This window comes from Dreissena polymorpha, chromosome 9 (genome assembly GCF_020536995.1).
Source record: "Dreissena polymorpha isolate Duluth1 chromosome 9, UMN_Dpol_1.0, whole genome shotgun sequence".
Lineage (NCBI taxonomy): Eukaryota > Metazoa > Mollusca > Bivalvia > Myida > Dreissenidae > Dreissena > Dreissena polymorpha.
This window is the reverse complement of record NC_068363.1, coordinates 472,300-530,720: the sequence shown is the minus strand read 5'-3', so window position 1 is coordinate 530,720 and position 58,421 is coordinate 472,300. Positions and strand designations below refer to the sequence as shown.

Sequence of the window (58,421 nt, the reverse complement as noted above, 5' to 3'; positions counted from 1 at the left end):
GTTTTTGTATGATAATGTACTAATCGCATCTTATGAATGACTATCCCCCTTCAAAGATGTCACCTAATCTCATCAATGATGATTAATGGGCCTGTATATTGCACCATAAGTACCCCTTTATACAATAGCTGTTATCTTGTTATATACACTTGCTAATCCAATTAACGCTTGTATATTGCACCATAAGTGCCTGATATATTGTTCAATGGTAGGTGTGTGTTGTTACTTAATATTAGTGAAATCATAACTTTCCTATTATTTGCCTGGTTCTGAAAATATTTTCATCGTTGAGTTTCCTTTAATTTTTAAAGAATATTTTTGAGAGGTAACACCTGAGTACTACAAATCAATGTAAAATGTTCATACTAGCTGTATTGGGACATTATAATTTAAATGTTACAAAACAATTTTATTTACTTGTCTCAAAATAAATATCCCAATATGATATTTATTTAGTCAAAATAATTTGTGTTTCAGTTAAAACTTGGATATAGTTATTATTCTTCATTAAAAATCACAACTATTCCACTTTAAATGACCATCAAAGCTGTGTTTTTACTCAATTTTTCAAGGATCTCAATAAATGAAAGAAACAATACAGGTACTTATAAAAACAATTCTAATTAGATCTATTTAATTGGTAAAATTTGTTTGAGGCTTCCCTAAAAACAACCATAATAAATCATTTCACTGATCTACTGATATATCTATTTAATAGGCAGAATGACAAACAGAACTAGTGTGGTTTCTAGGGTCATAAATCTGGTCCCTAAGCCTTAATTGGTAATAATATGCATGCAGTGTTATGTCTCTGAAAGTGACAATGAAGCAAATCTGCCCTTAGGCTATTTCATTTCACTCACACAAAAGGAGATAACTTGCTATTAATTTAATAGTTACTTCTAACTTGTCTCCTTTCTGTATTAAGAGGGTTTTCATATTTTAAAGTTCAATTGGTCTTCAAAAGAATAAGCAATCAAAGTTCTTGATTTTGCCAACAAATAATGTTTACCAATTGTGGGTCTACTCTACTTTCTTTTAATAATTATTTCTAATTATGTTTTTTTTAATTTTTATATCAATGGAAAATGAAATATTTTTTCACTATTTTGTTTAAAAAATACTTTAAGAAATCCAGGCAAGAATACATGACAAGTAAGGGTTGTGTCAAGAAGGTGCCATTTAAGGCCCTATTATCAGTTTTGGATGCCCTAACCTGTATAGGTGAGAAGACTTTGAGAAGACTGGGGACGTGGGGCATGAGGAACAACTAATACACAGTAATTGACAGGTTCGTGTTGAGTCAAGCACAGAATTTTCTGAGCATTCATGATTCATTAGAATTGAAAAAAAATTCAATCAACCAGAAAAATCCAGTTGACCAACTTTGACTTATTTGCATGAACAGGTATAAAATAGTGGGTATTAATAGCTTAAGACATTATTGGCAACATGTCTGTTTAATTTATATTATCAATATTGTTAATTAAGCATGGAATATTAATCAAAATTGGGGGTAAAGTTCAATCGACCAGTATTGACCAGTAATGACAAATTTGGGAGTATTGACCGGGGCGGTTTTAACCAGTAAAAACCGCCGGTTAAAACCGGGGGCGGTCGATTGGTGCCAACCCTGGGTGTACTAAAGGAATACTAGAGGAATACATGGGATATTCTCAAAATCTTACACATGTTGTTTTTAATATAATTAAATAGGATCAATTGATGAATTAATTCAGTTTGTGTAAACTTGGGCTGGGTTGTGGAACTATAGTTATTTGTTGTTATACAATTAAATAGGGTACTAAGTAACTGTCAAAAAAACATATGCATTCACACGCATATAATTCAATTATTGGATGTCACTGATAATTTCAATTTTACTAGTAGGTAATTAAGACTAATTAAAACAGAATGGGACTTTCCTCGCAAAGTATTTCATTATTAATAATATAATACTATAATTAGCTAATGTAATCAAAACATATTGATATTTTAATAATTTAACTCAATGATATTAATAATATTAAAATTTTCCCCCAAAAACTAGGGCAGGAAGATAGGAAGGATTTTTTTTTGGAAAATCAACAGTGTTGTCAGTGTAAAATATTTGCAAAGCTTCTTCTGAGTTTGAACTTCAGTTTTGCATTTTGTGACCTGCAATATATTCTATGCTACTTTATTTCACTATGGTAAGTCATTAAAGTGTTATTTATTTTTCAACTATATAATGTGCTTATCTCATATAATGAATTACTACCCCATTTAAAAATGACACCTAATCTAAATTCATTAATACAATAGTTATAATTGTTTTATTGTAATTTGTAACATACTATTCCACTAAAAATGACCATCATAGAACATCAATGCCGTGCTTTTACTAAATTTTCAATGATTTCAATTATTTAAAGAAATAAATTTATCAGGCACTTATAAAAAATATATAATAAGGGTGTCAAAATTTAACAAACTGAACAAGTCAATTTGAACTTCTCTTGCAATGCAAATGGAGCCACTTGAAATATCAAATTGTTCCCATACTAGTCGGCAATATAACTATGACATTGTGTCTTTTCAAAACATGCATCAGACACACCTTCTGAAACTTTTTAAGCGGTTTTGAAAACGCTATTTCATTGCAAACTTTCGTCAATAAAGGATACATGTTGTTATACAACCGAAAGTGAAAGTTCTGTTTTAAAAAAAAATGAATAAAGAGCGAAATAGTTGAAAACTAACGAAAATTATAATTGATACTAACATAAGACCGTAAGACCGAACAAAATAATACTTAACTTTTAAATCATAACATGAATGTTTACTTATAAAGCAAATTCTTCATTCATCCGCGGACTTCTTTGTGTCGTAGTCATAAATGCCTCCAAATGGAGGTGCGTGATGCGTCTAAGTATAGAGGTGACAATAACGTAGTGACGTCACCATCTATGTATAGAATGACGAGTATTTAGTATATTGTCTACATGAAACGAGTATTTAGTATATTGTAACCTTCTATTATCCAAGATCACAGCTATTTCGACAGGAAAACGTGCCTCAAGAGATATTGTATATCTGTTCTGTTCTGTAGTAAATTCCGCGGAGATTTCGGCAAATTGGTATAAATAGGTATTATCGCACCTTTAGTCGATAAGCGTGTACACTAATTGAATTGTTTGGCACTAATTAAATTATCGGATTAAAATCACAGGTGGAAGTAACGTACCCAGGATAGTATTTTTTATTTGTTTTTTAGGAGCCCAATATATTCAAATGAATATATAAAATCATGTTTAATGAGAGAAAAAAATTGACTAAGAGCCATGAAAAAAAATCCCCATCCTCTGATATTGGAATCATAACAAGGTCATTAACTAGAATTTATCATAGACCTGTCTTCGCGGGCCGCAAAAATTTCAAAAACAGCTTTAATCCTAAGCATCCCTTGATCCTCCTATGGGCAATTGGAAACCTTTAAAAAAAAGTTAACTTAAAAAAAATCTGTCCAGCCGTTAACTCACAGTCGGTCGATAATCAAGCAATATTTCCAGTCCGTTTGTCAACCCGAATAAATGTTCGACAGACTTTCAAACAATATTTTTTAGTTTTTGCCCCTTAATCGATAGCTCGCGTCCTATTCCTTTAAAACAACGAGGCTTGATAAATAATGCATGCATATGCGTGTTCCACTTTACACAGCGGATTTACAGGAAAATCAACGCCGAGGGACTGAGTACCGCTTAACAAAAGCAGGGGGACAAATATCAGTTCTTCAGGAAGATTATGTCCCTTCCCCTTCCATACCTACCCGTGGAACAGATTGAACCAGTGTTCAACAGGCTGACGGAGGTCGCAGAAGGAGTCGGGGGTCCCGTGCTGCGTGTATGTGAATACATTGCCCGTACGTGGATCAACGGCAGTGTCAAGCGACCTCTCAATTGGTGCGTATTTAGAGAGGCGGTTCGCACAAATAACGACTTGGAAGGTAACTATAATATAAATAGCATTATTAATCTATAAGTAAAAATCAATTTACAATTTCACATAGGATATTATTAGTATATTAATATAGTATACAATATAGGTATTAAGCATGTGTTTCATAATAATGACGTGTGCACCGTGCGCACTAATATTTCCGATGTCTAGCGGTATATAGTTTATGTTCTTACGTACTATACTCTCTGAGAACATTAAAAATAAAATTTCCATTTGAAGATGTAAAAGACAACGCTTTGAAAAATGTGGGTGTTGTTGATCACAGGCACTCAGCATTACTTGCAATCCCCCATGCTAATCCTCTCCCCCATGCTGCAACCCCTTCCCAAAACCCTCTAAATTTTCAATTTGTTATACAAAATATCAAAACAAAAGTTAGTAGAACAATAATATTTTTTACTTATATATATATATATATATATATGATAAAACAATCTAGTATTTTTTTTGGTTTTATATTTTGTAAATGGACAATAAAGAGTGTTTTCGGGAGGGGGTAACAGCTGATGGGAGAGGAGTAGCAGAGGTCGGGGGCAGTAACTAATGCCGAGTGCCTGTGTTGTTGATATTAACGTCCACTTACTGAGGTCGCCGCGGGTAGTGTTCGCCTAGCGACCGGGAGGTCAATGGGTTCGATCCCCAATGTGTGAGTGTGCTTTAGATCTCCCGCATACACAACTAGTAACGGTTCTACCCAGGGATCGTCCACTGCGGAGTAAAAACCGTTAATTTTATACCAAAACAATTAGGTCAATAAGTGAATATTTAAATTGAAGAATTAAATAAAATCTGATTAGCGATTTAGCACTTATTTCTTATTGATTGTTCGTTTAATATAATTATGAGTACATACCTTCAGCTCAGAGTTCTTCTTGGTAGAACCAAGTTCCATGTCAAAAATTAAGTCTTAAGTTTGTCTATAAAATCTGTTTAAATTAGCCTAATACATTGTAACAAACACAAAACATGTTACCATCGACGTCAATGCGTGCTTTTATGGATAAATTCTCATAACAAAAAGTTGATAAAAATCGTAATCAAATCGAAGTTTTAAATAAAAAATTCAATCTATCTGACGGAGGTTCCGGAGACAGTCGGTGTAGCACGATTGGTTGGTTAGACATGAGATCCATCTTGCAGAGGATTTCGGAGATAGTCGATGTATACATAAGCATATTTTCAAATTCGGAATACTCGGCGTTTTCTATTGCAAAATCTGACATATTCTCGTAAACCGTTGACGTGTTTGAAACTTGGAGTAATATCATTATTTTGCGAGCACACTTTACCAAGTAAGTTGCTTTAATTTGAGAATTAATGACGCATTTATTTTCTGTTTGTGTTTATTTATGCCAGAAAATATTTGATGTTGCTTACTGTATCCATCAAAGTGCCGCCTGGATTCCGGGCGACAGCGTTTCCATGAAAAATCTCGTTATCAGTTACAACTTCCAGCGACCCGGAGGCTCAAAAGCTGTGAGTTGGATTATCGCAACTACAATGGCACTTTTTAAATTTTAACTGCGAACTAACACACTCCGAAATTTGAGGCGAACTGCCACACATTTTAACCTTCAATGGAGAGAATGACAACTAATTATTTTAACCATTATATTTAAGATGAAGCATTTATTTTAATTATATTGGTAAGGGTTATGCAAGCCAAACATATTTAGTCATGCCATCATCCAGAGGTAGACAAGGACTTCACTCGCTGTACAAAATTCTTATTATGCTTAAGCACATTCATATTCGGAAGTGACTTTATTCGCAAAAAGCGTGATACAATACAAATTTCCATCTCATTATTACATTCCGCCTATCTGATTATTATGTTCCGAATATTTATTTGTATTTCATTGCTTATCTTTTCGCGTTGCAAATATCCATATACTCGATATCCTACTTAAACAGACAGAGATCAAATAACTTATTTTTGGCCGCTAGGCTGATTATATTATAACTTATATATTTTAATTATTTTTAAGATCAAGTAAGTAAACAACACATTTGGTGAACGGTTTTCCTTCAATAACTTTTTTTATTCCTTCTTATACAATCTTGAAACAAAAAACCCGAAGGAAGCACATTAAATTAATATTGTTAATTCAAAACAAATAAGTACATTACCAACATAAGTTTATAATAATATTAACTGCTAACATGTTTAAGTTTGTTTACTTTTGAACAAAATGACAGTCACTCACTGCAAACATCATGCAGGGTCTCAATGAACATAATTTTACAGCACTCAAAGTGAAGTAATCATATTTACATTTTGAGGAACACATTTGTAAAACAATTTCAACTGCAATGTCTTTATTATTAGAAACATTTGATTGTAATGTTCATAATATCGATTTTCATGTTGCTCTCCAAATATAATTTAAAATTCTTATGTGCACTCTCGATAGACACATTTTATCTATCATTTAAAAGTCTATAACAATTCTTGTAGTAGTAGAAGTAGTAGTAGTAGTAGTAGTAGTAGTAAAAGTAGTAGTAGTAGAAGTAGTAGTAGAAGTATTAGTAGTAGTAGTAGTAGTAGTAGTAGTAGTAGTAGTAGTAGTAGTAGTAGTAGTAGTAGTAGTAGTAGTGTTGTAGTAGTAGTAGTAGTAGTAGGAGTAGTAGTAGTAGTAGTAGTAGTAGTAGTATTAGTAGTAGTAGTAGTAGTAGTAGTAGTAGTAGTAGTAGTTGTAGTAGTAGTAGTAGTAGTAGTAGTAGTAGTAGTAGTAGTAGTAGTAGTAGTAGTAGTAGTAGTAGTAGTAGTAGAAGAAGTAACAGCAGCAACAACAACAACAGGAGCAGTAGTAGTAGCAGTAATAGTAGTATTAATAGTAGTATGTAATGTTATATCAGAGCCTTGCCTGCTTTGACCAGCTATATATATGCGTACAGAATATTTACACATGTTACGCAACATTTGATTGGCTGACTAACTCGGGATCTCGAGATGACGAAAATTCTCTCCTCTTTTATTTAATGCACTCTGTCTTTATTTACTGCACCGCTCTTTTTTAATTGTACGCCGCTTTTATTTAGTTTTGCACTCGTTTTTTTCTATCTCGTGGCCACGACATAGCTAACTCGTGGCCACGAGATAGTAAAAAGAGGAGAGCAATTTAAAAAAAGAGAAGCAGCGCTCTTTTTTAATTGTACGCCGCTTTTATTTAGTTTTGCACTCCTCTTTTTTCTATCTCGTGGCCACGACATAGCTAACTCGTGGCCACGAGATAGAAAAAAGAGGAGAGCAATTTAAAAAATGAGAAGTGAATGTCACCTCTATGCCACCGTAAAGGTGCGCAGTTGTTCCATACTCATTACACAAGTCATCTCGGGTGCTCTCCCCTGCTTTGTAGCAATTGCAATTAAAATCCATCTTAATATATAAAGAAGAGTACGTGTAGGGCGAAATTCAGTTCGTCCCCTGACATATCTCAACACGTTTCAAGTAGGCGAACATGTCTTACGATATCACATATACTATAAGGTAGTTTCTGTCGATTTCTTTTCGACGTAGGTGTTAACGCTCACGTTTGACCTAGATTTATCGCGATTATGGAGACAGCGTGAATAAAAAAAGTCAGGCGCATTATTTTCATTAAGGAAATGCAAATTACTGGACATGTTTTACTAAAATACAACCATTATTATTGACAATAAGCAGACTATAAAGTTAAATGATACTTTTGTAATGGTACATCATATCGGTGTACTATCTGTTTTCTTTTAAAATTTCTCATTGATAGATGCATGTTTTTATATGCAAGAGATGTTATAACCCACATTTATTGTAAAGTTCTTCACGCCGGGTATGCGGATACTTTGATAACAGATGGTACTTCGATAACAGAGAACAACAAAAGCCACGCACGAGAGAAGAGTTCTTCAGCTTTTTTGCATTTATGATCTGTTCATTTGGTTTTCAGACACGTTGCATTGTTTGGTCGATTAATGGTAAAGCACTTGGCATTTCCAAGAAAGGAATTCGCAGAAACACGGTGGATTATATAACAAAAAACCGATCAAATTCCATCGATAAATAGCATGAATTGGATGATTAGTACATACATGTATTTCAACAAAATAAAAATACTTGGAAATAACCAAAGAACGAGCTTAATTTTCGATATAAAAGATCAATATGTCCATTAATGTTACATCATGTTACATTTTAGTTTACTAACGTATTTGAGAAAATTCCAATGTTTAAAGAGTTGGATGTCAAATTTTCATGGACACTTCTTTAACCGATCATCTCAATGACAATGGCACTTCTATTCCCGATATAATAAGTCGACACTTTTACCAAATTTTATTTACTCTTTTTAGTGAATCAGAAATGCATAAATCGATGCGGAATACTGCTATAGTAAGCAGGCAATACAAACTTATGTACTGAAGTAAATAAAAAACGAACTAGCGAGACAGGTTCCTATCCCTTTGGAATATGATTATGATTTTGTATAAATGTGAAAGATAAATGTGAAACTAAGTCGATATGTCTGATGGGTACGGTCTATATGACCATATATTTTTCCAGTTTTCAAGCCGCCCAACCGCTGGATCTTCGCATAGTACACGAGCTTAAACAATTTTAACTAACGTTCTTTGTAGCAAACTGTTGATCTAAAGCAAGTGTGTCCTAATAAAGGTACTAAGATAATTTACTTATATATAAGGTAGCATGTCATGAAACATCACTCTGCTAAAACTTCTACTTCGAGATAAATATCAGCAGCCTCGCAGGTCCGAAATTCGTATAACTCAACCAAAAAAGTGATGTAGGTTAGGTGAATCGAGCTAGCTAACGTTATCGTTGCGTAAAGGGAAGTGCTTCCTATAAGCAGCTCTCAAGATAAAGGGGGTTTTCGATTTTTTTTTAAATTTTGTGGCTATTCATTAGTATCGTCTTGTTGATGCGATTCTAATGGGCATTAGATTTTATGAAGAACAATGGTGTATTTACCGCTTTAAGACCCATTCGCTCCCGTTATCTAGCGGTGTGCTATTAGTAAAATTATCGTGTTGATCCACATGACCCGTTGTATTTTCATCTCTCTGAAAATCAAGTTACCACTAAAAAACAAGCTCATTATGTAGACCATTATTTCCGGTCGTCACTCGGAATACATTACTTCTAAAATAAACATTTGAATCTTATATAAAAATTGCAATTATAATATTAGTTGTATACAAAATAGTAATCTGATTTTTGAAAACGAACAACACCATTGGTAATATTTCACATGTGTATGTAATGTTTGGTAAGAATAGCCATAATATACATAAATGCATTTCAGGTATAAGAATAAACTCGGTTATCAGAGTGCCCAATTTGTTGAAAGTCCCTGTTATCCGAAGTGTCCTACATCGGGAACAAACGTATCCGCAACTTCATGTATACCACCTTTAAAAAAATGCTCAATCTTCGTTTATATTTCATTGAATACTATCAAATTTTCAGTATTTGAAGCACAGTCATTACTCTTCATGATGGAAAAGAAAACAATTTCTTGAAATATGTCTAAGTAGTTTTATTTGGTTGAAATGTTTACTGTTCACCAAGTACATGCTGTTTTCCGATCAAAGTTTATATTTTGGGGGAAAAAATCTTCAATTATACCGTGAACTTTTTTCTTTACAATACCAAAGGAAACAGCATTTATTAACTCGACCATGTGTCTTTTCTCAAAACTCATCTTCATGACAAAAACTGAGGAACTTACATCTCGCGAGTGGCTTTTGTTGTTCTCTGTTATTGAAGTGTCAGCTGTTATCGAAGCATCCGCATTACCAGCGTGTTCTTGTGTGCTTACGATGGTTAATGTAAATAATGATTCTACATTGCCTTAGTTAAACTAATTTTCTATAACGGAGTTATTTAATGATTGTCTAATGGGGTAATGTAAGCCTATAGGAATCATTTATACATGTTAATTTTTGTATTAACATAAATATACACATTAGTTTACTTATGTACGTTTGAAAATAAGGCATTTAATTTATTGTTGTAAAACTGACAGACCTTCAATAGTTTTATTAAATCATATCATACCTTATAATGTTATAATTGTGTTGTAATATTAACTGCTAAAATAGCGGCCGTTTAAAACGGTACATCAATGACTCTCTTATAGGATATTAAAATGTCCAGTTCCTTCTACATAATCTGGCCTTTAGGCAAGATTTCTCTCAGACATTCTTGACCAGAATCAATCCTTTGACAGTTTTCGTTTTTCTGGCCGTTAAAGCTTGTGCGTAGAATAATGCGATTGCAAGAATACTGTCGATGTAAAGCGGACGCGATTAAGTTCGGTATGCTTGGAATATTACATGCGCATATTTTAGTGTAGTAATTCTTAGTATTTGGATATACAAATATGTAAAGCAACAACTAATCCATATTTATCCGCTAATTCATTTTAATAAGGGCCTGTTCAATGCCACTAAAGAATAATTAAGTATGCTTCTTTTATAAAACAATCTTGTTGACTTTTAAACTACGAAAGGCAATGTTCTTGTTTTTAATTGTAAATATTCACGATTGACCTGGTGTGTTACTAAAATGGTATTCCGACATCATCATTGAAAACTAAGGATGGGAAAGCAACAGATGATGAAATAAACATACGTGACTTATAACACTAAACGTGACGAAACAAGCACATCTTATTAAAATTGTCCGATTATAATGTATCTTCTGCTCAAAGACTTGTCCTTTCCGTGTTTCATGACACAGTCGCATGTTAAACAGATACGATCTCTGCTGAGGTGTTTCATGACACAGTCGCATGTTGGTGTTCATGACACAGTCACATGTTAAACAGGTACCATCTCTGCTGAGGTGTTTCATGACGCAGTCGCATGTTAAACAGGTACGATCTCTGCTGAGGTGTTTCATGACACAGTCGCATGTTAAACAGGTACGATCTCTGCTGAGGTGTTTCATGACACAGTTGCATGTTAAACAGGTACGATCTCTGCTGATGTGTTTCATGAAACAGTCGCATGTTAAACAGGTACGATCTCTGCTGAGGTGTTTCATGACACAGTCGCATGTTAAACAGGTACGATCTCTGCTGAGGTGTTCATTATTTTTTGTATGAATATTCGAACTATTATTTGACAATTATTGGAACATTAAACAATAAAACTTTATTTAGGAAATAAAGCTGTATACTTAAAAATTCAACGAATTCGAAGCGTAATCGGTGAGTTTTTTTATAGATGATGGGTTGATTGATTGTATGGTCTATCTGTACCGCTCACCTAAATCACAGACTCGCGACCGCCCATCACTTATACAACAACATCTTATGCACACAATTGTGCTTAAAATGCAAGATAAAACTGCCGTTCATACAGCACGCAAAATCACAATCTTACTTGAGAAGCGACACATGTGAACAATGTCATATTGTCTGCAATAACGACACAAGGGAATCAACATTCCAAGTATAGCTTTTGAGTAAAAGCAACCATGAAAACCGGACATATGAATATTATGCATGTTATGTTTATGTTATCAAAATTTAAGCATAATTTTGTCAAATAACGTATTATAAAAAATAAGTAAGATATTCAATTTGCGTGGATAGTATTAACGGACACCACCATTTAGGCTCAAATTATAATTATTAGTATTGAACTTAAGTCGGCGTGACTGGCACATGCCCTCTGCATATCATCTGACTGATCTTAAAGAGGCCTTTTCACAGTTTTTGGCATGTTTTGAAATTAGTCATTAAATGCTTTACATTGATAAATGTAAACATTGGATCTTAAAAGCTCCAGTAAAAAAAATCAAGAATAACATTTGAAATAGGAAAAAAAGTAGCCGCAGTTTGACTCAAACCAGTGACCTCCGGAGTCCTGGAGTAACCTGGAGTAAAACGCATTAGCCCGCTCGGCTATTCTGCCACGCATACTTTATTAAAGTATTTTATGCATTATATGAGCAATCTTCGTAGTTTCACAAAATTTAACGACAACAACAGAACTCTCCAAATTATTCAATCGTTTCGCGTTGCAACGCTTTATAATTTTTAGGAGTTTAAATCGTCAAAAGATGCATTTATTGGCTATATTAGACCATGGTAAATGTTTAGTAATACTGTTTCCTCACAAATATCATAACTTAAACGAAAATTTGCGAATCTGAAACAACTTTTTTCAATTTTGGCAATATACCAAACCGTGAAAAGATCCCTTTAACGCTGTTTCATAGTAGACGGACAGTGGACAAAGGGCAATCTTATTCCCCTCCCCTCTCTAGCTTAGCAATTAATAATGTTAATTCCATAGGAAAAAATAATCTACTAAAGTGATAGTTTGATTAATTTATCATTCATGTCACATGTGAGTATTTCGGTTATATGTCTCTTTGACGAATGTTTCACATAGAGAAATATCGATATACTTAACTATGTGTGCAGAATGTCTCCAAGAAATATCCGCACATCAAGCATAGCTGCACCATTATATGGAGAAATGACATGATGTAACTTTAAACAAATACATTTTAATGGTGGGTTTTTAAACCACACTGCAACGTTTGCTGGGTAGTAACATATGATGATGAAGATGACGTAGATTGTGAGATATAGATTAATAAAGAGTTAGAAAGACTCATTTCTAGGATCGGTTTCAGATGAAACATGATGGAGCTTATACTATGAACATTTTTTTTAATCGTGTAAAATTATGGCAATTATAATTGAGTAAAAAACAAAAAAGAAGAACACAGATTCAGAATGACTACGGTTTATTTAAAATTGGCTTTGTTGCGAGCGTGCGTGCGTGCGAGCGTGTTTGTGTGATTGTGGAAGGATGGGATAAGGGAGCATGCACGCGTCTCCCCTTGTGTGTTATAAACCTGGGCTAGCTTTTTCAATACATCTTTGTGTCATTATCACCCCCTATGTATAATTGAACGTCATTCAACTGTAGGGAGACTGTCTTTAAACAAACCTTATCAGCGCATCTGGCCTTATTTATAAAGTGTTTGAGATAATTCTATTCAGATAGCAAATATCGATGCTACGAGCAAAGAATTAAGTTTCTATCAAGGTGATATAAAATAGTTCAAGTACTCTGCAAGTACCATGCGTTTGCTACTTCTCATAACAGTACTGTGGAAATTCCCTTTTTATAGAGGTAATTATATAAGCATTTAATTAATTGAAATGGTTTTATTCTAAAGATATTATAGTAAAATGTTTTATAATACATATGCGAAGATTTCTAACCAGACTTATAAAATGTAAATAATTGTATTTTAGCTTGCTTATTTCTCCACGATATGGGTTTATTTCATGTGCAATTGTCATAATGTGAAGAACTATTTTAATGATTTGAACTACATTGTATTTCACCTTTGGAAGCCCTGACGTGTTTAAAATGCGACGACGTTGTGCAGCCACGCCACTGCACAACGGTCATGACCTGTCCAGATACTGACGTAAGCATTTCAGACTTCACATTTGTCAGATACAAAATATAAACATAAATATAAATAAATAAATAATAGTAATAAAACTAAATAAATAAATATAAATAAAGAAAATAATAAAAATATATGTAGTAAATAATTTCATTAGCACGTTTTGCATCATAGTCACATGCCCTAGATTTGATCCACCCAGCTGAAATCAATATAATAATTTGATTTTATTAAATTGATTGCGTGCACTCTTTTCGTTCTGTGTATACTATGTATCTACCATCCTACTATGTGAGTAATAATTTTTGACTTTGGTATTAATTTTGTCTAAGACATTTCCATCTTGAGGCCCGTTTTAATTTTGAAACCTTGTAATAGGCAGACATAACTACGTGTAACATTAATTAATTAATAACTAATAATAATAATACAAAAAATATGTTTATTATTATAAACTGACTGTAACCTTTGCATCGATGATTATAAAGTATTTGTATATACAGTTATTTAATGCAAACCAATTTGTATGTGTAGGTGTGCTTTGTTGAAAGAAGAATTAATTCGTTTGGTGAAGAAGGCTACGCTCTTGGTTGTATGCGAGATCATGTATGTATAGTAATGGCGAATCCATTTCTTTTATATCGCACGTGATGTAAACAAACATAAAAATGTTAATATTTTTGTAACTGTTTCTGCAAAGCCCCTGAATCGGAAATGTACTGGATATTCAACATATTTAAATAATACACATTGTCTTGACTGCATATATCAGTAAACTTAATTCTTTGTAAATTAGAGCGTCGATTTATTTAATCACGGTACCATTAAAATACCTTCGTGTATACATAGGTGTGCAGAAATATAACATCAATATCGTCGACAAGTCGCTGCGCACATTGTTGCATTAAAGATCTGTGTAACCAGGAAGGTTGTGGCGAACCAGGTATGTCTTACATTTTTAAAAAAATCTAAATCTTCGTTCATGTACAATTAATATGACGTGACGTAAATTGTATTGGCTTGTTATAATTGTGTTTTCGCATATTAAATTAAAATGTTAAATCATTGATGAATAAAACTCATGCCTTTGTTGGTGCTACCATTTTCGGGGTTATGTGCTTCATTTTGGAAGGTTATCCTGATTCTCGGGGTCCCGTATGTTACAACTGTTTAGACGCAGTACCCGAAGGTCGGTGTCATCAAATTGAAATATGTCGACAAGGCGAGGTAACACTTCATACACTCAAGAAATATGTAGTCAAGAAACATCAAATAATTATTGATGGATTTACTTCGTTAGAAGATAAAAATGCTGTTTCTTAAAATTATTTGAACACGTTTATAATTGTTAAAATATACTTTTGTTAGTCTCTAACTCTCTATGCACACAATCATCATAAAAAGATGTTACTATGATAATTTTTTGTATTGCACTGTTTAAAACATACATATATTACAGTCTATCATAATCTGTTCATTTGTATCTAGATATGCGGCGTCAATGGCAAAGGCATGTTTGGAACAACTGTGTTTGCATCGAAATGCATTCAACAAGAAGTATGTACGACCCTCAAATTTTTCATTATGATAAAAAACAAACAAACCATTTTTTATTAAGCAGTTTGTAAGCGGATGACACTTAAGTATTTGTGATATAGGAATGCATTTAACAACGATATATAATGCATGTGTTTACAATATAACAATTTAGTTCTGCCGCGTCGATACCGTCAACTACTTATCATGTGTTAGAATGATTCAAAGAATATAACAAATACTTAACTTTTAAAACCCGCATATTTGTAGAGCTGTGGCGCGCACCATGGAATAGACATAATTGGAAAACGTGGTCAGATGTCAACGATACGAGCATACGACGTTCACGACTGCTTTCAGTGTTGTTATGCGGACCTTTGTAACAGGAACTGCAATAACAACGATTACATAACTTATGCACATAGTTCAGGTGTTGTATTATATCAAATACATGCATAAATAATATTATGTATTGTTAAGTTAATATTCATTTAAGAATTATTTGTATGACATTGTTCATGTATTGAACACCGACATTACTTCTGTTTTGAAACATTGTTGCTTCATCTTAACAAGTCGTTTTGCGATTCAAGTGGATGGTCAATGGGGAACGTGGGGCCACTTGGCAATATGTAATGGCAATTTTAATCAAATAAGATCACGGTCGTGCGACAATTCAGCTCCGGCAGATGGTGGACGAAACTGCATAGGTCTTGCGGTTGAAGTTACACATTGTTCAGTTTGTTTGGGTACAGCTGTTTCATTTGTCAACAAACTTAAAGTATAAAATAGGTCTGCATAATTAAATACATTGTATAGACCGGTCATTGCAAGATAAGATTTCAATCCATTCCCACAGGATATAAGACTATTTGAGAAAAAAAATAATAATACAAATAATGTGTTGATCGTTAAAGCAAAAGACTGTTCCGAGTTGTTGGTTCATGACGCGAGGCTAAGAAGTGGCGTGTACACCATCAATACTCCTCTCACTCACACACAGGTACATGTGTACTGTGACATGGACACTGATGGAGGAGGCTGGACGGTATGATCAGTTTAATGAATAACATTTTACCACCGCTCTTGTACACAGCAAGGTACATATTAACCGTGATATGGAGACAGCTGCAGATAGATGGATGGTTTTGTCAAATTTAATCATAAATTAAGTATCACAACCCCTTTCACGTACACATAAATACAGATGTACTGTAAACTGGAGATCGAGTGAGGAGGGTAGACCGTAATATCAGTATAATTATAAATGCGACATCCCCACAAATCCCATTCACACAAATACACATGTCAACTTTAGCATGGAAACGGAGTGAGGATGATTGGCGCTACATACTTTTTAAATATTAAAATTTCACAAGAAGCGTTTGCATATAATTTGTTATCGCTACCCATATATTTTCGTATTTTGTGAATCCAAGTTCCCAGTTTATAGATGTGTGAAAATGTGTTTACCATCATTTTTTCCAGATATTTCAAAGACGTTTCAACGGAAGTGTTGATTTTTACCGAAACTTTAGTGACTATGAAAACGGATTCGGCAATGTGGCTGGTGAATATTGGCTAGGTAAATTGTATGAATACATACACCAGTTTAATTTAAAGAACGAAAATTAACATTATTATATTATAATATCAATAATGAACGTGGTTTTGAAAGATGTCATGCATAGCTATAACTTCCTCCTGACATAGACCCATTTAGTAATGGGATCGACTAAATGTTATGCGCGATAGACTTAGCAAGTTGTATGAATGTCTTATTACGTCGTGGGGACTTCTAATTATAATTTTATTAAATATATTTCGGAATAAAAAAGTTTGTGATAGCATTTACGCTTTTTGAATAACATCTTCCTTATAAATAATACCATTTTTAAATACACTCACTTAGATTGCTCCGTTAATTGAATGCTTTACTGAGCGTCCATTGGCCATTACAGTTATCCAAATGTGCACGTACACTTCCGGCACACACAGATGTTTACATGCACGTAAAGACTTGCCCGTATGCACCTTTAAAAAAAATCATAGAAAATATATTGAAATCCCATGTGCCACTGTTTAATATATTTATTCATCTGGTCATATGTGAATTTCAAAACGATCAAAGAACGAAACTAAGAAATATTCTATATACGATTCACGTGTTTTTGAAACAACTCTTCTAGAGCATTTGTTAAGACAGTGGCATATTAGATTTATTTACTGCATTTGTCATTATAACCGGTATCTCATACATGACGAAGGAAAAATAGTCTTTTTCAGTTGTGTTATCATTTGGTTGTTACTCCGAGGTTCACAAGTTTGTATCCGGGTGTGTCAATAACTTGTGCTGTTATACCGCAATAAGCTTCGTTTCAAGAAGGGTATATTACTTGCATGTACAAATAAGTGCCTATATCGATGATGAACCGCTGAAAATGTATGAGTAGGTACCTAGACTGTCTTGATGAGACTGAACAACTGTGAAACGGCGAATATCCGTACTAACAAACCACTGTATAAATATTTACAACGCTCAATCGTCAGAATCCAATCTTTATCAAATACGCTATGGTTCTTGATCGACCATGAGAGGATTCTTATGAAAACTTCGTTCTCATTAATTTTACATCAGGTGTTTTATTACATGACGCGATTTAAAATCAACTCAACGTTTGTGCGGTGTTAGCCTTTGTTGGTTTTAATGTTAGTCTACCAAATTACATGTAGATTTCTTTACTTTATGGGATTTTTAAGTTCCTATTATTTCATTAGTATAAGTAAAAATGTGCCTTAATAACCTGCTTTAAAATACAGTCTGAAAGCCAAATCTTCCACGGGATATAATGGAGTTATAACAAAACATCAAGTGGACTTTGACAACTATCGTTTTAGATAAATGATTTCGTTTTTCCCCTCATTGTTACATCTGTTCAATATTGTTCTATTGTGTTTAAGGGCTCTAAGCGGAAGAAGCATTTGGTATTGTCTAGTTTTTGCACTTACATTTTATTGATATTTATGCAATTAGACTTCAAATAAACGTTTTGGGATTTCTCAGGACTTAAATACATCTACGAAATAACATCAAACGGTTCCTTTCAACTTCGCGTGAACATAACACATGGTGATGGAAGTACAGGTTATGATGTATACAGCAATTTCAGTCTTCAACACGGAACAAACTATACACTTAATCTTGGAGAAAGTGTAAAGTCACAAGGCGGTAATTATTGACTTGTTCATGCGCATGCGTTTGATAAACTGTTTTGTAGCTGTTTTGCTTGTTTTATATTTGTTCTTTTGTGCGTTTGTTTGCATGTTTTTGATACCTACATTCGTTCAATTGCAATTTGAACCATTTTGCTGCCTGTAATAATGTACCAGATTTGTTCTTGTAATGCAAAAGTAATATATTAAAGGCTGTATAAATCTAAGCCTCAATCTATAAGTATAAATATTTTATATCAAACGATACATTTATGATTTGCTTTTTATTTTCCAGTTGATTCGAGTTACACATTCTTCACAAGCTCGGCACCTGTTGGAAATGCCTTCAGTACGTATGATCATGATGTTGACAACTATGCGACCAATTGTGCCGAAAAGTACAAAGGTGGCTGGTGGTATAATGCGTGCTTCACAAACATAAACCTTAATGGCTTGTACAAACCTGGAAGCGATGATCGTACGGTTATGAGATATGACATGACGATTGGACTTACTTCGAGCACGATTATGTTTAAAGACACGGTCCAGAAAGCATGATCCGGGTACAAGAATCCGTGATTTTTACTATAAGAAAGTCAACTTATTTTAAAATATTTGATTTACTGCCAGCGGCTTTCCTTGTTGTAGTCATAAATAAAATCCAACACGAATTTTTGTTAGAAATGTGTTATCATTTTCTATCTCATGAAAGGCTAAATCTGAAATGCACTTTTTAAAATGAAAGGAAATTTCACAAGCGTCAAAATGGATATGTGCTTCTTATAGAAAGTCATTTGCAAAAAATATGAATCAAATCATAATTGAATAAATAAACTAATACATTGTAATTATTCCAACACAATTTTTTAACTTGCTGGTTATTTTCAAACTTTTGTTTATGAAATATAAAGCACTATCGCATAGACCATTGCGCTTAAGCGAAAATATCAACACATTTTATAAATAAATCATGCAGCTGGATTTCCGGTATTTTAATCTTAAAGGGACAGTCAACCAGATTGACGAAAAAAGAAAAGTTCTAAATTACCATCATTTAATGCTTGATATTGATAAATTTAAACATTTGATAAAAAAAATCTGCAGTAAAAAAAACAATACAACTTAAAAATGTAACCCTCAAAAGGGCTTGAACCACCGACCCCTGGAGTCCTGGATTAAAAAGTCTCCCATTTAGACCGCTTGGCCTTCCTTCCTCACTCAATGAACGATGTATTTTATGCTTTATATAAGCAATCCTCGTAGTTTCACAATATATAACGACAACAAAAGAACTCTCCAAATTACCTGGTAGACATACTCAATACATTTTATTACCAAATATACTGAAAATATGATTATTTTTCAAGTAATGTAATATAACAGTCGTGATATTTTAATCAATATAACTTATAATTGTAAAAAAAAGAAAATAATACAAATGACACCGACACCGACACCCCATTTTGAAGATACAGACAAATTTATTGTATTATCAACAATTGACAAAAGACAAAGTGCCAGGAAAACTGGTTGCAAACAAAATTCCGTTTTTTGATTATGTAAACATTAAGATTATGTATCTGTGAAAATTATAGCGAAACCTAGCAACCAATTAAATAGCTGTGTACATTATACTTTGGTGTTTATATGTTTGGAAGTGGAAATCCATACGAAGGACCACAATGAAAATTCCTTTTTAATGGTCATACAAGAACTAGGGATATTCAGCTGTACACGGTTGAGAAGGGTCCATCAAGCCGTTGCTGAGGGGTTGGAACACAAAAACGTTTGAGGACTAAATTTTGCAAAAAGCTTATAATATTAATATTAAGTTCATTCTAAAGGTTGAGCAAAATCTACCCATTTGTTAAAATTGGAGTTTAAAACGCACGCTTTGGAATGTACGTCATTTTAGGAAATATTGAACCATACCATGACTGCGATTAAGGGTCATGCTCAAGGCGATGGAAGGCCGTTGGGTGTCTGCAAGAATGTGCCGGCGCACTACAACCATTTGCAACCGTGATTTTTTTTATCCCATTTTACCTTGAGAGGCATTAGCTTAGTTCTGACGGCTTATCGCGAAGATCTCCAGATAGATATAAAGCGCCCTTTGACCTTACATTAACAGCACCGATTCACATTTTAATAAATCATTAGCTCAAGACCTAACAGGAACTTTGGTCGTAGATAGTCGCGTATCTGGCACCCATCAGACAAATCTCGGCAATATAATCGACGATAATTTATCACTAAAAATATTGTTAACAGAATGTACATTTACTCCTAAATAGTATACGTGTCTTGCCACATTACCGGGTGAATTATGGCTCAATTTTTTTTTATAAAGAATTTAGATTAATACATAAATAATATACGTGTCTTACTAGAACATCATAGCCTCAGTTTCGGAACAAATGGAATTAATAATAATAAGGAAGTAATGGAGCGCACCTGAAATTTTGGAAGTTACAAACGTGAAATACAAAATGCCACCTGAAATCACGCATATGACTCATCCCAGATAATAGACATGGGCAATATGTTACAACGAATTTGTGGCACCGACAGTTTCGGACTAGAGGCGGTAACTTTGCCCTTTGATTTATCTGAAATTTACTTTTCATTCAGCTGAAGCACGAACCAATGTAGCTCTTTCGTAAGAGAGGTTGTCAGGCTAACTGAAAGAAATAAGACCTATTTAAAGACATCGGCACTTGTAGCATGCATGAACCTACCTTTCAGACGGACATTCAGGCTTCACATGGCTAAACTAGTACTGATAGAATATTTATCTACACCAATGACGGACCGACTTCTAGACGGTGACATAATTAACGCGATAGGAAAACAAACATCGATACAGTTTGAATCACTACGATGACAACTTAAATTCGTATTCAAATATATGTGGGTTGCTTTTTCCGTAAGGTCATATCAAATTCATAAATTGTTCGACGGAATTTTGTTCCAAAACATGAAACGAGTCAGCGAAATAAAATTTAAATTACTTTATTCCATTTTTGCTTTGTCGAACAACGCACAAAATGCATTTATTTAATTGAACTTTTCAGCGAACAAAATCGAAGGCTTAATACAGTCAAATATTACCTATTAATGCAATCATTTTTGTCCAGTGTTTTTTGTGGGAGTTTTAAAAACTCCCCAAAACTTGTGCAAATGTGTGGTTTATTATGTCATGTAACCGGTATCTTCTGCTCATTCACAAAATTACTATAGTATTTTAGGATCATAATACTTTTAACATTGCAATTTGTTACCCCGTAATCTTGTATCGGCTCCGATTAAAAGAAAAGTTGGGTATTTGCATACATAAAAACTACTCAGACAACATGCCATAGTAAGCAGCAGTGCTCCTTATGCACAACATATCTGCAAAAGATTTGTAACATAAAAAGTGACATTTCATTTAAGACATTTCCAAACAGCTAAGTCATGTCAGTGTACTCAAAGTTATCAAACATTCTATATCTTAAACATTATTGGCGCAACCAAGTATCATAGAAACATAGCTCTTCGATTGAAAAACAGTCAGATGCGGAATAAACGGACACTGATGGCACCCTGTTATTTTCATTTTACGATTGAAAGGTGCAGCGAATCCGCCAAACATCATTTTAATATGTTATTTCCGTTTTTTATATACACATTCCAACAAGTACACCAGACACACGACGAGCTTTCACATTTCAGCATAGCGCATATTTTATGACGCTTTTGTATTTTAAGGTATCCAGGAAGCACTGTGTCGTTTCACTTGAACAATCCGTCCCCATCTCGCACTAACCTTTGGTATTAATGCACACCATTTTAATCCATATGGCTATTTTCTAAAGGTTGTCAACGTCAGCATCGTCGTCATTGTCATATCATCATCATCCTCATCTTTTTCCAAATACTCCCCATCTCATTTATCCCATCTCCTCCTAATCATCATCGCCACAATAATCATCATAATCAGCAACACCTTCATCATAGTCGTCGTCGGGTTGTCGATATCATCATGAAAACCAACATCATTTTTTTTTATCATTTTGAGGAACAAATCTAGAATTTAGGGCTGCAATGGGTACCCGAAATATCCGATGATATCGGATCCAACTTCAGATTCGCGGGTACGGATCCACCCCTGGAAATTTCGGTTCCGAATATTTATTTTCATAGTTGTATGTAACCTAGCGCTGTTTTCACGAGTATTGTTTTTATGCAGACTGGTTCTGTTTAAAAGTAAAAGGTCAATCTCCACGCAGAGTTGTCGTTCCTTGCTCTCACATACAACTCTGCATAAGGCTCAGCACGCCATTTTGTCTACCAAATAGCTAAAACCGAACAAACGCATACAATGTATATTTGAGTGGATATTTAAGATCGCATGCATTTAACTAAGAAATATGACTTTTAAATGTACGATAAATCGTGCAAAAACTTGTGAGGTTTAATGCATCTCTTTGGAACTATTTTATTGCCCATTAACACAGATGTAATCATTCCACGCACTTCACAAATGTAAACAATTGTACATATTTTTTATTGAGTGACGTTAGGCATTGCTTCGGCGTATTTATGTATGTTGGTTTCTTAACATAAAAAAACATATCAATTTTATAATAATTAATTAAGACTGATATAAGATATCATGGCATGAGATGGTTTTCTTTAATGCAGTTAATTCAATGTAACCGTCGTGCAAGAGATTGTTTAGTGTACTGTAACCTCAATGATGAACGCTTGGAATGATCATGACATGAATGAGACGCTTTCAAAACAATAGTCCGTTCTGAGCCCAACACAGAGGTGAATGTAATGTGACCGTCGTGCAAGAGATTGGTAAAAGGTCACATAACCCCAAACCGGAACTCCTGTTTGCAGGGTTACATGCAGTCAGTTTGATACTTAGCACACATTGTTCAGTGCATGCTGCATAGGATTTGTAAAATACATTGCAAATGGAATGTTGTTGTATCAATTTGAAGGTATATTTGTAAGCAATACGAAAAAAAGCCATTTTTGTGCTCTACTTTTTCTGTTGATGGTTCCCGGCTATGAAAGTAGCTCATACTATTTGAGCCCAAAATGGTCGCCTGCACAGCTGTCAAAACCGGTGTGCCTATTCTAAGGTGAATATTTTGAGTTACAACGTATAGAATTTAATGGCATCCATTTGTTAAAATGATTATGCATTTATCATTCCAATGATGTATGATGATATAGTGGGTCTTTGCTTGATCATGGTTAAAATTGATATCAAACTTGAACTATTTTATATGTAATATAGAAGGAATTAATTGCGCATGCGTAACCTTTAAGCACATCCGACCAAGTTAGTCGTCTGCCAGAATTTTGACAATTGACCATCAAAAACTCTCTGTATTGCAAAACATAACTGCCAGATGTCATTTTGACCCAAATTAGGGCTGTTTGCAATTGGGCTGTTGCACTTGGGGTCATAAGTGGGGTGAATGCTGGAAAATGACAACGAAACCTGTTCCGGAGACATATTCTAAGACTACTAAAACACTCGGTATTGTTTTTCAGTGACATTTTGACATTAATTTGCATCAATCTCAATAATGAACCTTATGCATATCTTTATTTCATCTGTATTTATTATTATTGTTTACTTTTTTGGCCTTAACTGTTAAAAATGCCCGCCAATTTTGGACCCACACTGCTATATGCCTTCGCCTTCAACCCTGTCAGGCAGATCTACTCAGAATAACACTACTTTGCCTTATTTTTCCTGTTTGGATATCTTGCTAAGTTCAAGTAAAATTAAGTATTCAGCTGAAAACACAAAAATGATAATAATAGTATGCTTTCTTTCCTGGAAGAATGTTGTTGTGATAGACCCTGCGTGAAAAACAGCAGGGCATCTGTATTTAAGTGACCTCAATATTATGCGTAAACCTAAGTGTGCATTTGTATGCGGTGTCGTAATGGATCTATAGCTCTGCCTGAACTGTCGTCCAATCGGTTTACAAGTCCGGCTGAAGTGACAGGCCATCAAAAACTGTACAGCATGACTGATTCGGAGACGGCCCTCAACACTCGCCCAGTCGTGTCGAGAGGATCGGTGTCTTTGCAGGTTAGAACGCGTTATTTTCAATTAAATCTATTGTAAAATGATTTCTTTGATATTCTGACACACTTTTGTCACCAAAATTAGGAAAATTGGGTGTTTTACATTTACTGCAGCTCTGAAACCACATTTTGTGGCGATAACTTTGCCATTGTGCCCGACAATTTGATGCCGGCATGGTGGATTAACCATTTGCAGCAAATAAAGCAACAAAGACTATTGAAAGCTTACTCTAATTGTATCTAACTTACATTAGTTGGCACCGTTCTAGGTAAATGTGCACACAAAACCTTTTGTTTTCTCAGATTACACGGAATTGAGCACCCGGGCCACACTGACACTTTCCGGAGCCTGTCCGAGACGGAACTCGAGCCGAGGAATCATAGGTCCAGGTGTGACAAAATACTTAAAGCTCATGTCTGACGATGACTTTTTTTAGTCAAGTGTGTTGTTTTTCCATGCAAGCAAGCCCTTTTGTTGACATCAGAAATGCTGCTTCTACATGGATTTTACCTAAAATGTGCCCAAAAAATTAAAAAAAGTTTGTTCGAATCCGGTTCAAAACCTGCTTTTATGCACATATATTGGCATTGATGATTTTTTTCACTTATTAAGTCATATGTTATATCAGCTTTGCCTATTAGAATCGAAAGTGATGCCTTGTATGGAGTCTTAGTGCTGCATGTATGATTTAACCAAGTTTGGCTTTTCTACCTTAATTCTTGACGCGAAACGCTGTTACGCATGGCGTTTTCAATGGTAACTTTTATGAATAAATCTGTGTGTCATTGTACCGGAACTTTGTGATCTTTCTCAAAACAGATTATACCTCTGGGAAAAGTGCCTTTAATTCAAATTTAAAGGGGTTGGGTTCTCTTAAATGTCACATAACCCCAAACCGGAACTCCTGTTTGCAGGGTTACATGCAGTCAGTTTGATACTTAGCACACATTGTTCAGTGCATGCTGCATAGGATTTGTAAAAAAAAAATAAAAAAAAAATGCAAATGGAATGTTTTGTTTCAATTTGAAGGTATATTTGTAAGCAATAAGAAAAAAAGCCATTTGTGTGCTCTACGTTTTCTGTTGATGGTTCCCGGCTATGAAAGTAGGTCATACTATTTGAGCCCAAAATGGTCGCTTGCACAGCTGTAAAAACCGGTGTGCCTATTCTAAGGTGAATATTTTGAGTTACAACGTATATAATTTAATGACATCCATTTGTTAAAAAGATTATGCATTTATCTTTCCAATGATGTATGATGATATAGTGGATCATTGCTTGATCATGGTTAAAATTGATATCCAACTTGAACTATTTTATATGTAATATAGAAGGAAATTAATTGCGCATGCGTAACCAAAAGATACGTATAATAGTCGATATTTATTGATGTGTGACAGTCAAATAGCAGATCATTCGAGATCCTTCGGCTTTTATTGCTTAAGAGTGTCATTGGACATTCCGTAAAGCAAATCTAATTCAAAATCATGGAGGATTTACACATGACAAATGCAATTCCTAATGGCAATAAGTAGGTTTTCAATCCTTATTGTATTTCTGAGTTGTATTAAAAACAACGGTAGTTGATCCAGTGTGGCTGGAAAGTTATTCAGGTAAATTTTGCATAATTTCGCGACCTGTCAAATTGTGTTCCTGCATCATGTATTTTCTTGAAAGCATCTTTCGTCATATACTAAGTTAAAATGCTATCTTGTGATGCAAAGAAACTCAATTCCCAGTGAGAGAATCTACTCCACAGCACGAGACCTCGTCAGTGCTCATAGGGCTTGCCTGGACCAAATGTTGATATGTAAATTTTAGTGAAAACAAACATCAAACTGCATGAACAGTGAAAAGTGTATGTTAACGAGCAAACTATTAAGTGAATAAGTGTTGAGGTTTCGTTTTATTCTGACATTGCTACAATGTTAAACGAGAATTTTGTTTTTTGTTAATAAATGTTTAATGTTTTTAAGTCAAATTATACGTCTAAAACATTGATTTCTTTAATTTGGACAGAATTTCTTATTTTCTGTTAGTCTTATGTGAGGGATCCGGATCCGAAAAAAACCCGAAGAAACCTTATTTGGATTCGGATCCGAACAAAATTTTGGATTCGTTGCAGCCCTACTAGAATTAACGTTTGGAAAACTGAAAAAAAACAACATAAAAACAATTCAATTAAATTACACGTGTATAAACCTTAAACATCTCGTTCCATCAAACTTGATTCAATGAATTTTAATGGAATGTGTTCTCATACAAGTAAATTACGCACTCAACTATCTCATTTGTGTATTTTGTTGCGCATGGAATATATACTATTTCCTGATATATTCAACATTCAAAACCAACTAGCGCGTAAAAGAAATACAACAGAAATAATCACACAATCGTTATTATATTACCGTTCAAAAAGTGTTTTTTTATGTTTGGTATCATAATAATTATTATTATACCTCACTTTCATTCACAATGCTAAACTCACATAGGCCATCGTGACATAGAAATACTGTCAGACCCAGCGGGAAAAAATTTACTGTCCAAAAAATACTGTTTGTCAGATACAAAATATATACATAACAAGGGCTGTTTGTAAAACATGCATGCCCCCCTATATGGGCTATAAGTTGTAGTAGCAGCCATTTTGTGAATACGTTTTTGGTGGTGGTGGTGGTGGTGGTGGTGGTGGTGGTGGTGGTGGTGGTGGTGGTGGTGGTGGCGGTGGCGGTGGCGGTGGCGGTGGCGGTGGCGGTGGCGGCGGCGGCGGCGGCGGTGGCGGTGGCGGTGGTGGTGGTGGTGGTGGTGGTTATTTATACAATGCATTACAAAAATGCAGTTAGCCTTACATTTGGTAAAATTTAAATATATTACAAGGGAGGCAAATGCTGTAACAAAAAGAACATGCATAAACGGTAGTTGTTTCCCTTGTTTGAACCATGCTAAATCCTTAAAATGCCTATTTCCAGTAACTGTGACCTTCACCTTTGACCTTTACCTTTGACATAGTGACCTCAAAATCAATAGAGGTCATCTGCGAGTCTTGATCAATGTACCTATGAAGTTTCATGATCCTAGGCCCAAGCGTTCTTGAGTTATCATCTGACAACCACCTGGTGGACGGACCGACAGACAGACCGACAGACCGACAGACATACCGACCGACAGACCGACATTAGCAAAGCAATATACCCCCTCTTCTTTGAAGGGGGGCATAAATATAAATAAATAAATATTAGTTATTAAACTAAATAAATAAATATAAATAAAGAAAATAATAAAAATATATGTAGTAAATAATTTCATTAGCACGTTTTGCATCATAGTCACATGTCCTAGATTTGATCCGAGCAGATGAAATCGATATAATAATTTGATTTTATTAAATTGATTGCGTGCACTCTTTTCGTTCTGTGTATACTATGTATCTACCATCCTACTATGTGAGTAATAATATCTGACTTTGGTATTAATTTTGTCTAAGACATTTCAATCTTGAGGCCCGTTTTGATTTTGAAACCTTGTAATAGGCAGACATAACTACGTGTAACATTAATTAATTAATAACTAATAATAATAATACAAAAATTTGATTATTATTATTAACTGACTGTAACCATTGCATCGACGATTACAAAGTATTTGTATATACAGTTATTAAATGCAAACCAATTTGTATGTGTAGGTGTGCTTTGTTGAAAGAAGAATTAATTCGTTTGGTGGAGAAGGCTTCGCTCTTGGTTGTATGCGATATCATGTATGTATAGTAATGGCGAATACTTTTCTTTTATATCGCACGTGCTGTAAACATACATTAAAATTTTAATATTTTTTTATTTATTTCTGCAAAGCCCCTGAATCGGAATGTACTGAATATTCAACATATTTTAATAATACACATTGTCTTGACTGCATGTATCAGTAAACTTGATTCTTTATAAATTAGAGCGTCGATTTATGTAATCACGGTACCATTACAATACCTTTGTGTATACATAAGTGTGCAGAAATATAACATCAATATCGTCGACAAGTCGCTGCGCACATTGTTGCATTAAAGATCTGTGTAACCAGGAAGGTTGTGGCGAACCAGGTATGTCTTACATTTGTTTTTAATTTAAATCTGCGTCCATGTACAATTAATATGACGTGACGTTAATTGTATAGGATTGTTATTATTGTGTTTTCGCATATTAAATTAACATGTTAAATCATTGATGAATAAAACTCATGTTTTTGTTGGTGCTACCATTTTCGGGGTAATGTGCTTCATTCTTGAAGGTTATCCTGATTCTCGGGGTCCCGTATGTTACAACTGTTTGGACGCAGTACCCGAAGGTCGGTGTCATCAAATTGAAATATGTCGACAAGGCGAGGAAACACTTCATACACTCAACAAATATGTAGTCAAGAAACATCAAAAAGTTATTGATGGATTTACTTCGTTAGAAGATAAAAATGATGTTTCTTAAAATTAATTTGAACACGTTTATAATTGTTAAAATAAACTTTTGTTAGTCTCTTACTCTCTATGTACACAATTATCATAAAAAGATGTTACTATGATCATTTTTTGTATTGCATTGTTTAAAACATACATATATTACAGTATATCATTGTCTGTTCATTTGTATCTAGATATGCAGCGTCAATGGCAAAGGCATGTTTGGAACAACTGTGTTTGCATCGAAATGCATTCAACAAGAAGTATGTTCGACCCTCAAATTTTTCATTATGAAAAAAAACAAACACATCATTTTTTACTAAATAGTTTGTAAGCGGATGGCACTTAAGTATTTGTGATATAGTAATGCATTTAACAACGATATATAATGCATGTGTTCGCAATATAACAATATAGTTCTGCCGCGTCGATACCGTCAACTACTTATCATGTGTTAGAATGATTCAAAGAATATAACAAATACTTTACATTTAAAACCCGCATATTTATAGAGCTGTGGTGCGCACCATGGGATAGACATAATTGGAAAACGTGGTCAGATGTCAACGATACGAGCATACGTCGTTCACGACTGCTTTCAGTGTTGTCCTGCGGACCTTTGTAACAGGAACTGCCATAACAACGATAACATAACTTATGCACATAGTTCAGGTGTTGTATTATATCAAATACATGCATAAATAATATTATGTATTGTTTAATTAATTATTAAATATTATTAATTAATATTCATTTAAGAATTATTTGTATGACATTGTTTATGTAATGAACTCTGACATTACTTCTGTTTTGAAACATTGTTGCTTCATCTTAACAAGTAGTGTTGCGTTTTAAGTAGATGGTCGATGGCGAACGTGGGGCTAATGGGCGATATGTAATTGCAATTTTAATCAGATAAGATCACGATCGTGCGACAATCCAGCTCCCGCAGATGGTGGACGAAACTGCATAGGTCTTGCGGTTGAAGTTACACATTGTTCAGTCTGTTTGGGTACAGCTGTTTCATTTGTTCAAAGTTTGTCCACAAACTTAACGTATAAAATAGGTCTGCATAATTAAATACAACTTATAGACCGGTCATTGCAAGATAGGATTTCAATCCATTCCCACAGGATATAAGACTATTTTAGAAAACAATTAATAATACGAAATAATGTGTTGATTGTTTAAGCAAAAAACCGTTCCGAGTTGTTGGTTCATGACGCGAGGCTTAGAAGTGGCGTGTACACCATCACTACTCCTCTAACTCACACAAAGATACATGTGTACTGTGACATGGACACTGATGGAGGAGGCTGGACGGTATGATCAGTTTAATGAATAACATTTTACCACCGCTCTTGTACACAGCAAGGTACAGATGAACCGTGATATGGAGACAGCTGCAGATAGATGGATGATTTTGTCAAATTTAATCATAAATTAAGTATCACAACCCCTTTCACGTACACATAAATACAGATGTAAAGTTAACTGGAGATCGAGTGAGGAGGGTAGACCGTAATATAAGTATAATTATGAATGCGATATCCCCACAAATCCCAATCACACAAATACAAATGTCAACTTTAGAATGGAAAGGGAGTGAGGATGATTGGCGCTACATACTTTTTAAATATTAAAATTTTACAAGAAGCGTTTACATATAATTTGTTATCGCTACACATATATTTTCGTATTTTGTGAATCCAAGTTCCCAGTTTATAGATGTGTGAATATGTGTTTACCATCTTTTTTCCAGATATTTCAAAGACGTTTCAACGGAAGTGTTGATTTTTACAGAAACTTTAGTGACTATGAAAACGGATTCGGCAATGTGGCTGGTGAATATTGGCTAGGTAAATTGTATAAATACATACACCAGTTTAATTAAAAGAACGAATATAAACATTATTTTATTATAATATCAATAATGAACGTGGTTTTGAAAGATGTCATGCATAGCTATAACTTCCTCCTATCATAGACCCATTTAGTAATGGGATCGACTAAATGTTATGCGCGATCGACTTAGCAAGTTGTATGAATGTCTTAATAAGTCGTGGGGACTTCTTATTATAATTTTATTAAATATATTTCGGAAAAAAATAGTTTGTGATAGCATTGACGCTTTTTAAATAAAATGCTCCTTATAAATAATTTTTAAATACACTAACTTAGATTGCTCCGTTAATTGAATGCTTTACTGAGCGTCCATGGCCATTACAGTTATCCAAATGTGCACGTACACGTCTGGCACACACAGATGTTTACATTCACGTAAAGACTTGCCCGTATGCACCTTTAGAAAAAATCATTGAAATTATATTAAAATCCCGTGTGCCACTGTTTAATATATTTATTCATCTGGTCATATGCGAATTTCAAAACGATCAACGAACGAAACTAAGAAATATTCTATATACGATTCACGTGTTTTTGAAACAACTCTTCTAGAACATTTGTTAAGGCAGTGGCATATTAGATTTATTTACTGCATTTGTCATTATAACCGGTATCTTATACATGACGAAGGAAAAAGATACTTTTTCAGTTGTGTTATCATTTGTTTGTTACTTCGAGGTTCCAAAGTTTGTATCCGGGTATGTCAATTACTTGTGCTGTGATACCGCAATAAGCTTTGCTTCAAGAAGGGTATATTACTTGCATGTACAAATAAGTGCCTATATCGATGATGAACCGCTGAAAATGTATGAGTAGTTAACTAGATTGTCTTGATGAGACTGAACAACTGTGAAACGGCGAATATCCGTACTAACAAACCACTGTATAAATATTTACAACGCTCAATCGTCAGAATCCAATCTTTATCAAATACGCTATGGTTCTTGATCGACCATGGGAGGATTCTTATGAAAACTTCGTTCTCATTAATTTTACATCAGGTGTTTTATTACATGACTCCATTTAAAATCAACTCAACGTTTGTGCGGTGTTAGCCTTTGTCGTTTTTAATGTTATTCGACCAAATTATATGTAGATTTATTTACTTTATTGGATTTTGTAAGTTCCTATTATTTCATTAGTAAAAATGTGCCTTAATAACATGCTTTAAAATAGCAATCTGAAAGCCAAATCTTCCACGGGATATAATGGAGTTATAACGAAACATCAAGTGGACTTTGACAACTATCGATTTAGATAAATGATTTCGTTTTCCCCTCATTGTTACATCTGTTCAATATTGTTCTATTGTGTTTTAGGGCTCTAAGCGGAAGAAGCATTTGGTATTATCTAGTTTTTGCACTTACATTTTATTGATATTTATGCAATCGGACTTCAAATAAACGTTTTGGGATTTCACAAGACTTAAATACATCTACGAAATGACATCAAACGGTTCCTTTCAACTTCGCGTGAACATAACACATGGTGACGGAAGTACAGGTTATGATGTATACAGCAATTTCAGTCTTCAACACGGAACAAACTATGCACTAAATCTTGGTGAACGTGTAAAGTCACAAGGCGGTAATTATTTACTTGTTCATGCGAATGCGTTTGATAAACTGTTTTTTTTTAGCTGTTTTGCTTGTTTTATATTTGCTCTTTCGTGCGTTTGTTTGTTGGCATGTTTTTGATACCTACAATCTTTCGATTGTAATTTGAACCAGTAACGAAATATTTTGCTGCCTGTAATAATGCACCAGATGTGTTCTTGTTATGCAAAAGTAATATATTAAAGGCTGTATAAATCTAAGCCTCAATCCATAAGTATAAATATTTTATATCAAACAATACATTTATGATTTGCTTTTTATTTTCCAGTTGAATCGAGTTACTCATTCTTAACAGGCCCAGTTGTTGGAAATGCCTTCAGTACGTATGATCATGATGTTGACAACTATGCGACCAATTGTGCCGAAACGTACAAAAGTGGCTGGTGGTATAATGCAATTGCCAGCGGCTTTCCTTGTTTTAGTCATAAATAAAATCCGACAAGAATTGTTGTTAGAGATGTGTTATCATTTTCTATCTCATGAACGGCTAAATCTGAAGCGCACTTTTTAAAATGATGCCGCTTAAAGGAAATTTCACAAGCGTCAAAATAGATATGCGTTTCTTATAAAAAGTAATTTGCAAAAAAATATGAATCAAATCTTTATTGAATAAATAAACTAATACATTGTAATTATTCCAACACAATTTTTTAACTTGCTTGTTATTTTCAAACTTTTTTTATGAAATATAAAGCACTATCGCATAGACCATTGAGCTAATGCAAACATATCAACACTATTTTCTAATAAGCATGCAGCTAGATTCACGGTATTTTTATCGTCAAATATCAACCGATTTTTTTAATAAAACTGGCACAGACACTGACACCCTCAGTTTAAGACACAGACAAAGTCATTGTATGTTCAACAGTGAACACAAAGTCAAAGGGTCGGGAAAACTGGTTGCAGAATTAATTCCGTTCTTTTAGATCATCTACACATTAAGATAATTCAGATGTACAAATTATAGCGAAATCCAGCAACTTATTAAAAAGCTGAGTAAATTATATTTTATTATTTATATGTTTAGAAGTTGAAAAACCACAATGAAAAAACTTTTTAACGGTCATTGAAACACTAGGAGTATTCAGCTGTACACGGTTAAGGAGGGTGTGTCAGGCCGTTGGAACACACAAACGTTTGAGGACTAGATTTTGCAAAAACTGATCATATTTATATTAAGTTCATTCTAAACGTTTAGATTTTCTGCCAATTTGTTACAATTGAGTTGAACACACACGCTTTAGAATGTACATTATTTAAGGAAATTTTTTAACCATATCATGACTGCGATTAAGGGTCATGCACAAGACTATGGGTGGGCGCAGTTTGACTGCGAGAATGTATCGGCGCACATCAACAATTTGCAACCGGAGACGGCCCGTGATTTTTATCCCACCTTACCTAGAGAGACATTAACTTTGACTGAAGGCTATTTGTGAAGGGTGGCATAGATCTTTCAGATGGAGATAAAGTGCCGTTTGATCTTACATAAACAGCGCCTATTCACTTAACGTGCATCTGGCCGTAGATAGTCGCACTGATAACATGCATGAACCTATACATTTCAGATGGACATTCAGGTCACACGTGGCTTAACTAGTACTGATAGAACATTATTCTACCTCAATCACGAACCGACTTATAAACGGTGACATAATGAATGCGAGGAGAGAACAAACATCGAAATACTACGATGACAACTTAAATTGTTATTTGTATTCACATATGTAGATTGCTTTATCGCAAGGCCGTTTTTAATTCATCAACTGTTGTCAACGTCATCACGGTTGTCAGTCATATCATCCTCATTCTCATCTTTTTCCATATAATCCTCATCTCATTCATCCCATCTCCTCCCAATCATCATCGCCACAATTATCATCATAATCAGCAACACATTCATCATCGTCGTCTGTGTTGTCGTTATCATCATTAAAACAAACATATTTTTTTATCATTTTGAGGAAAAATCTAGCATAAAGGTTTGAAAAACTGAAACAAACAACAACAACAACAAAAAAATCAATTAAATATCACATGTATAAAGCTTTAAAATCCCATCAAAGTTTATTCAATGAATTTTCATGGAATGCGTTCTCAATAAAAGTTAATTACGCACGCAACTATCTCATTTCTGAGTAAAACATTAACTTTGTTTTTGTTGCGCGTGGAATATTTACGATTTCCTGATATATTTCACATTTAAAACCAGCTAGCGCGTAAAAGAAATCAAACAGTAATAATCACACAATCGTTAATTTATTATATTACCGTTTAAAAAGCTTTTTTTGCGTTTGGTATCATACTTATTATTATCACATTGATATTTATAAACTATAACGAGGGCCAAAACGAGTTATCCGTGTTTTTGAGCTGCGTCACTAACGTACTGTGTCTGCTAAATAACAAACATAATGCCGAAAAAAAAACATTTTTCGAAGCTAGAATATATATTTGTATATACCTAACTCGAGAAACACAACTGTGTTACATTATTTAAATTCATTTAACGTGTTGTTTTATACATTTTTTTTTATAATTTAATAAGCTTACATATCTCTCACAATATGTACCCACTAACGTTAATATATAAAAGGCGAAACGTTTTTAAAAATGGAGTCCATGACAATGTAGCAACAGTTTGATCGGCCACGCAAGTGCAAACTTGCAAGGCTTAACACTATACATCGATTTAATTGCTAGTAAACATTTTGCAAAAACAAGCACATAATCGTTCTTCTTGCAACTTCATAGTCGTTTTTAGCATCACGTTATCGTTTGAAAGAGTTTCTTTAACTTTACTGCTCTTTAGATTAATAAGCAATTCATCTAAAATAATTGAATATATTTATAAATGAAAGTATTTGGCCAACTGGTAACAAGAAGTACAAACATGTTTCTTCAGGTTAATTTTACGCCTGCCTCTGACAAAATGGATCCAATTATCGATTTAGTTACCCATTTTATATTGTTAAGGTGATAGCAATAGTGCAAATGTATACTATTGCACATATGTCATGTTCATATTTGCAATTTAAAATTTACCTGGTAATTCTAGGTACATGTAACTATAACATTGGTTATTTGGTATGTTTAACAAGTTAATTAAACAAAACATCCAGAGGGCAAAAAGCCCAAATGGACATATAGAGCATTCAGCGGTTAAAAAGAAAATAGTGTATGATAAAAACGTTCTAATTTTAATAAAAAGAATCCCGAAATTATTATATTCCGTTTTGTTCACAGCGAATGATTTTTTGGTGAAACAATAAGAGGGGTCATTTGTCGATAAAACACTCTCAGGAAAGGTTAAACGACAGTTTTATTAAATTCTGACCTAATTTGTGATGCTATATTAAAAAGAGAATTACATGTAATCATAGACGAACTCACTGGGCCAACAGTTGAGTAATTTGCATGATATTGGCATTTAATGGAAGTTTAAAGGACGTTGCATTATAAGGCAAAGCGATGTTATTGTGTATTGGACATTAACAAGTAAGTATACTATTATAGAGTACTATTATAAAAAATATGCATTAATAATGAGTGCTGGTAAGTAAGAAAAAGGCAACTTACAAATTAAATATAAAAGACTATATAGACTTTTGTTGCCTCATATTGAGGAAGACTATTTTTACTACCACATCTTTCGAGATTTGATTAATTTTGATCAAATGAACTTATATCAGTATGACTTAAATCATGAGGTTTTTACTTCATCTGTGCAGTTAAACATATATTCTTTTGTACTTTTAAACCACGTGGTTTTGTTCTAAGAACATGCAAGTCTTAATATTAGTACGGCCTCCACTTTGTGAACGATCGCGGTAACAGTTATGTTATTTTAGCAAGAGACACAGAATTTGAATGAAGCGAGGCTGCTAATTTTCATCAACTGAACAGTCCAAACACCACTGTTTTCCAAAGTTTATGGTGGAAACACTCAACGATTTCGTTATGCACGGACGATTTTGATTTTAGCAGCCATGTAACGTTTTGATACTTTTACGACAACTTTGAGCTGAACTATTTATTTTTTCTATTTTTGTATGGTATGAGAGTGGAAATAAATTCAGTCTAAAACAATATTGAATAATAAAGTCCAACAATTAGAGATTAGGCATTTGATGTAAGTTGTTTGTCATTAAATAAAATAAATATGGTGCAAAAAATACCAACCGCCGAGCCAAATGCTGATTTTGTATTCGTTAAGGCTACTGAATAACCCTCTAACCATCTTATATACTGAATGAGAGGGATGGCCCTTTGCACATTCTTATATGGTTTAATGTCTAGACTAAAAGTCCAGTTCAGACGTTATACACAGTTCCAATAAAGAAGCTGCGCACAAAACATTGCATACAATATAGCACAGTTGACTGTACATGGATTAGTGAAGCCATAGTAATAAGTCTGAAGTCATTAAGTCGTATCTTGAGCTCTCAATGATCAAATTTTATATGCAACTAATTTTCAGTGACTTATTATGCAATGGGAGAGAAACACTTGGTATTATATTGTGTATCCAAATAACCAATGTGCTTTAAACGTTTAAGCAAAAAAGAAATCTAAGTGTAAAATAACGCAGAGTAGATTTGCTGCTTTAAGTTTGTCAAGATTACCGTTAAATGCGTTTGAAATTTTTCTCTTCATTGAAAAGGTTTGATAAAGATATAAATATTCCTTATATTGAATTTTTCTTATACCGTAGATATCTGCCTGATTACAATAAAATATGCACAACAGTACACAATGGCTTCCGCCATCCAACATTGAGCTTCCTTGGTTGAAACTGCAACATGTAGTTACTAAAGGTCTTTCCACAGTCGCTGAACAGGAATCATTGAACGAAACGGGCGAGAGCTTGATCTGAAAGCCCAATGTTTTGAAGCTGAAATGAAGTGACGTTTTAATATGAATATGTATGTACGTTATCAATTGACCAGTCGCCAAATTATCGATCGCTCCGCCCACATAGTCACGTGGTCTAGTGATTAGAAAACTCCGACAAGCAGATCGCAATTATAGCGGATTACGTGAGGGAAATTCTATATGTGTAATGATGTATTATGCTTTTTTCTATAATATAAATTATGAAAGCCGCACACTAAACTAAACTGCTTTGTAAAACGTAAATACAATCATAAATACTTTAGAGAAAAATGGCGTAATCAAAATAAATGAGTTAACGGCAGACTGACTATCAGAAACGTTTCTTATACATATTATATAGGGAGTTGATGAAAAATCCGTTGTAAAAATGAGCATTTATTTCATATTGATTTTGAACTTGTATTCAACCGTCTGACAGTGAACCCGGTGGCTATTCATATATAATTTTGAAAATATTTTTATTTAATGCAAATGACATATCCATATCATGATGGGTTTTTTGTTTATTAAAAATGTTGAGATCTTTGTTTTATTGTATTATTTTTAAAAAGACACCGATTTTTTTATTTAGATATAAATTAAATTTTGATTGTAACCATATTTTAATACAGGCCTAATTTCGTGGTTTCATTAACAGATAGTCTGATATGCATTTTATTTCATTGATGTTAAATGCGAACCTGTTACATTTCACTATCAAACAATGAAATGTTGGTATTACGGTGCTGTTCACGAACATTCGAATTGAATACATTAAGCATATTATGCATTTGCTTATTTATAACAAGATGTCCCTTATATGTAAATTGCAATTTTCACATTTCTCCCCGTATCCATATATGTTGTATAAGAAATGTTGTTGTTGTATTATAAGCCGTATATTTTACACTTGTAGTCGCTTTAAGCTAGCTAAGCCGCGTTGAAATCACCTCATTGTTGTTTTTACTTTAGTTAAAACAATATTTAAGTTAACAATTTATAATGATTTCCCTTGTTTATGATCCACAGAAAATAAATATATAATTGGAAATCATTAAGTAATTAAATAGTTTTCTTTTCTTGTGTACAGTACCTAACAATGCCTTAATGTTCCTTCATTCTGAGATCCACGCAACATACTGTTATTTATTAATTATCGACAATTACGCTGAGATTAATAAGCACGTGTGGCAATTATTATGTTGCCCAAACTGCTTAATAATAATGTGCATCAAACGGTATAACACGTTTTATAGAACACACACCTGGTGTGGTTAAACTATTAATTGTGTTTGTTTTCTCATTACTCGTTCATATGTTCAAGAAATAAAGATAAAATAATAACCTTTTATAAAGTATGTATAGCACCTACAATTTTGAATAATGATCGAACAGTAATGATCATGCATTTGATATAAAATCTGTGTAAACTCTTAAAAATTACGTCCTTTCAATATGTACAACACGCTTTGTTTGTCGGACAAAATGGCGGCCAGATAAGCGTTGCTGAGGGGTGTGTGAAAAATCGATATCTGATTGGCTGATCGAAAAATGTGGGCGGAGCGATCGATACTTTGGCGACTGGTCAATTCAACAGAAGCATTACACTATAATTGTGTAAAAAATGTGCAGCAGTACAATTTATTTTCATCATCATCATCATCATCATCATCATCATCATCATCATCATCATCATCATCATCATCATCATCATCATCATCATCATCATCATCATCATCATCATCATCATCATCATCATCATCATCATCATCATCATCATCATCACCACCACCAGCAGCAGCAGCAGCATCAGCATCAGCATCATCATCATCATCATCATCATCATCATCATCATCATCATCATCATCATCATCAAATGACCCATCTTATGGTTTCACCAAAAGTAAAATAAATAAACAAGCTTAATGTATGTTTTCCTTTAAATTAATGTGTTATATTATATATGTATTATATGTATTATACTGAATATAACAAGACAATGCGATAGTACGATGGCGACAATGCGACAGTACAATGACGGCAATGCGACAGTGCGATAATATAATGACGACGTTACGATAACGCGATAATACGACTGCGACAATGCAATGATACGATGGCGACAGTACGATATGACTATCGCATTGTCGCCATCGTACTATCGTGTTGTCGTACTGTCATCATCATATTATCGCATTGTCGAGTGTAAAATTCGACCGTGAGTGTGTGTATTTAGTGATTGTTAAATGCAGGTCTGTGTACTATAATAATTTCAAAGTCAAAGTAAATAACATAACGTGAATAATTCCTAAGAGAAAGCGAGGTACCGTCTGCCTATTTTTGAGGGTTATTTATACTGATCCCGTTGTGTATTCGCTTAATTCGTGACCCACGCCTGTCAACAAGTAATGGACGTCGACGTGTGTATCTTGACGTATATAGACAGATGATGTATGATCCCTACAGATTTTACACCGCCTGTAATCGCGGGCCCCTATGTAATTTTGACAAGCCAATTTGTGTTCACAGGTGTATTCACACCTGGAACACGTATCGGAATGTCAGTCCTCCCTGCTCAATGTATTTACTAATTATTTATATGCATTTTACGAGTCACGAATCTTATGTTTTCTGGTCCTCCCCGCTTAATGTATTTACTAATTGCTTATATGCATTTTGCGAGTCACGATTCTTATGTTTTCTGTTAGTTACATCTCGCTGAAATATTTCTATTGACTTTTCATAAAGTAATATATTCATTATAACCCATTACATTACACATCTACATAATCAATTTTCAAATTTCATTACACCCTACCCGAAGGTTCTATTTCCTAAATTAGTTTGTTTATACAACAATAACACGACAATAACAATACAATAATGTACAATGAGATAAATTCTATTATTATATATATTATATGTATACCATACTCGAAAGTTCTATGACGTTACACAACTCACTCTTTCAAATGAATTTTTTCTATTATTATATATATTATATGTATACCCTACCCGAAGGTTCTATGAGATAAATTCTATTATTATATATATTATATATACATTACGTTACACGGAAATCGGGTTTAACTTTTCGAAATCCCATTTATGAAACTCTTGTTCTTGTCAGATGCACGTGCATACCATGTTTTGTTAATAATTGTGTAATGAACATCGGTACATACCGTTGTAGAAGTGTTATTTATTATTATTTTAACCACCATTACACCTAGCAGCATGGGGGATTTCGGTACCTTAGACTGAGAGCGTGGTTAACTTTGAGAAATCACAGTTATAAAACGCGTGTTCGTTCAGATGCACGTTCATACAATGCTTTGTTAATATTTTTGTAAATAACATCGGTAAATATCATTGTAAAAGTTTTATTTATCATTAATACCAACATTAAACCTAGAAACATGGGGGATTAAACCTAGTAGTAGTTGTGTTTTTCGGTACACGTGCAAGCGTCTGAGAGCGTGGTTTAACTTACCTAAACACCCATTATATATAGTTAATATCATTAAAAAAAACTAATACTATTTTGCATTTCCGAATCAATAAATGATACAAAACGATTTTACCAGCGTTATTATGGATAAATAATATTAAAATCATCAAGAATATCGCGTTATATATAAGCATAGACGCCAATTTGGTTTTAGCCTGTCTAGTTTTCTGACCGCTATATTTTTGCATTAAGTGGGCGGAGCGATTGGCTTCCAGGCGTTTTTTTAAATCTGGCTTATTGATATGTAACGATGAATATGAATTCATTAAACAACTAGATATATATATGAATTTGTCCTTGCGCTCGCTTTCCTTTCATAGTTTTATTCCAAGCTCATAACTACAAATTGACCTATGACTTATTTAGTCTAATGGCACATAAGCAACGGTAATAAGTGGATAAAATATGCCATTTTTTTCATTTACACTCCTTATGTTTAGTAGAGTTAAACCATATCACGTCAAGGTGCGCAGCTGTTCCGAACTAATTTCTCAAGTCATCCATAGTGCTCGCCCCTTCTTTAAGACGTTTAAGGCTGATCGCTGAATGAATTTAAACGGGACAACACAGTATAAGAAGTTGTGTTTGTAAATTCTCTGCCAACATAAAATCTTCTTTTGCATTCACAAATATTGGTGACAAAGTGTATTTACAGAATTTGTTCATGTCATTACTACAGTGTATGGCGTTCTAATGAAACAAAGCTACTACATAAGGTAATAAGGTGCAGAAGGTAATTGCCTGGATATGTCCACAAAAAACACATACAAATGTGAAATTAACAGAGTTGTATTTTGTTCATGTTTTCTAGATATTTTCTAAATATAAAAATATAGATACTTTCCAGTAACATTTTAGACAGTCAAGCTATTCGCGACAAATTGCAATCGGTGGTTTTTAAACAGCGGACAGACACTGGAGTTCATGGGCTTTATGGTCTATCTCTACCATTCTCTTTAATGAGATAGTCTCGAGCATGCGACAGCCGTTCACTGTGACAACATCATCGCATGGACAAAATCGCGAAAAATAATGACGATAAAACTACCCACCATATATGACGAAAACTCAAACATGTTAGTTGAAAATCGACACATATGAACATGGTCTTTCTGTCTGCTATTACAAACAAGACAATCGCAAATCCTAAGTATGATTTTTGAGTAAAAGGAAGTTTCATAATCCGACAATAGGAATTGTATACAGTGCTAAATGTTATAAGCATCACATGGCTTTTGCGCAACCTCTTGGTGAACTTAACATTTAGCCATGTTTCATGAAAATCCTTCGTAAGGTGTACGATATATTGCTATAATCTCGAGCGTGCGTCTCGTGGTGTTGTGGACGAAGATAAAATTTGTATTCATCTTCCTGAACAGCTTGTTGTTTAACGGTAGGTTATTTAAATAAATTAAGCTACTGACGTGCTGGTTAGAGTTGTTATCATTGATGTGACATGAAAGTAGTTCTTTTTGTCGCCTCGACGATTGTGTTACACTTCTATATCATAGAGAAATATCAACATACATAACTAAGTGTGCAGCGTCGAGCATTGCTACAACATTCTGTGGAAAAATGACTCGTTGTCACTATAACCATTTCAAACATTGTCAGACATTTTAATATTATTTCTACATTCTACAATAGTTCGTACGTTTTTCTTGATATAAGTACACAATTTGACACGTTAGTGTACTTTTTTGGTTATTTCTCGAGAGATTTCTACTTTGTCTAGAATATGGGAATATGTCTTAGCGCCCGTCCCAGACCTTAGTCATGACAATTCTATTATTTATCCAATTAATCAAGTTTTATGAACGAGTAGTCTCCATTGTTACACACTTGGATGTACATACCATTAAAACCTACACAAAACATGCATCAGTGTAATGTTTAATCAAACGACGATTACATTTTAAATGTTACATGTATTTACATCGCACGCTGCTAACACGAGATTCGGAAAATGGCTATGAATTGTACTGTTAATATGAATGTACACATTAGCATTTTCATTTAATGTTTGAATTTTTTGTATTAAAGTAAAAATATGTAAGCATATCCGATTAGTAGTCCACATTACTACATATTAGACACATTATAGTACATACACACTGCAAAGAAGCATAAAACACGCAAACAACCAAACATAGATAAGTACAATAATTGCTATTATATCAAGGCGTGCATGAGTGCTGTTTTCCGTATAATTCTTAATATGAAAATAAACACACAAAAAAACAAAAAAAACAAATGTATAATACACGTGATTGCCTAGTATGTACTACACACAAATCTATAGAATATTGTATACTAATCTGTTTCTTGACCTTCCTGGAAGTAGCAAATGACTGCAGATAGAAACAAACTTATTTCTGTCAACTCATTGCATGACACTCACTTCATTCTCGATCTGGTATGGTAATTTACAATCGTCCAGAGCACTTGACAAGTTATTTTTATTTTTCGCGGACAATTACTTCGGTAATGTTCGATTTCCTTTCGGCTTTGGTATTCTGGAGCTGGTATCTTTATTCGATAACAAAATAAGTAGTTGATCTTGAGGTGTGATAAAGATTTAAATAAAACAGGAATGCATTTATTTATAAGATGAACTTAAGGTTGAAACTATTATGTCATTTTGAAATTAAACACCGTTACAGTAATTTGTAATTTCATAAGGTATTAAGAGAACAAACATTATACACTTGTCCCACATCTATAAAAAATTGTAACTTGGTTATTTTTGTTGTGTTATTTTGCTCTTATTTTCAAATATTCATCACGTTTAAATATTCGACTGAATTGAAATTTAATAAAAAAACATGAAATACTAAAATAATTTAAATGTGTTTTACCTGCACTATGCTCATTGGTTGAGGCATGATCGATAGCACTGTAGTCGTCGGATCGTCTTTATGCACAGTTTAATAAAGAATTTACTACATGTTTGTTATGACAAATCGTTTTATAAGCTATTAATACATGCGTTACCCTACCCATATGTAAAATCATTGAATCTTATGTAGCAATACAAGTATCAATTCAATGGAGTTCATGTACTCAAGAAATATGTTTTGATAAAGACACTATTGAAGCATTTTGGCGATTGCTTTAAAACTTACACTGTCCTTGTTGCGTCTGAAAGTAAATAAAAACAACAATAAATTATAATGATATATGTATTATAGTGTCTTCAAAAATATGCAAAATTATAACTTTACGTTATTAACATTTATTTTGATATTTCTGGGAAATTGCATTATCTTACCAGAAAGTGTTTCATAGACATTTGTTTTTGCCGATTTTGGCCTGAAAGTAAAACCAATAAAGCAGATAGAGTATTTGACGGAAAAACGTGTTTGAGTGTACATATTGTCATAAATAGTTATATATAGTTAGACACTAAAATAAACTCAAATACCGATGGTAAACATTAAAATTGATATATTTTATGAACACCGTCACTTGCTTGCCAATATTATAAAGCCTATAAATAAAAACAATTATTTTTATAAGTGGCAAACATTTACCTTTCTGTTTCTGAAAGGATAAAATATCGATATTAATACATTTGATATACCAAATATAATTAATGTATAATGTTAACGATTCTGTTTAGTCATAATACTTTGGTTACTTTTTCAAATTGTAATTGTATAGTAGATATAGTATTGAAAAGATTATATATATATATATATATATATATATATATATATATATATATATATATATATATATATATATATATATATAATCAATTATCATTACAAAAAATTCAAAGGCAGTTCTTACTCTACACATTTATAATTCTTATTCATCATTAAACTCTTAATATATTGGTGATCGTGCTTAACAATTTTGTATTATATTTATGTATCCGTAACGCTTTTTGACGGCATTCTTTTCCATATTATTATTTCGTTAGGATGCTATGAACGAAAAGCATATTTAATGTTTTATTTGGTTAAAATGATTGTGTGTGCCATGCTATTAAACACAATAAACACATGCAATACATGTATTTCCCCAAGAATAACATCATGCTTAATGAACATTTTCAACTCACTCAAAATTAACCCATCCAAAAAGTATTGACAAAATTGTGACGGCTGAGTTGTAAAGAGAAGGCCTTCACACCAACGAAAACTTGAATGGAACCGTATTTGTGAATATACGAACATTCCATTCGGAAACGTACTAATATTTCATAGCTATCAGCTGATATTATGGGTTATCTATGAGATAAATGTGAAGTTATGTCACCTGAGCAATGATACCGCCATGAATGGATACGAATTTTGTAAATGTTCGATTGAAATACAAAATTTAATGTTTGTCACTGAAGGCAAATATGTTTGGATCGCGTTATTTTGTTTTAATGAAATATTGCTCTTTTTTTAATTTTTTTAAACAAATGTATTGATTAATAATCAGGAAATGAAAACAGATATGTAAGTGTTTCGTTAGAAGTGCCTTTGATTGTATATAATGAAAAATATGTATATGTAATGGTAAACAAATAATTTAAGAGAAATAAACCTCGAATTTGGTCCGGATGAGTTACATCGTCCATAATAACATAATCTTCCGTAGACCTTACAGAAAATGAAATAAGTTAAGCATCGTAAAGGTTTACGAACAAGTGTATTTGATTGGAATTTAAAAATATTCATTTATGTCTGACAAAACTGATACATTTGTGGATTGAATATAAAACACTGGTGCATGTAACATTCAGTAACAAATAAGAACATTCAGTTATAGATCTTCCTATGTTTATAAAAAAGATTCATTCTTTTTATTTTAAAATTTTCTATTACGTAATTTTTATTGCACATTGTTGATGTTTTGCACATAATTAATTGAACAAATGATGTGCATTGACCACTGAGAGATGTATATAAGAATATTTTATTTGTATGTATGGAAACTCGATATTGTGGGAAAGAAATGTCATCAATTCATCTTGAAGTACAAGGTCTTGTGGATTCGAAATTTGCTCTAGGAAAACCTGATTATTACAGTGCAACTGTTTCATTGGAAAATGCATTGAAAACAAGTAAAACTATTGAGTTTATTATACAATATAAAAATGATAAATGCACTTTACACACCTGTCCATTCCTGAGTTGACATACATTCGAACGGCTCCTATTATAATTCATGCATATATTATTGATGTGGAACCACGCTATATACATGCACTACTAGTTTAGTCAAATTCATTTCAAGTTCAGTAGTTGTATTATTTTTAAAAGCAAAACTGCAAAACTATCTTTATTTAAAATATTACATATTAAAAAAACACGATACTTAAGCTGAAATTTTGAGTTCATAATTCAAAAAAAATAAATTATATGACTTTGTAAACATGTTGAAATTGCATATTTATTTCAAAACAAGCACACACAAACACATATTAAGAATTTACCAGCATCCGCACTGCGAGCTGATGATCTGAAATGTTTAACATTATTTAATTACCTATGTTAAATGGCATCGATTAAAGTTTATTGCACAAATCACAATTTAGTAACGCATTATTGTTAGGATCAATATAAATGTATATTCTAGAACCATTGCGCAATATATAGGGGATATTTGTTCATGTCAGTGTAAGATCGTTTGTTATTTCACGAGTGATCATAGAGAATATATTTTTATGAATGGCGCAGCCACGAGTGAAAATATTATTTTTCTATGTTCACGAGTGAAATAACAAACGATCTTACACTGACATGAACACATTTTCTGTTTCTTTTATGCCCCTTTTTCAAGAAAATAATTTATTATTATTTCCCTTTCACTGAAAAGTGACACTCGCTCCCGTGGCGTGCCTCAATACATTGAAATGACGTCATTTTGTTGACGAAATTACGTCATTATTCCAAGGAAATTCTTCAGTTAAACTCTTTTACAATGTTAATAAACGGTAAAAAAGCATACAATTAAAAGAAAATGTGTTGGAATCGGTGGAACATCGATTTTATTTCACCCGTGATCATAGAAAAATATAAACAAGGATATAAACAAGGGAAGTACATCTTGAAATGATTATCTAAAAATAGAATAAGGAATTCCAAAAATAACAATTGTGTTATTTTCACTGCTGCTATATGAAATGTCATATTTTATCATTAGGTATAAAAGAAAATAGTATGGTTCATGAATGTGTGTTTCTTTTAATATTAAACAGCAAGCAGAAAACTGTGAACGTTTATCATTTTATTTAACACTTGCAACAATTTTTTTAATTTAAATCTGTCTTGATTAATTATATTTTAAGTAATAACTTTAAGGAAGAGTAATTAAACATATTTTATTTGTTTAAGAAAAATTTGTAATCGTTTATTAAACTTACACATTGGTATTAGGGTTTGTCGTCACACTCTGATCTTTTGATTTTCTGAAAACTGAATTACATGAAGATAGTATTCAATTAAATTGATAATAAGTTGTTGTAAATTACAAGGTTGACAATCTCAACGTATTGTATGTGTGCTTTTGGTTACAGGTTATTATAATTTTAGAGGTATGATAATATCTTCCAGCATAAACAGTAACATTTGTGCAGTCATTTGTGTGATGTCAGTCAGGATTGTCAAACCATTTTTATGATCCTTACTGTTGCGCAAGGTCAGATTTCTTCTGCGCATGAAGCAAAGCACGGAAACAGATATAATTGCCATAACGACCAGGATCCCACAACCAATTGATACACCGAGTATCTGAGTCAGATTTGCTAAAAAACAAATGGCACTTTTTATGGCATGATATTTCCATGTGTATACTTTCTTATGTTAAATGAATTTGTAAATACTTTTGAAGATTAAAACAATAAATACAAAACTTTTTTTTTCGACACATAAAAACTTGATGCCTTTATAATTTACTGAATTTATACGGAAAAACTCGAAAAGAGAAATATTCATACATTTCTTCGTACACTCAGGTGGTGAACTGCTCCATTTTCCTGAATGTTCGCAGGTAATAGTATCTGCCCCACTCAATGCAAATCCTTCATTGCAAGAAAACGTTAAAGAGGCATTGACTGTTGTCATGACTGGATAAGTCAGTATGCGCCCTTCATGTATTTCAACGTTGTCACAATCTATAGCAAATATAATTAATTTTATATGTACAAAAAAAAGCAAAAAGGAATAGTCGTCATATTAAACCAATGGACGAAAATGTATAAAAATATATATGACAAGATATCATAACATGAAAACCTGAGGAAATAATTGCGTGATATGCGAAGTTTCAATAAAGGTAACGATACCAGTGCAAATCACAGACACATCATGCTCGTGAGAACAGTTATGGTACGTGGTGTATTCACATTCGTTGATATGAGAGGCATCGTCTCCACAGTTGAGATCGTCGATGAAAATGGGACCGGTTCCTATTCCATAACTTCCTTTGACAGCAAAGGACTTGGCATGCCTGAGGAAGACGATCAGTTTTTAAAAATGATTTATCATAAAGTACTTTTCTGCCTTCATCCTGCTTCCTTTATAAGCATTGACCTCATCAAGCAGTGAGCGTATAAACTAGTTGACATCCGGTATTAGATCGCGTGACGCGCCGTATACAATGTATGTGTATTCCTGTGTATTCCTACGATAAGGATCATTACCATATTTGGTTTTAAACGATAGTTTGCAGAACGGAAATACTACGTACAGGCAGTGATAAACAACCCATCCATTTAAAAATAACACACTCTTGATGCAACGTATTTTATACCGAGAATGATAAATCTACCGAGGCGAACTTAAAGAAAATCAAAGCGCTGAAAGCACTCAAGTTGTTCGCTATCGCATAATTTAAGAGCCATTCAAATGTTTAAATAGTGTGCCTTAACGCACGGTTCGGGATGTGTGTTCACTTTTTATCATCCTATTTATTTTATAGAGATAGCTTAGACAAAATAACAACAACATGGCATTTTTGACGTTCTGAAAGCATAGAAAGTATTATTAAAATGGCCATGAGAACTGAATATAAAGACAATTTGCAAACACCATCATATTAAAATGAATATTGTTGGACTATCGAATACCTATCTCATTAAAAATATAATTTCATGATGGAAATTCCCTGTACACAACTTTTTATTTTTTACACCATTTACAAATTTAAAATGTACAATAAGAAAATTGATGAAAATAAATAAAAAATAAATATGCGAGCAATACTTTTTATTCACGAATTAGGTAGTCATAAAGATAGCCCTGTTGATCCGTACTTTGTTGTTTATGCATTACTTGTTACCATAGCAATTCATACGGTGTCAACAACTCTGACCTAAACATGGGTATAGAGCACTAATGCGCTTTTTAGCCTAGCTGTTTTACGCAGCTATTCACCTTAAATGACTTTTACTTAACGCCAGCAGACACGCGTAAATATATTCGAATATTCGATAGGCTGATTCGAGATAAAACCTCTGAAATTTGGCTACATCACCGTGTCTGTGCTCAGCGCAAAGGATGTAACACAGTGTAAGGAATTCCGGACTACCCTATGTATGTTCAAGCGACACAAATTGTGACCCAGTGAAAATCCATCTCGCAGAATTTCAGGGTCAGTACTCTTTCACTAAATCGTCAGGGGAATATATAATTGACTATCGATAAACAAAGTTTTGCTTTCAATAGAAGAAAGCAAACTTTACCGAAAAAGTGTCACGATAAGAGGCTTATCGTTTAATTATCAAACAACAAATGATTGCCGTACTCGGTCAGCACGTCAAGAAATCGTTCCTGAACGCATGGAAAAGCTGCCCGCTTTTACAAGTTTGCTACATTGAATTCAATTTTGTATCGAAAACCATTGTGCTAAAATTGACTATTTACAATTCCAAATTAGAGTTTTATTGACACTCGTAATGCAAAAATGTGTCTTATTCCAAATGCGCCCATCACATATTTGTTTACAATTTAATTATTTAGAAACGTAAATTGCAAACTTTATTTCAAAGTCAGCATATACGTCGAATACCTTTTTAAAAGTTATTTCTTGCTATGTTTAGTTGTTTTTTATATTCGGTTTTCGAGATTATAAAGCATTTTTGTTGTTGTCTATAGTGTACCTGTAGTAATTGGTGAACTCATGTTCAACGTTTTATAAATTGAGAACTGTTAATATAAACAAACTTTACCTTCTTGTATTGCGTTGTTAGCACCCATGACTACAAAAGATCGCAGATATCTGTTGAAAACAAAAGAACGTTTCCTAGACATATCAAATTTAACCCCGCTGTAGTAGCATGCACTATGAACAAGGTTACGAAACATCCCACTATACTTCTTTATCAGCAGAAGTTTTATTTTCCCGCATCTAGTAATTGCCTCAGATTATGAATGACCTGTGCTGAGCAAAAATACTACGTCATAAAGACGCAGCAAACAGTGGACTATTTTAATCATTCATAAACATTCTCTTCCGCGACACGCATAATACAAACATTGCTTATTGATCTATTTTCTATATACGCTCCGTTCAAAAATATTCCATTTAACACGATATTCACATTATGTATCCGTTTGTGAATGAATATAGTTGAAAAACTCAAACATCGTGCATAAATTACATGTATATAAATCTTTCTCACGCGGATGCTGCAGATGCGGCAGTTCTCAGGTTTATCGTAGTAAAGAGCGAACTGACTTGAATTGTTTGGTACTAACAGGACTCAATGTATGTTCGTAAAGTTTCGTCCCAGATTAGCATGTGCTGTCCATAAAGGCTTATCAGGGACAATAATTTCCGCCTAGATATGATTTCCATTTAGAAGAGACTTCCTTTAAACGAATAATTTCATAAAAGCGGAAATTCTCTTCCCTGATATCTTCTGCGAACGGCGGAAGTTTATCTGGAACGACGATGTTCGCACATGCAGGAAGCCCCGTTATCCCAGAGCGAGGCTCCTATTGTTTTAGGCGCATTTTCGCCATATGGATTTTAATGTGTAACAACGATGGCCCAAACGATATTCCATATTTCGTAGATTAATTATCGGCTCTTACATTTGCCTGAACGCCGGCCAATGAAAAGGTGGTTATAGGACTTGAAATACTAGCTATCAATCGCAGCACAAAAACTTTTTGTACCCACGAAACCAACCGGCTTGTAATAAAGTCGCTGAGCGCGATTCAACGTTGCGCGTAAGTGGTTGGCTCGCATACCAAGGTTTCGGAAAGCTTTTGTTCGGGGTAGGTCAGACGTTACGGATAGAGCGTTTTAGCAAACCAATAATCGGTTCATCGTTTTAAGCGTGGTTGCAATATATGGGAAGTTTTCTGAATCAACCCACGACATATGCCCACTGTGTTATTTTTTAAACTTGTATAATTGTATTTTTGTGTTATTTGCTTTTCATAAAATAAAGTAACATACTATGCATATAAAACGCCGGAGACGTGTACAATCATTACGTGTTTGCTTATTTGTAGATATGTATGATATATACACTATTAAACACCAGTCGACGTTCTCAATCGTTGTATAATTTCGATCATAATAGAAATTTAGACTAACACGTTCGTTAGTATGAACAAAATGTCGAGTTAAAATAATACACTTGAGCCGTGCTTTGTTTAAATGGGGTTTAATGCATGTGCGTAAAGTGTCCTCCCAGGTTAGCCTGTGCAGTCCGCAAAGGCTAATCAGGCCGACAATTTCCGCTTGAACTGGATTTAAGCTTAGAAGATACTTTGTTTAAATAGAAAATATCATACAAGAGGAAAGTGTCGTCCCAGATTAGTCTGACGGTCCACACAGGCTCACTTGTATTATAAACTCACAGACACATAGAACATCTCAGTGTTAGAAATTCGCAAGGTACAGAACAGAACAGAACAGAAAGTGTATTCGTATAACTTGAACAAGTCTTATTCATCGTTATAAATACAAAACTGACAATATATAAGCAATAAGCACATGCATAGCGATGCGAAAGTGACAAAAATAGTATATATTATGTGTTTTAAAAAGGCGGATAATGCTATTATATAACTCAAATTTGGATTCAATGTCTCCGTTCTCATGTTTAAAGCATTTGTACAATATTTCGCGAGATTCGTTAGATCTTTAATGTTAGTATTTGTTAACAAAAGTATAAATTTTTGCAAACTAGGTCGTTCATAATAAAAGTTGTCGATATAAAGTGATCTAATATTGGTATAAAGAGGACATAAAATAACAACAGTTACATCTAATTCTAAATTGCGGCAAACATGACCGCCGCACTTGGCTGGATTTGTTAAATTGCTGTTTATATTGTCACAAATGTCCGATTACAAAGTGTAATTTCTCTATCAGTTGAGTATTTATGGCGATCACATACTTTGATTGCATATTATTAAAAAGATTTATTACTTCGAACGAAAGCAGCGCTCGATCTGAGTTTAGTAATCACTCGTGATTGCGAATATGTGTATACAGTATGCGCATGCACCAAATCGCCCAATTGGTGCAAAAAGGAACTATGTGACATTCAATTTCAAAGTCATCTGGAACCGTTTTGCATCAAGGGAGCGAAGTAATGTTATTACTCACGTGAGTGTAAAATAAAGCCTCAGTTGTGTGACATTATTTGGTTGAACAAATTTCAGGGTATAGCTACGCTAAACCCTATCTTTGCAAATAAAATACTTCCATTGAATCATTGGTATTAAATGCAAAGTAACATTGCGTGTCTTTTCTTAAAATATAAATGCTCATGAACGTGCAAGAAGAAAATCAGAAATAAATAATTTAAAATAAAATCGTATCGGTGATCGAGCGTAGTTGTATAGTTGTGATATTTTCACAACTAAAAAACACTATTGATAAAATACACATAATCACTGTCTGCAGTGTACAATTGGTGAAGTATAAACAGGCAGATGCGGTGGTTATCGTTCTTTGCGTTATAAATAGCAGACTGACTTGCAACGTATGCCACTAACCTTAGTTGTTCGCAAGCGAACAACTAACTAAAATCGGCGAGAATCATGTGTTCTGGATGTTAGTTACGAAATGAGCTGTACATGAATATTAAGGCGAGATGCCATGTGCTCGATCGACAGTTTTACACCTCGTTGGTTTTTATAAGTCATAAACAACAGCGACACATTTCTCGCATCACATAAAGGTTAAATATTATGTAGATATGAATGTTATATATTTTAAGCGAACAAAGCGATACAAGGGTGACGAATGGCGACAACAATGTAAGCAATGACGGAAACATTTTCACTGAACTCTGGGTTTGCATCGCTACACAGTATTGTAAGTTTATTTTTAAATTGATCGTATAGCATTATGTATATAGCCTCCGATACCATAATACTCGGCGTTGTCATTTTTTTCGGGAAGCAGTGTTTATGGTTGAATACAAGTTTTTTAAAACAAAAAGATCATCGGTTTGAAAATAAAACGTTCTTACTAGTCATGGCTGTTTGCAAAAACAATCATGTTTCTGGTCAGCACCGTTTGCTAAATGCAGTCGATATCTTTCAAAATGAATGGCGAATTTAAAAGACTTGTTGAAGTGTTATTATTTTGTACAAAAGATGGATAACATTAATATCCTCACACCCTTAAGGAATATTTATAAAATTTCACGTTCATTGAATTTTCTTTTTATATTGATCTGTTTAAGTACCGTACAGTGCAACAAAGACGTTGTAATAAACGACCTGAACTGATTGCTGAATATCAAAACTCTTTTTTTGTGATAATTGAATGTTCAATTTCGTGATAAACGATCAGTAAAATAAGTATATCTTCGTTTCATTTTTTTAAAGATAACTAATAACGAATCTTATAAAACCTTGAAACTATAGTTAAACATGGAACTATGTACTGCTAGAAAACAAAAAGTTAATCGGCCGCCATGAATGTTGACATCTAAGAGTCCATTCAAGAGCGTAGATTTTGTTGAGGTTAAGTCATTTTCCTATCGCGACCTATTTTTTTTGTGTCAGATACTTTTTTTATCTCGGTACCAACCATGTATTATTCAGCTTAAAGTGTAGATTTAATTTGTCTTATGATTAAAACAGTTTTTCAATAACACACATATGCTGAAGAATAAAAAATACAACAACGTGTGTTGTCACTGAATATAAATGTTGCGTATTATCAAAGGAAATGATTGAATATACGTACAAGTATCCCATCATTCTGCAAATCACCTCCGCTTCTTTCATCCCAAAGTCATCACTACATACGGTGCCCCAGGTGTCAAACACTTTTATCTCGACCCGCCCCTCGGCTTGGTTGCTTCCATTCACAAGACGAACACCTTGCACCTCCAGGGGTTTACCTATGCAGCAGACGTATTTGTGAAAAGGAATTCGTACATACGGACTCGGACTGTTATATTTCGTATAAGTCAAACATATTAAAAAACATACAGACACATATGACCATAATTATATAAATAATGCTATTTGTATTTAAATGTTGTAATATCGGACATTTTTATAAGTTTTAAAAGATAATGTAAGATTGTATACTCAACATTGTACGTTCAAAGAATCAATTTATTTTGTAAAGAAACACAACGTATTAAGACAGTTCCTGTATAAGTGTTATTTTAAAATAACTGTTTGCAGATATGTTAAACGTAAATATTTCTTTTTAAAGTAGCGGTATATTCGTACATATATTTAGCAGAGTATGTGTTTTATTTCTTCACGTGTATTATTTCTTACTGTACTCGATGCAGTTTCCAATGGTTTTCCACGTGCCGTTTTCGCAGATCGCGCGCAGCTGACCAAAGTAGGACTTGTAGAAAGAGCAATCGCCGTACATTACTATGTTCGAGTCATTGAATAGAAACATCTTGTCATCCAAGTTGGTGACAAGTTTGCCACATTCTGAATTGTTATGAAACAAACGTCAGTATCAGTGTGCGTTTGAAGCTGCTACTTATAGAGGACAAATATTAATACAGCAACAAGCTTTTTGCACTTTTAAAAATACATATCATATGCATTAAATTAACCATCACCAAATAGTGACATTAAGAAATAACTAAACAATTATTTGTGAATATGCTTTGTATTGGTTGAGTTCAGTTTAAATTTAAAGATATTGCTAAAATAGACTGTACTATATGCATGCTGTAAAAGAAGAGCACGTTACGCTTGTCATCTATGTGGAAGGCAGGTGGTCTCAATTGCAAATTCAAATAATACATGAATTGGTACTTGTGACATCTTTTTTTCGGACTTTGTACTGTACTGTGTCGTATGATAGCATTTTATCACTTGCCATAAAATATCGACCGTTGCTAATTTTTAGAGTTTTCTCTCACTTAGGCGCTTGGATTTTTTATGTTGTTTGTATTATAAACATGTAGCATTTACTTACCGTTGCAAACCAATGAAACATCGTTGGAGTGATTACAAACACCTGTTGTCCTGTACAGGCAATCCTGAATGTTGGCACGATCAGATGTACAATCCAGCTGATCGATATAAATGGGTCCTGTACCAGGTCCGAAAAACGAGCCATTGTAGACAGCAGCAGCACGATACCTGATTGGTTAATATTTGCTCAATGAAATAGTAAAATGACTTAAAAAGTGATCGAGTTTAGATATATACAAATAGGCAAATGTCAAACCGTACAGTAATGTTTTTTTGTATTTTCAAAACTATGAATACATAGACGGTAACTGAGTGTTATCAAATGTAAAACAAAACATAATGTAATTAATTATTTCCTTGGGGAACAGTAATATATATGCGGTATTGTTTCAAGGAAAAGATATCAACACTAGAAAAACGGTAATTGATCAGCAATCTTAATGTTACACCAAACTTTGGAAAATTGATAAGTGCTTCGTAACTACAATAAATCCGTATACATATGTAAGATTCAAATGCACGAGTATATATTAACATATTTGAACCTTAGATTTATAGATTTGCAAGCAATATCACCGTCCACATAGCTAAACTCATTGGCGCATATTGTGCCATTGGCATTTTTGACAGTTATTTCCAACCTTCCTGCGTTTGTATTAGGACCATCAGCTAACCGAACGTGCGTTACGTTCAAAGGTGGACCTACAGCAAATAATAATAATTATTTTTTATCTTCTTTACCTAACTGTAAACAAATGTTTTTTCAATAAACTTAAGTATATATTTATCCAATAAATACTCCATCGTTTAGTTTTTATGACTTTAATCTATTTTGTAATCTATTACTGCCATTATTCAAGTGTATATGCAGTTTTATGTTCACATCAATCATATTTAGAAAATGTAAGATACTGCTTACTTAAGACACACTCTACATTATTGTCAGACCATTTGCCATTTTGACATCGAAATGCTGTAATATTTGAAAAGTATCCTTCGCTGCATTTCAAGTTAGCTGTTGTACCATCCTCAGAGTAAACAAGATAACCTCTCGACACATTTAGTTGTGGGCATTCTGAAATAATTTTATCGAACATAACAATAAATGTGTATGTTAAAAATAGATGAAGTGCATATATGCACATATGTCAATATATTGAAAACTGCCGGCTGCATTTAGACTCAGTTAACAAATTGATTTTTAACACAATTGAACTATTCCATTTTGGGTATACTACTTTTTATTCGCCAAGTTCAACTTCATACATCGTATTCCGATTTGAGTCATATTATTCTTTGATGTTGTGCAGGGATATCTCGCAGCGTTCAATGGGTAATTTTGTATCAGGGCACATTGGAAAGGTAGCGGAAAAGGTCCAGAAACACCGAAATGACACCCGCTTAATTCTCGACTATTAGCAGGTAGCATGTAGCTGATTATCGTAGAATTGAGCGTACGTGGTACATACTAAAACATTGTTATGATCCAACTCTTGTGACTATTTCATTCTAACTAACAACACTTTAACGCGTTCCAATATAACATAACACTGTTCAATTGCAAATTGTCATGTAATTAATAGTGCATTAACTATGTTATTTGTGTTGTTCAAATATCTTTTACCTGAGCAAACTAATATCATGGACCCGGCACAGTTGCCGTTCCTCAGAAAACTCAAATACCAAAATGGGATATGATACATGCATTCACCGATGAATGCATCTGTTGAAGAACAATCTAAATTCGGACCAACTATCAGACCACTTCTATGTTCATGTTTAGCACAGCAACGGTTGTCTATATAACTGAAACATTTAGATCATGAAGTGAACATGCATTCCAAAAATATTTATTAGAAAGAAAGCTTTCAATAGATCTTTAATATGGAAATGTCCTTTAAAAATGAACCATATTGAAATTGACTTACGTCATGTTCATTGTGCTGCACATTTTTCTGGGATTTATTAAATACACACACAATGAACGCCAAACACCGTCATGTAACAATTCAACGACTCCGTTAAATTGGTTTGAACCGTTTACCAACCTGATGCCGGAAATGTTAACTTCCTCGTCGAAGGCTATAGCAATATAACAATATTTTAGTTCAATATTTGTGTAAATTAAACAATATATAAATATATATAAATATATATATATATATATATATATATATATATATATATATATATATATATATATATATATATTATATATATATATATATAAATATATATAAATATATATATATATATATATATATATATATATATATATATACACATATATATAATATAAAGAAGTAAAACTCCAGCTGCTGGAGCAGTATTGAATTCTCATTAAAAACAATATTTGGGTCCTTTATTTAAGGCAAGTGACCGATTGCCCAAACAATACAAAACAGCACAATACAGCACAATACAAACCAACATAAACACAAAATATGAATAAAGCTGGGGTCACCGCCTTGGAACGGTCAATGCAAAGCATTTGGGGGTTTAAACCGGTTAAAGAGCGCTCAACCTCACACTTGGCCCAACAATATTCATAATACATTTTAGTGTAAATAAAATTTAACGTCATAGCATTGTAACTCAAATCAAACAATAATAAAAGGGAATTAAAACGCATTCAATTTAATTACAATTTAATTACTCAATGGTATTGAAGATACCAGAGCAACAGAGTTACAACTTTTTCACGAACGATAAAATGAAACTACAAACAAGTGTCAACTACATTCCTTCTTTATAGAAAAAGATTTAAAAATATAGCGTCATTAAGTTAATATTTAAGATAATCATCGCGCAAATACAGGAAGAAGCAGCAATAATGGGTGTAAAAATTCCATATTACATTGCTTGGTTGTTTTTGTGACTGCTAAAAATTAAATTAATAATAATTAAATAAAAAAAGAAACGCCTATCAGAGAGAAAATATAAATAAAATTGAACGTTATAAACCCAATGACCTATGCATGTAGCTTACAACTGGAACAGAGAAAGAGTTATGACGTAATTGACAGGCGAAGACACAATGACGTGAACAAAATCCAGGGGCGGTACTGTAAAGTAATAATAAAACTATTAATGGGGGCTACTGCAAAATTGTACTACTAATAATATATAAAAATAGTAATTCTATTAAAGCGACATTATTGGAATCAAACAGTATATAGGTGTTTTGACAACTGACGACAAAAATGATTTGATGTACGATTTGAGTCCAAATGTAGTTTTCATGCAGATTTGTTCATACGACACAAAGACACAATTTTGTTCAACAGTGAAAAATGCCCTAATAAAACAAGTTTAGTTGATTAAATATTAAGAATCAAATATATAAAAATAGTAATTCCATTAAAGCGACATTATTGGAATCAAACAGTATATAGGTGT

At 33.4% G+C, this 58,421-nt stretch overlaps 2 protein-coding genes and 1 long non-coding RNA gene across 3 annotated transcripts; 1 reads left to right on the top strand and 2 right to left on the bottom strand.

The window, feature by feature from the left end:
* Nucleotides 1-12,965: 12,965 nt before the first annotated feature.
* Nucleotides 12,966-18,864, top strand: LOC127844641 (uncharacterized). The gene is made up of 11 exons (XM_052375046.1): nt 12,966-13,158; nt 13,386-13,462; nt 13,979-14,050; nt 14,294-14,387; nt 14,577-14,671; nt 14,933-15,001; nt 15,251-15,410; nt 15,898-16,028; nt 16,469-16,565; nt 18,045-18,209; nt 18,489-18,864. Exons 1-11 carry the CDS (start codon nt 13,107-13,109, stop codon nt 18,749-18,751), a joined length of 1,275 nt encoding a protein of 424 aa, XP_052231006.1. The 5' UTR covers nt 12,966-13,106; the 3' UTR covers nt 18,752-18,864.
* Nucleotides 18,865-43,119: 24,255 nt separating this feature from the next.
* LOC127844645 (uncharacterized) lies at nt 43,120-44,045 on the bottom strand. The gene is made up of 4 exons (XR_008032850.1): nt 43,922-44,045; nt 43,776-43,791; nt 43,509-43,564; nt 43,120-43,179 (listed from the first exon to the last, which is right to left on the bottom strand). It is a non-coding gene; the product is annotated as an uncharacterized LOC127844645 (long non-coding RNA).
* Nucleotides 44,046-46,072: 2,027 nt separating this feature from the next.
* LOC127844630 (deleted in malignant brain tumors 1 protein-like) lies at nt 46,073-55,658 on the bottom strand. The gene is made up of 7 exons (XM_052375035.1): nt 55,568-55,658; nt 55,024-55,190; nt 54,363-54,527; nt 53,815-53,971; nt 47,936-48,099; nt 47,588-47,764; nt 46,073-46,110 (listed from the first exon to the last, which is right to left on the bottom strand). Exons 3-7 carry the CDS (start codon nt 54,490-54,492, stop codon nt 46,073-46,075), a joined length of 666 nt encoding a protein of 221 aa, XP_052230995.1. The 5' UTR covers nt 54,493-54,527; nt 55,024-55,190; nt 55,568-55,658.
* Nucleotides 55,659-58,421: the final 2,763 nt, after the last annotated feature.

Bases quoted from the DNA above. Each gene is read 5' to 3' on its own strand.
- LOC127844641 (XM_052375046.1), top strand. From the start codon at position 13,107: ATGCGTTTGCTACTTCTCATAACAGTACTGTGGAAATTCCCTTTTTAT. The intron at 13,159-13,385 runs GTAATTATATAA...CACCTTTGGAAG, and splicing joins GAAATTCCCTTTTTATAGAG to CCCTGACGTGTTTAAAATGC. The intron at 13,463-13,978 runs GTAAGCATTTCA...TTGTATGTGTAG, and splicing joins TGACCTGTCCAGATACTGAC to GTGTGCTTTGTTGAAAGAAG.
- LOC127844630 (XM_052375035.1), bottom strand. From the start codon at position 54,492: ATGTTTCTATTCAATGACTCGAACATAGTAATGTACGGCGATTGCTCT. The intron at 53,972-54,362 runs GTAAGAAATAAT...TCTGCTGCATAG, and splicing joins TGGAAACTGCATCGAGTACA to GTAAACCCCTGGAGGTGCAA. The intron at 48,100-53,814 runs GTACGTATATTC...CGTCTTCCTCAG, and splicing joins TGCAGAATGATGGGATACTT to GCATGCCAAGTCCTTTGCTG.